The 72,089-nt window shown below is 46.4% G+C and overlaps 2 protein-coding genes across 2 annotated transcripts; one reads left to right on the plus strand and one right to left on the minus strand.

Moving 5' to 3' along the window:
• Positions 1 to 24,967: 24,967 nt before the first annotated feature.
• LOC109773942 (expansin-A8) lies at positions 24,968 to 26,592 on the minus strand. The gene is made up of 2 exons (XM_020332671.4): positions 26,355 to 26,592; positions 24,968 to 26,253 (listed from the first exon to the last, which is right to left on the minus strand). The coding sequence occupies exons 1-2, from the start codon at positions 26,479 to 26,481 to the stop codon at positions 25,625 to 25,627; spliced, it is 756 nt and encodes a 251-aa protein (XP_020188260.1). The 5' UTR covers positions 26,482 to 26,592; the 3' UTR covers positions 24,968 to 25,624.
• Positions 26,593 to 57,648: 31,056 nt separating this feature from the next.
• On the plus strand, positions 57,649 to 58,539 carry LOC109782203 (uncharacterized). Its single transcript, XM_020340812.4, has one exon. The coding sequence runs from the start codon at positions 57,772 to 57,774 to the stop codon at positions 58,486 to 58,488; it is 717 nt and encodes a 238-aa protein (XP_020196401.1). The 5' UTR covers positions 57,649 to 57,771; the 3' UTR covers positions 58,489 to 58,539.
• Positions 58,540 to 72,089: the final 13,550 nt, after the last annotated feature.

Genomic DNA, 72,089 nt, shown 5'->3' on the forward strand with positions numbered 1-72,089 from the left:
AAAGCAATAGCAACATACTAAACGATCGAGTGCTAAGCTAACGGAATGGGTCAAGTCAATCACATCATTCTCCTAATGATGTGATCCCGTTAATCAAATGGCAACTCATGTCAATGGCTAGGAAACATAACCATCTTTGATCAACGAGCTAGTCAAGTAGAGGCATACTAGTGACACTCTGTTTGTCTATGTATTCACACATGTATCATGTTTCCGGTTAATACAATTCTAGCATGAATAAGAAACATTTATCATGATATAAGGAAATAAATAATAACTTTATTATTGCCTCTAGGGCATATTTCCTTCACTTCATAACTCAAAACAATCATAAGGAATCAAACTTCTCATAGTATTCAATGCACTTTATATGGAAGTTTTTATTATACCCATCTTGGATGCTCATCATATTAGGACTAATTTTATAGCCAAAGAAAATTACCATGCTGTTCTAAAACACTCTCAAAATAATATAAGTGAATAATGAGAGATCAATAATTTCTATAAAATAAAACCACCACCGTGCTCTAAAAAGATATAAGTGAAGCACTTAGAGCAAAATTATCTGGCTCAAAAGATATAAGTGAAGCACATAGAGTATTCTAATAAATTCCGATTCATGCGTGTCTCTCCAAAAGGTGTATACAGCAAGGATGATTGTGGTAAACTAAAAAGCAAAGACTCAAATCATACAAGACGCTCCAAGCAAAACACATATCATGTGGTGAATAAAATATAGCCTCAAGTAAAGTTACCGATAGACGAAGAGGAAAGAGGGGATGCCTTCCGGGGCATCCCCAAGCTTAGGATTTTGGTTGTCCTTGAATTTTACCTTGGGGTGCCTTTGGAATCCCCAATCTTAGGCTCTTGCCACTCCTTATTCCAAAATCCATCAAATCTTTACCCAAAACTTGAAAACTTCACAACACAAAACTTCAACAGAAATCTCATGAGCTCCGTTAGTATAAGAAAATAAACCACCACTTTAGGGTACTGTAATGAACTCATTATTTGTTTATATTGGTGTTAAACCTACTGTATTCCAACTTCTCTATGGTTCATACCCCCCGATACTACTCATAGATTCATCAAAATAAGCAAACAACACACGAAAAACAAAATCTGTCAAAACAGAACAGTCTGTACCAATCTGATATGTTTGAATACTTCTGTAACTCAAAAAATTCTGAAATAAATTGGTGGACGTGAGGAATTTGTCTATTAATCATGTGTAAAAAGAATCAACCTAAAATCACTCTCCAGTAAAAAATGGCAGCTAATCTCGTGAGCGCAAAAGTTTGTGTTTTTTACAGCAAGATCGCAAAGACTTCACCCATGTCTTTCCAAAGGTTCTACTTGGCACAAACACTAATTAAAACATAAAACCACATCTAAAAAAAGCTAGATGAATTATTTATTACTAAACAGGAACAAAAAAGCAAGAAAAAAGTAAAATTGGGTTGCCTCCCAACTAGCACTATCGTTTAACGCCCCTAGCTAGGCATAAAAACAAGAATATATCTAGGTATTGCCATAGTAATGATAGGGAAAATCGCGAAAACTCATCTCATATTCCCTACGTTCAGCAGCAAGTTTTCTTTGTCGCAGGCAAAAGTAATCAAAAGGGCTAAATTTAATGGGACAAAAGTCCCCAAGATCAAGCTCGGGAGGTATTGGTTCCTCCTTTGGCCCCTCATATTGCACAACCAATTCATCATTATAAGCATTCTTTTGGCAAAAAGTCATGAGCCTTTGTTCAAGAGAAAAAACTAACCCATTGTTCTGAATAGCAAAATTATCATTAAGTTCAGAAATCTTATCAACTAGAATATCGGTAGGAACCCTTTTTCTAAGGTTTTCATTATAAGCAACATGATCTAAAGATCGTAAACGCATTATATCTTCTTGATTAAAAAGAATTGCTTCTATGGGAGGACGGCCGGCATCCACTCTATAATGCGCAAAATTTTCATTGGCCTCTTTTATTATAAATATGAACTCATGTGCTAAAAAGATAGTAGCTGCTCGCTTAACAGAAGAATGCTCAATATTGGAAAATTCTAGAAAAATCCTTTGTATGCAAGGATGCATGTGGACAAATTGTCTTTCAAGTTCAACTATGAGCAAAGATATAGCATCCGCAAGACTACTAGTTCTATGAAGAATAGAGCCACCCATAGTGGGCAAAGCACCGGCACAAGTAAAGAAATCTTGAATAACTCCTTTTCCAATAATATTACCACTACCATTCTGAAACCTTTTAGTGTGTAAAATAGTAGGTTCTTCAAAAGCATCAAAGTTTCCCCCATCGTTACTACTATCTTTTTCAATGATAACCTCCCCACTTTCAGACATGACGACAAGACACCACGCTAAGAATGAACACACAAGAGGCAAGCGGAAAGAGACGAACGGAAGAGAGGCGAAGAAAAGACAAAGGTTTTCGAAAATCGTTTAGAGGTGGGGGAGAGGAAAACGAGAGGTGAATGGCAAATAATGTAATGCGAGGGAGAAGAGTTTATGATGGGTACTTGGTATGTCTTGACTTGAGCATAGATCTCCCCGGCAACGGCGCTAGAAATCCTTCTTGCTACCTCTTGAGCATGCGTTGGTTTTCCCTTGAAGAGGAAAGGTTGATGCAGCAAAGTAGCGTAAGTATTTCCCTCAGTTTTTGAGAAGCAAGGTATCAATCCAGTAGGAGACAACACACAAGTCACCTAGTACCTGCACAAACAATCAAGAACCTTGCAATCAACGCGATAAAGGGGTTGTCAATCGCTTCACGATCACTCGCAAAAGTGAGATCTAATAAAGATAAAAAAATGTAAATATTTTTGGTATTTTTGTTGTATAGATTGGAAAGTAAAGATTGCAAAATAAAAGGCGACAGAAATTGGCAAATTGATGAGAAACTAATATGATGTAAAATAGACCCGGGGGCCATAGGTTTCACTAGTGGCTTATCTCATGATAGCATGTATTACGGTGGGTGAACAAATTACTGCCGAGCAATTGATAGAAAAGCGCATAGTTATGAGGATATCTAGGCAATGATCATGAATATAGGCATCACGTCCGTGTCAAGTAGACCAAAACAATTCTGCATCTACTACTATTACTCCACACATCGACCACTATCCAGCATGCATCTAGAGTATTAAGTTTATGAGAACAGAGTAACGCATTAAGCAAGATGACATGATGTAGAGGGATAAACTCAAGCAATATGATATAAACCCCATCTTTTTATCCTCGATGGCAACAATAAAATACGTGCCTTGCTGCCCCTACTGTCACTGGGAAATGACACCGCAAGATTGAACCCAAAGCTAAGCACTTCTCCCATTGCAAGAAAGATCAATCTAGTAGGCCAAACTAAATCGATAATTCGAAGAGACTTGCAAAGATATCAAATCATGCATATAAGAATTCAGAGAAGAACCAATTATTATTCATAGATAAAATTGATCATAAATCCACGATTCATCGGATCTCGGCAAACACACCGCAAAAAGGTATTGCATCGAATAGATCTCCAAGAACATCGAGGAGAACTTTGTATTGGGAATCAAAGAGAGAGAAGAAGCCATATAGCTAATAACTATGGACCCGAAGGTCTGTGGTAAACTACTCACGCTTCATCGGAGATGCTATGGTGTTGATGTAGAAGCCGTCCGTGATCGAATCCCCCTCCGGCAGATCGCCGGAAAAGGCCCCAAGATGGGATCTCACGGGTACAGAAGGTTGCGGCGGTGGAAAAGTGGGTTTGTGGCTCCCCTGATGTTTTTAGGGTATAAGAGTATATATAGGCAAAAGAAGTATGTCGGTGGAGCTCCGTGGGGCCCACGAGGGTGGGGGCGCGCCTACCCCCCTGGGCGCGCCCTCCTGCCTCGTGGCCGCCTCGCGGAGTTGCATATTTCAACTCCAAGTCTTCTGGATTGCTTTCGGTCCAAGAAAGATCATCGCGAAGGTTTGATTTCGTTTGATATTCCTTTTCCGCAAAACACTAAAATAGGCAAAAAACAGAAACTGGCACTAGGCCTCCGGTTAATAGGTTAGTCCCAAAAATAATATAAAAGAGCATAATAAAGCCCATTAAACATCCAAAACAGATAATATAATAGCATGGAACAATAAAAAATTATAGATACGTTGGAGACGTATCACTGTCGAACTCCCGGATGGAATTCATAATCCAGAGGAAAAGCTTTCGGCTCATCCGATAACAGCGCCGAAATACTTTGTCCCCGTGCAATGGAGCGTCGGTGAAGTAGTGGGAGTAGAGCATGAAATAGCCTTCCAGATGATGCCAGTTCTTTGCTTTCAGCCGCCCCGGCGCCGAGCTACCTCGCCGCGGCTTTTCATTGCTCGCGGGCAGGCCGGCGAGGGCAGCGAGGACCATGAGATGCTCCTCGTCCTGGACGTCGGCATCGGTTCCACCTCCAGCAATGCCGCAAGCGCCTCGTCGTCGTCCGAGTCCATCGCCGAGCATACAAATCACCGAACACCTGGCGGGTGTGGTGGGCGCACATGAAGGAAATATGCCCTAGAGGCAATAATAAAGTTGTTATTTATATTTCCTTATATCATGATAAATGTTTATTATTCATGCTAGAATTGTATTAACCGGAAACTTAGTACATGTGTGAATACATAGACAAATAGAGTGTCACTAGTATGCCTCTACTTGACTAGCTCGTTGAATCAAAGATGGTTAAGTTTCCCAGCCATAGACATGAGTTGTCATTTGATTAACGGGATCACATCATTAGAGAATGATGTGATTGACTTGACCCATTCCGTTAGCTTAGCACTTGATCGTTTAGTATATTGCTATTGCTTTCTTCATGACTTATACATGTACATATGACTATGAGATTATGCAACTCCCGAATACCGGAGGAACACTTTGTGTGCTACCAAACGTCATAACATAACTGGGTGATTATGAAGGTGCACTACAGGTGTCTCCGATGGTACTTGTTGAGTTGTCATAGATCGAGATTAGGATTTGTCACTCCGATTGTCGTAGAGGTATCTCCGGGCCCTCTCGGTAATGCACATCACTATAAGCCTTGCAAGCAATGTGACTAATGAGTTAGTTGCGGGATGATAAATTACGGAACGAGTAAAGAGACTTGCCGGTAACGAGATTAAACTAGGTATTGAGACACCGACGATCGAATCTCGGGCAAGTAACATACCGATGACAAAGGGAACAACGTATGTTGTTATGCGGTTTGACCGACAAAGATCTTCGTAGAATATGTGGGAACCAATATGAACATCTAGGTTCCGCTATTGGTTATTGACCGGAAACGTGTCTCGGTCATGTCTACATAGTTCTTGAACCCGTAGGGTCCGCACGCTTAACGTTCGGTGACGATCGGTATTATGAGTTTATGTGTTTTGATGTACCGAAGGTTGTTCGGAGTCCCGGATGTGACCACGGACATGAGGAGGAGTCTCGAAATGGTCGAGACATAAAGATCGATATATTGGATGGCTATGTTTGGACATCGGAATGGTTCCGGGTGAGTTCGGGCATTTACCGGAGTACCGGGAGGTTACCGGAAACCCCCCGGGGAGTATATGGGCCTTATTGGGCCTTAGTGGAATAGAGGAGAGGAAGGCCAAGGTGGAGGGCGTGCCCCCCTAGCCCAATCCGAATTGGGTGGGGGGCGCCCCCCCTTTCCTTCCCTCTCTCTCCCCCTTCCTTCTCTCCTACTCCAACAAGGGAAAGGGGGAATCCTACTCCCACCGGGAGTAGGACTCCCCCCTTGGGCGCGCCTAGGAGGCCGGCCCTCTCCCCCTCCTCCACTCCTTTATATACGGGGGAGGGGGCACCCCATAGACACACAAGTTGATCATTGATCTCTTAGCCGTGTGCAGTGCCCCCCTCCACCATAATCCACCTCGGTCATATCGTTGTAGTGCTTAGGCGAAGCCCTGCGCCAGTAGCTTCATCATCACCGTCATCATGTCGTCGCGCGGACGAAGCTCTCCCTCGACACTCTGCTGGATCGTGAGTTTGTGGGACGTCACCGAGCCAAACGTGTGCAGATCGCGGAGGTGCCGTACTTTCGGTACTAGGATCGGTCGATCGTGAAGACGTACGACTACATCAACCATGTTGTCATAACGCTTCCGCTTACGGTCTATGAGAGTACATGGACAACACTCTCCCCTCTCGTTGCTATGCATCACCATGATCTTACGGTCTATGAGGATATTTTTTTTGAAATTACTACGTTCCCCAACAGTGGCATCCGAGCCAGGTTTATGCGTAGATGTTATATGCACGAGTAGAACACAAGTGAGTTGTGGGCGATAATAGTCATACTGCTTACCAGCATGTCATACTTTGATTCGGCGGTATTGTTGGATGAAGCGGCCCGGACCGACATTACTCGTACGCTTACGCGACACTGGCTCTACCGACGTGCTTCGCACACAGGTGGCTGGCGGGTGTCAGTTTCTCCAACTTTAGTTGAATCGAATGTGGCTACGCCCGGTCCTTGTTGAAGGTTAAAACAGCACATACTTGACGAAAAATCGTTGTGGATTTGATGCGTAGGTAAGAACGGTTCTTGCTCAGCCCATAGCAGCCACGTAAAACATGCAACAACAAAGTAGAGGACGTCTAACTTATTTTTGTAGGGCATGTTGTGATGTGATATGGTCAAGACATGATGCTAAATTTTATTGTACGAGATGATCATGTTTTGTAACAAAGTTATCGGCAACTGGCAAGAGCCATATGGTTGTCGCTTTATTGTATGAAACGCAATCGCCATGTAATTGCTTTACTTTATCACTAAGCGGTAGCGATAGTCGTAGAAGCAATAGTTGGCGAGACGGCAACGATGCTACGATGGAGATCAAGGTGTCGCGCCGGTGACAATGGTGATCATGACGGTGCTTTGGAGATGGAGATCAAAGGCACAAGATGATGATGGCCATATCATATCACTTATATTGATTGCATGTGATGTTTATCCTTTATGCATCTTATTTTGCTCAGTTCGACGGTAGCATTATAAGATGATCTCTCACTAAATTTCAAGGTAAAAGTGTTCTCCCTGAGTATGCACCATTGCGAAAGTTCGTCGTGCTGAGACACCACGTGGTGATCGAGTGTGATAAGCTCTACGTTCACATACAACGGGTGCAAGCCAGTTTTGCACACGCAGAATAATCGGGTTAAACTTGACGAGCCTAGCATATGCAGATATGGCCTCGGAACACTGAGACCGAAAGGTCGAGCGTGAATCATATAGTAGATATGATCAACATAGTGATGTTCACCATTGAAAACTACTCCATCTCATGTGATGATCGGACATGGTTTAGTTGATATGGATCACGTGATCATTTAGATGACTAGAGAGATGTCTATCTAAGTGGGAGTTCTTAAGTAATATGATTAATTGAACTTTAATTTATCATGAACTTAGTCCTGATAGTATTTGCATAACTATGTTGTAGATCAATAGCTCGCGATGTAGCTCCCCGTTTATTTTTGATATGTTTCGAGAGAAAAATAAGTTGAAAGATGATAGTAGCAATGATGCGGACTTGGTCCGTGATCTGAGGATTATCCTCATTGCTGCATAGAAGAATTATGTCCTTGATGCACCGCTAGGTGACAGACCTATTGCAGGAGCATATGCAGACGTTATGAACGTTTGACAAAGCTCGGTATGATGACTACTTGATAGTTTAAGTGCACCATGCTTTACGGTTTAGAACCGGGACTTCAAAAATGTTTTGAACGCCATGGAGCATATAAGATGTTCCAAGAGTTGAAATTGGTATTTCATACTCATGCCCGTGTCGAGAGGTATGAGACCTCTAACAGTACTTTGCCTACAAGATGGAGGAGAATAGCTCAACTAGTGAGCATGTGCTCGGATTGTCTGGGTACTAAAATTGCTTGAATCAAGTGGGAGTTAATCTTCCAGATAAGATAGTAATTGACAAAGTTCTCTAGTCACTATCACCAAGTTACTAGAACTTCGTGATGAACTATAATATGCAAGGGATGACGAAAGTAATTCCTGAGCTCTTCGCGATGCTGAAATCGGCGAAGGTAGAAATCAGGAAAGAGCATCAAATTTTGATGGTTTACAAGACCACTAGTTTCAAGAAAAGGGCAAAGGAATAGAAAGGGAACTTCAAGAAAGAATGAAAAACAAGTTGTCACTCCCGTGAAGAAACCCAAAGCTAGACTCAAGCCTGAAACTGAGTGCTTCTACTGCAAAGGAAATGGTCACTGGAAGTGGAACTGCCCCTAGATACTTGGCGGATAATAAGGATGGCAAAGTGGACAAAGGTATATTTGATATACATGTTATTGACGTGTACTTTACTAGTGTTTATAGCAACACCTTGGTATTTGATACTAGTTCGGTTGCTAAGAGTAGTAACTCGAAATAAGAGTTGCAAAATAAACAGACTAGTTAAGGGCGAGGTGACGATGTGTGTTGCAAATGATTCCAAGGATGATAAGATCACCATCGCACACTCCCTTTACCTTCGGGATTAGTGTTGAACCTAAAATAAATGTTATTTGGTGTTTGCGTTGAGCATGAATATGATTAGATCATGTTTATTGCAATATGGTTATTCATTTAAGTTAAAGAATAATTGTTGTTCTGTTTACATGAATAAAACCTTCTATGGTCATACACTAAAAATAAATGGTTTATTGAATCTCGATCGTGTTGATACACATATTCATAATATTGATGCCAAAAGATGCAAAGTTGATAATGATAGTGCAACATATTTGTGGCACTGCCGTTTAGGTCATATTGGTGTAAAGCGCATGAAGAAACTCCATGCTGATGGGCTTTTGGAATCACTTGATTATGAATCACTTGATGCTTGTGAACCATGCCCCATGGGCAAGGTGCCTAAGACTCTGTTCTCCGGAACAATGGAGCGAGCCACTGACTTATTGGAAATAATACATACCGATGTATGCGGTCCAATGAGTGTTGAGGCTCACGGCGGGTATCATTGTTTTCTGAGCTTCACAGATGATTTTAGTAGATATGTGTATATCTACTTGATGAAACACAAGTCTGAAACACTTGAAAAGTTCAAAGATTTTCAGAGTGAAGTAGAGAATCATCGTAACAAGAAAATAAAGTTTCTACGATCTGATCACAGAGGCAAATATTTGAGTTACGAGTTTGGCCTTCAATTAAAACAATGTGGAATAGTTTCACAAACTCATGCCACCTGGAACACCACAGCATAATGGTGTGTCCAAACGTCATAACCGTACTTTATTGGATATAGTGCAATCTATGATGTCTCTTACTGATGTACCACTATCATTTTGGGGTTATGCATTAGAGACAGCTACATTCATGTTAAATACGGCACCATCTAAATCCGTTGAGATGACACTGTATGAACTATGGTTTGGCAAGAAACCTAAGCTGTCGTTTCTTAAAGTTTGAGGTTGCAATGCTTATTTGAAAAAGTTTCAACCTGATAAGCTCAAACCCAAATCAGAGAAGTGCGTCTTCAAAGGATACCCAAAAGAAAATGTTGGGTATACCTTCTACCACAGATCCGAAGGCAAGATCTTTGTTGCTAAGAATGGATCCTTTCTAGAGGAGTTTCTCTCGAAAGAAGTGAGTGGGAGGAAAGTAGAACTTGATGAGGTAACTGTACCTGTTCCCTTATTGGAAAGTAGTTCATCACAGAAATTTGTTCCTGTGACTCCTACACCAATTAGTGAGGAAGCTAATGATGATGATCATGTAACTTCAGATCAAGTTATTACCGAACCTCGTAGGTCAACCGGAGTACAGTCCGCACCAGAGTGGTACGGTAATCCTGTTCTGGAGGTCATGTTACTTGACCATGATGAACCTACGAACTATGAGGAAGCGATGATGAGCCCAGATTCCGTGAAATGGCTTGAGGCCATGAGATCTGAGATGGGATCCATGCATGAGAACAAAGTGTGGACTTTGGTTGACTTGCCCGATGATCGGCAAGCCATAGAAAATAAATGGATCTTCAAGAGGTAGACGGACGCTGATAGTAGTGTTACTATCTACAAAGCTAGACATGTCGAAAAAGGTTTTTGACAAAGTTCAAGGTGTTGACTACGATGAGATTTTCTCACTCGTAGCAATGCTTAAGTCTGTCCGAATCATGTTAGCAATTGCCACATTTTATGAAATCTGGCAAATGGATGTCAAAACTACATTCCTTAATGGATTACTTAAAGAAGAGTTGTATATGATGCAATCAGAAGGTTTTGTTGATCCTAAAAGTGCTAACAAAATGTGCAAGCTCCAGCGATCCATCTATGGACTGGTGCAAGAATCTCGGAGTTGGAATATACGCTTTGATGAGTTGATCAAAGCATATAATTTTTTACAGACTTGCGATAAAGCCTGTATTTACAAGAAAGTGAGTGGGAGCACTACATCCTTTCTGATAAGTATATGTGAATGACATATTGTTGATCGGAAATGATGTAGAATTTTCTGGAAATCATAAAGGAGTGTTTGAAAGGAGTTTTTCAATGAAAGACCTCGATGAAGCTGCTTACATATTGAGCATCAAGATCTATAGAGATAGATCAAGACGCTTGATAAGTTTTTTCAATGAGTACATACCTTGACAAATTTTTGAAGTAGTTCAAAATGGAATAGTCAAAGAAGGAGTTCTTGCCTGTGTTGTAAGGTTTGAAGTTGAGTAAGACTCAAAGCCCGACCACAGCAGAAGATAGGAAGAGAATGAAAGTCATTCCTTATGCCTCAGCCATAGGTTCTATAAAAGTATGCCATGCTGTGTACCAGACCTATTGTATACCCCGCACTGTGTTTGGCAAAGGAGTACAATACTGATCTAGGAGTATATCACTGGACAGTGGTCAAAATTATCCTTAGAGGAATAAGGATATGTTTCTCGATTATGGAGGTGACAAAAGGTTTGTCGTAAAGGGTTACGTCGATGCAATTTTTGACACTGATCCAGATGACTCTAAGTCTCAATCTGGATACATATTGAAAGTGGGAGCAATTAGCTAGAGTAGCTCCGTGCAGAGCATTGTTGACATAGAAATTTGCAAAATATATACGGATCTGAATATGGCAGACCCGTTGACTAAACTTCTCTCACAAGCAAAACATGATCACACCTTAGTACTCTTTGGGTGTTAATCACATGGCGATGTGAACTAAGATTACTGACTCTAGTAAACCCTTTGAGTGTTGGTCACATGGCAATGTGAACTATGGGTGTTAATCACATGGTGATGTGAACTATTGGTGTTAAATCACATGGCGATGTGAACTAGATTATTGACTCTAGTGCAAGTGGGAGACTGAAGGAAATATGCCCTAGAGGAAATAATAAAGTTGTTATTTATATTTCCTTATATCATGATAAATGTTTATTATTCATGCTAGAATTGTATTAACCGGAAACTTAGTACATGTGTGAATACATAGACAAACCGAGTGTCACTAGTATGCCTCTACTTGACTAGCTCATTGAATCAAAGATGGTTAAGTTTCCTAGCCATAGACATGAGTTGTCATTTGATTAACGGGATCACATCATTAGAGAATGATGTGATTGACTTGACCCATTCCGTTAGCTTAGCACTTGATCGTTTAGTATATTGCTATTGCTTTCTTCGTGACTTATACATGTTCCTCTGACTATGAGATTATGCAACTCCTGAATACCGGAGGAACACTTTGTGTGCTACCAAATGTCACAACGTAACTGGGTGATTATAAAGGTGCTCTACAGGTGTCTCCGATGGTACTTGTTGAGTTGGCATAAATCGAGATTAGGATTTGTCACTCCGAATGTCGGGGAGGTATCTCTGGCCCTCTCGGTAATGCACATCACTATAAGCCTTGCAAGCAATGTGAATAATGAGTTAGTTGCGGGATGATGCATTACGGAACGAGTAAAGAGTCTTGCCAGTAACGAGATTAAACTAGGTATTGAGATACCGACGATCGAATCTCGGGCAAGTAACATACCGATTACAAAGGGAACAACGTATCTTGTTATGTGGTTTGACCGATAAAGATCTTCGTAGAATATGTGGGAGCCAATATGAACATCCAGGTTCCACTATTGGTTATTGACCGGAAACGTGTCTCGGTCATGTCTACATAGTTCTCGAACCCGTAGGGTCCGCACGCTTAACGTTCGGTGACGATCGGCATTATGAGTTTATGTGTTTTGATGTACCGAAGGTTGTTCGGAGTCCCGGATGTGATCACGGACATGACGAGGAGTCTTGAAATGGTCGAGACATAAAGATCGATATATTGGATGGCTATGTTTGGACATCGAAATGGTTCCGGGTGAGTTCCGGCATTTACCGGAGTACCGGGAGGTTACCGGAACCTCCCGGGGAGTACATGGGCCTTATTGGGCCTTAGTGGAATAGAGGAGAGGAAGGCCAAGGTGGAGGGCGCGCCCCCCTAGCGCAATCCGAATTGGGTGGGGGGCCGGCCCCCCTTTCCTTCCCTCTCTCTCCCCCTTCCTTCCCTCCTACTCCAACAAGGGAAAGGGGGAATCCTACTCCCACCGGGAGTAAGACTCCCCCCTTGGTTGCGCCTAGGAGGCCGGCCCTCTCCCCCTCCTCCACTCCTTTATATACGGGGGAGGGGGCACCCCATAGACACACAAGTTGATCATTGATCTCTTAGCCGTGTGCGGTGCCCCCCTCCACCATAATCCACCTCGGTCATATCGTTGCAGTGCTTAGGCGAAGGCCTGCGCCAGTAGCTTCATCATCACTGTCATCACGCCGTTGTGCTGACGAAGCTCTCCCTCGACACTCTGCTGGATCGTGAGTTCGTCGGACGTCACCGAGCCGAACGTGTGCAGATCGCGGAGGTGCCGTACTTTCGGTACTAGGATCGGTCGATCGTGAAGACATACGACTACATCAACCGCGTTGTCATAACGCTTCCGCTTACGGTCTACGAGGGTACGTGGACAACACTCTCCCCTCTCATCGCTATGCATCACCATGATCTTGCGTGTGCATAGGAATTTTTTTGAAATTACTACGTTCCCCAACAGCACAGCCGCCGGTATACCGCCCTGCGCGGCCGGAGCACCGGAAAACTCGCCCGGAAGGTGGTGGAGAGGTTGCCGCGACGAAACCTTCTCTCTTTTCCGGCAGGGAATGGCCTATCTAGTGGTGCTGGGCAGTGGGCAGCACCGGGATCGGTAGGGTGGTGGCCGAGCGCGCGGGGGGCCGGGGGCGAATCCGGACGATTGCCTTGACTTTTCGCCTGACAATGTGGCCCAGGTGTGTTTTCCCCTTCCTCCGGAGCCCCCGAGCACCCCCCCAGTGTGCTGGGTTTGGCCTGGGATCGCCGGGCCCAAAAACGGGTCGAGCCGGCGGATTTCGGTGTCTTGGGGCCGCGACTGGGGGGGGGGGGGGTTCGGAGCCGGCGCGAAAAAATCGCCCTGGGGGGCCTGTTGGGGGTGCGGCTGGAGATGCTCTGACTATGCTATTGGTTCGAGCATTTATATGCGATGGCATGATCATCGCTTTCCAATGAGAGTTGCAAAAAATGTATTTGTTATAGGTTGTAATTTAACACCCGTGCTTGACACGGCCTACAAGACCAACCATTGCCCTGATTCACTTGTTTGCAGGAGGAGGATAGCGTTGATCACATCCTCGCCCAGTGTACCTATGCGAGAGTGGTCTGGCACTGATGCTTTGAGGCACTACAGATCAACATCCAGGTCCCACTTCAGACATAGACTTTCACAGATTGGTGGCTATTGAAGAGGAGGAGCTTCTCCGGTAGATTCTTACGAGGTTTCGACTCCTTTGTGATCGGGACAGCGTGGGCCTTATGGAAGCAGAGGAACGCGAGGGTGTTCAACAGACAGCAGGACCAGAGATCACCGCCTCAGCTAGTTAATCAGGTGCTTGTAGAGGTCAGAGATTGTAGACTTGCGGGTTTTGGTGTTGGAGGCCTAGATCCTTTTATGAGAGAGTGACCTAGAGAGAGTACCTGGTGTGGGTGTGGGGTTTCGCCAGTCGGGTTGTTTGCAACCAGATTTGGCATCTTGTAATTCTAACAATTTGCCTTCTATAAAAATATGGTAACGCCATTGGCATACTCTCAAAAATAAAACATGCCTGTATTTTCAACATTTTCGCACGTCTTCAGGTTATTTGTTGTTTCTACAGTTACAGTTATGATGTGCTACCATTTGCTCAAATAAAGTGTGCCTGTGAATATTACCTACAGATATCAAATATCATGTAAGCATGCATCAACCCCCTGTGCATGTTGAGATCTATAAAAGGTTAATGTAACAAGCTTCTTTTCAGGGTTTAAGCAGCATGAAGAACTTGTTCCAATGACCCAAGGAGCCAACATTTTGCTGCAGAGGGCATTTTTTGCTAGCAACTTGGAATAAGCTACAGAGGATTCAGGACGGAACTTAGTTTTCTGTTTAACTCAAATGATGTCATGATTTTTCAACATAACTTGCCTGTATATTCTTGTTTGGGAGCCTGATCTACATGAGCAACAAGAACACATAGAAGGTACATACTCCACAGTTACATATAACACAAAGAACTTGCTGGAGATATCCATCATGTTCAGAATTTTCTGGCAACATTAACCCACATTTTCCCATAACGAACTATCACAAGGCATCACAGAATAAATTGCCTTTCATATGACAAGCATAGGTTACATAATTTGATAGAAAGAAATTCGTTCAAAAGTAATTCACATGGCATGGCTTTGACAATATATGTAGATTATTTTCGGCTAAATGTCCTCACATATCTCTGAAACAAAATGATCGAAATGCACGAGGTAACATGACAGCTTCATCTAAGTAAACTGGCCAAACATAAATATCTTGAGGACAACAATATCTCTCGAAACAGTGGAGGTTATTTCATTGACACTTCAGGTTTGTTCAGGATCCCTTCTTGATCATTACTAGGTTTGCATCCGATTATGCGTAGTTTAATCTTCTTATTCTTGTACTCATAAGTTAGCCACCTACAAATGCTTAGTGATTGTTGCAGCCTCACCACTTAATCATTTCTCACCCATTAAGCTTTGTTAGTTTTGATACCCATGGTAATGAGATTGCTGAGTCCCCGTGGCTCACAGATTAGTACAACAACATGTGCAGGTACAGGTAAAGCGATGCTTTGACGTGAGAGCGATGACTGTTTGTTTTTTGGAGTTTTTCTTCTTCTTCTTCATCAATCATAGGATGAGTTCCCTGTTGGCAGTCTGCGACTAGCAGGGTGGAAGTCGTTCTTCTTTTTCGTTTGATTTCATCCATAGTCGGATCGTGCTCTTTTGTATGATGTTTGCTATGTATTGATGTATTGGTGTATTCATGTTGTAGCTTGTGGCGAGTATAAGTCTTTATCTGGTATTCTCATCTATTCAGTACATGATATGTTGTAATGATATCCACCTTATGAAGCATCTCTGTTATGCGTTTCTATCCTTGGCGGGACTTCCAAGTTCCTCGAGGATAGGACCACATATTAGGCGTTAAACTTTCCCTATCTGGGTGCCACATACACCTCACTATGGTCGACTGTAATATAATGATTTGACATAGTGTCATATGGTTGTTCCCAAATGGTAGTGGATTATAGGCAAACCCTTTGAAATTGAAAAGTGTTCAAGTTCTTGAGAATCTACTACTGGCAGAAAGATAGGGTGCTACTGCGCTCCAACACGCAATCAACATGTTGAGGAGTAAAATACGGAAATTAAATGCATCGCTCACGAGATGGAGGAAGTAGGAAAGAAGCAAGCAGACACATTCTGCTGTTTGTACCGTCTTAATTCCATGTCTTAAAGAGATCACCGTTCCAATGGTCATTATGTTAGTGTACACAACATATTGTGTGATGTGTGCTGGAATTTTATCTATTTATGGGCCAGCCCAATAACAATTTCAGAAATTCCTAATAAATCCTAGAGGCCCACTTAGCCCATTCGTGCAAGGCAGGGGACACTACTAAAGTTTAGTCCCACATTGCTAGTTTAGAGGGAGTTGGACCTCTTTATAAGGGAGGTTCTTTCCTCACATGTATGAGCATGAGAACAAGAGGGACATCCACGCGCGCTCCTCCTCCGCCGCCCGCCGCGCCGCGGTTTGCGGAAATGAGCCGAGCCGATGTCTAAATTTTTTGCCACGCACTACGGGTATACGAAAGGTCACTCGGGAGCTGGAAAGTTTTTGCTGTAGTGGATATTGAATACGAACGCTGCACCCATCGGCTGCTGTCTCTTGCGCCTATAAAAGGGAGGTCGCTCCTCTCAGAGAGATGCACCGGAACTTCTTCTTCCTCTCGCCACCGGTTCCATTTTCTGAGTTGCTGCAGTCTTCCTCATCCTGGCTTGCGGCGTGCACCGCGAGTCGGGACAGTAGGCCTCCGAAACCACACCACTTTGAGTCCTGTACGGGAGAAGGGTGATAAGGATTTTGGGGAGCGCTCCGCGCGACTACTGACTTCTTCATCACGGGCTCCGACGACTACTTCCCCGATGACGACTTCTTCCCCGACGTCGACACCTCATCGACGACATGGCTGGAGAGGATGTCGACCCCAAGTCCAGTGCTTCTGCTGCTGCTGTCCCGTACGTGTTCTTGTTCTTTCTGTTAGGAGTCCTGTTACAGTTCTTGGCTCTAGTTTCTGCCCTACATATGTTAGGTTCTATGTCGTATAAGCAACTTCATCTAGTGTCTGTTCAAGATGTGTTTAGCTCAAGTTCATATATGCAGACATTGTTTACCTTCTCTCTGTGAGATTGCATGACTTGCTTTATATTTGCTATATTAGTCATGCTTTATCTAGTATTTCCGTTAGCAAAATTATTTGGTAAATTTCTCACATTTCCAACAATCCAAAAACCTTATCATAGGCAATTTACACCAAGTGGTTTTGCTGCTTCCATGAGACCTCCTATGTTTGAGGGTATCCACTATAAGAGGTGGCGCGTGAGAGCAGTCTTATGGTTTCAAACCATGAGTTGCTATGAAGCCACTCTTGGCAAACCTGAAGGAGAGCTTGATGCTCAATAGGCACAAGCTTTTCAGAAAATGGATACTCTGTTTAAGGCTGCTCTCTTGAGTGTTCTTGGTGAGAACATAGTTGATGCTTATGCGTCAATTGCTAATGGAAAAGATATGTGGGATGCACTCGAGGCCAAGTTTGGTCTCGGATGTTGGCACTGAGCTGTACATCATGGAGCAATTCTATGATTACAGGATGACTGAAGAGCGCTCCGTGGTTGAGCAAGCTCATGAGATACAGTCATTTGCTAGAGAACTTGAGCACTTCAGTTGTATGCTACCGGACAAGTTTGTTGCCGGAGGTATCATCAATAAGCTTCCTCCTTCATGGAGGAACTTTGCTACCTTACTGAAGCATAAGAGGCAGGAGTTTTCCTCCTTTATGGACAAGTTTGTTGGCACAGTCGATCTGAAGTTTACTTCGGGGAAGATCGTGCGGCTGAAGAACGTGCATTATGTCCCATCCGTCAATAAAAATCTTGTTAGCGGATCTCCTCTGTGTAGAGATGGCTACAAGCTTGTCTTTGAGTCGAATAAATTTGTAATATCCAAGTATGGAACCTTCGTTGGTAAAGGCTATGAGTCAGGAGGCCTATTTCGTTTATCCTTATCAGACGTTTGCAATAAAGTTGTTAATCATATTTGCAACAATAGTGAATCAAATGTGTGGCATTCACGTCTTTGTCATGTTAACTTTGGTTGCATGTCGCGACTAGCGAAGTTGAACTTAATCCCTAGTTTCACCACTGTCACGGGATCCAAGTGTCAAGTGTGTGTGCAAGCTAAGAAACCTCGTAAGTCTCATGTGACTGCGGAAACAAGAAATCTTGCACCACTAGAACTCATACATTCAGATTTATGTGAAATGAATGGTGTTTTGACAAAAGGTGGAAAGAAATATTTCAATTGACGACTCCACTAGATACTGCCGTGTGTATCTTCTGAAATCTAAGGATGAGGCTTTGAACTTTTTCAAGATCTATAAAGCTGAAGTGGAAAACCAACTTGATCAAAAAATCAAGAGGCTTAGGTCCGACCGTGGTGGAGAGTATTTTTTCAATGAATTTGATGTTTTTTGTGTGGAACATGGTATAATCCATGAGAGGACGCCTCCCTATTCACCTCAGTCAAATGGGGTGGCCGAAAGAAAGAACCGTACTCTAACTGATTTGGTTAACGCCATGTTAGACACATCGGGTCTCTCCAAGGCATGGGGGGGGGAGTCGATATTGACGGCATGTCATGTCCTAAACCGAGTCCCCACAAAGAACAAAGAGATAACTCCATTCGAGGAATGGGAGAAGAAAAGGTTAAAACTCTCTTATCTACGAACATGGGGTTGTTTGGCGAAAGTCAATGTTCCAATTCCAAAGAAGCGGAAGCTTGGACCAAAGACTGTGGATTGTGTTTTCCTGGGATATGCTTTTCATAGCATTGGCTATAGATTCATGGTTGTAAAATCTGAGGTACCTGACATGCATGTCAGTATGATCATGGAGTCGAATGATGCGACTTCTTTGAAGATATTTTTCCCATGAAGGATATGGCTACCTCATCTAATCAGGAGATGCCTAGTTCATCGAATCAGGAACCAGTTACAATTACCGAACCTGCAATTTCGATGGAACACTTTGAAAGTCCTGTGGAGGAGAACAATGAAGTTCCTACTAGGAGCAAGAGACAGAGGACTGCAAAGTCCTTTGGTGATGATTTTCTTGTGTATCTCATAGATGACACTCCCAGTTCTATTTCAGAGGCCTATGCATATGAAGATGCTGACTACTGGAAGGAAGCGGTTCGTAGCGAGATGGATTCCATCTTGGCGAATGAAACTGGGAGATAACTGATCGTCCTTATGGGTGCAAACCTATAGGATGCAAATGGGTATTCAAGAAGAAGCTTAGGCCTGATGGTACTATTGAAAAGTACAAGGCTCGGCTCGTGGCTAAGGGTTATACCCAAAAGGAATGTGAAGACTTCTTTGATACTTACTCACCTGTGGCTCGACTGACCACTATTCGAGTTCTACTTTCACTAGCTGCCTCACATGGTCTTCTCGTTCAGCAAATGGATGTTAAGACTGCTTTCCTAAATGGAGAGTTGGACGAGGAAATTTATATGGAACAACCAGATGGGTTTGTACTAGATGGTCAGGAAGGAAAAGTGTGCAAGTTGCTGAAGTCTTTGTATGGACTCAAGCAAGCACCCAAACAGTGGCATGAGAAGTTTGAAAGAACTTTAACAGCTGCAGGCTTTGTTGTGAACGAAGCTGACAAATGTGTGTACTATCGCCTTATCCTTTGCTTGTATGTTGACGACATACTGATTTTCGGAACAAATCTGAATGTTATCAAGGAGGTCAAGGATTTCCTATCTCGTTGTTTTGAGATGAAGGATTTAGGAGTGGCTGGTGTCATTCTAAGCATCAAGTTGTTGAGAGACGATGATGGTGGGATTACATTGCTTCAATCCCACTATGTGGAAAAGATCTTGAGTCGCTTTGGCTATAGTGACTGCAAGCCCTCTCCAACACCATATGATGCGAGTGTGTTACTTCGAAAGAATCGAAGAATTGCTAGAGATCAATTGAAATATTCTCAGATTATTGGCTCACTTATGTACTTAGCCAGTGCTACAAGACCTGACATCTCTTTTGCTGTTAGCAAACTGAGTCGGTTTGTCTCAAAACCAGGAGATGTGCATTGGAAAGCTCTAGAGAGAGTTTTGCGTTATTTGAAAGGCACTGCGAATTATGGAATTCACTACACCGGGCACCCAAAGGTGCTTGAAGGGTATAGGGACTCAAACTGGATCTCAGATGCTAATGAGATAAAGGCCACGAGCAGATATGTATTCACTCATGGAGGTGGCGCTGTTTCTTGGAAGTCTTGCAAGCAGACCATCTTAACGAGGTCAACAATGGAAGCAGAACTCACAGCACTAGATACAGCTACGGTCGAAGCAGATTGGCTTCGCCGGCTCTTGAATGACTTGCCAGTTGTTGAGAAACCTATACCGGGTATCCTTATGAACTGCGACAATCAAACTGTGATCACGAAAGTGAGCAGCTCAAAGGATAACATGAAGTCATCAAGACACGTTCAAAGAAGGTTAAAGTCTGTCAGGAAAATGAGAAACTCCGGAGTTATTGCATTGGATTATATCCAAACGTCTAAAAATCTGCCCGATCCTTTTACTAAGGGTCTATCACGTAATGTGATAGATAATGCATCGAGGGAGATGGGTATGAGAACCACAATATGAGTTGTTCACAGTGGTAACCTATTCTTTGTGATCGGAGATCCCGTGAATTAGATGTGGAAGACAAGCTGTTGATTAACTGAGAGGAGAGTATCTTTACTATTAACAATACCACTCCATGAAGATGCAACACTCTCCTAAAACTGCATGGCAGGTTGATGTATATCTTAATGTGTTCTAAGTGGCTCATTTAAGCAGAGATGTTGTCCTGCAGAACATCTTTTGAAGAACACACCTATATGAGTCTGATTGTTAAACGTTGCAATCTATGAGAGTATGGTTCTCTCTAGTAAACTCATGAAAGGTCTCGAAGTATGACGCATAAGCTCCACTCGTGGGGAAGACCCACGGTAGCCACGTATCGGTCAAGGCTTTATGTGAAGCTAGATTCGCAGAAAACTTGCAGTTCAAGGCCCAGTCCACTGTTCAATTTGCTTACTAGTGTAGCATAGAGTTCTAGGTGGAAGTTCAACTTAACAGCCTCCACTGCAGTACCGGTATATAAAACAGTGTTTTAGAACTAAAGGCAAATTCTATGTGCCTCTAGGATCTGGTGGGGGATTGCTGGAATTTTATCTATTTATGGGCCAGCCCAATAACAATTTCTGAAATTCCTAATAAATCCTAGAGGCCCACTTAGCCCATTCGTGCAAGGCAAGGGACACTACTAAAGTTTAGTCCCACATTGCTAGTTTAGAGGGAGTTGGACCTCTTTATAAGGGAGGTTCTTTCCCCACATGTATGAGCATGAGAATAAGAGAGACATCCACGCGCGCTCCTCCTCCGCCGCCCGCCTCCCCACGCCACGTCACGCCACGCCTCGTCACAACGCGCCGCGGGTTGCGGGAATGAGCCGAGCCCATGTCTAAATTTTTGCAACGCACTACGGGTATACGAAAGGTCACTCGGGAGCTGGAAAGTTTTTGCTGTAGTGGATATTGAATACGAACGCTGCACCCATCGGCTGCTGTCTGTTTGTTTCATCTCCCTCGTTCCCTTTAGCTCCCAGCGCAGCCTCTCGCCTCCTTCTCTTGCGCCTATAAAAGGGAGGTCGCTCCTCTCAGAGAGACGCACCAGAACTTCTTCTTCCTCTCGCCACCGGTTCCTTTTTCTGGGCTGCTGCAGTCTTCCTCATCCCGGCTTGCGGTGTGCACCGTGAGTCGGGATAGTAGGCCTCCGAAACCACACCACTTTGAGTCCTGTACGGGAGAAGGGTGATAAGGTTTTTGGGGAGCGCTGCGCGCGACTACCGACTTCTTCATCACGGACTCCGACGACGACTTCTTCCCCGACGTCGACAACCTCATCGACGACATGGCTGGAGAGGATGTCGACCCCAAGTCCAGTGCTTCTGCTGCTGCTGTCCCGTACGTGTTCTTGTTCTTTCTGTTAGGAGTCCTGTTACAGTTCTTGGCTCTAGTTTCTGCCCTACATATGTTAGGTTCTATGTCGTATAAGCAACTTCATCTAGTGTCTGTTCAAGATGTGTTTAGCTCAAGTTCATATATGCAGACGCTGTTTACCTTCTCTCTGTCAGATTGCATGACTTGCTTTATATTTGCTATATTAGTCATGCTTTATCTAGTATTTTCGTTAGCAAAATTATTTGGTAAATTGCTCACATTTCCAACAATGTGTATGCATGAACTAAGAGATGTAATGTATGTGAACGATGGAGAGATGTAACATAAATTATTTGTTTCTGAAATATGTATTAAAATATTTCATTTCTTGAGATAAAATTTATTGCATCCACTTTATTAGTATTGGCCGCTAGCGGGTTAGGCAAACACGGGCCACTAGCGGGCTAGTCAAATACAGACTCCCAATGGGTGAGACAACTAACGAGCTGGATGAACCCAAAATGTTAATGGGTCATATGTACATATGCTGCTAGTTGGCCAAATGATCAGGACCATTATTGGGTCAAACGTTTAAAATTTACCATAGGGTCGTGGGTTTTAACTCGCCCGAATTGTGGGCCGGGATTTTGATCTTAACGGGCATTCACCCTCCCGTGTTAGTAAAGAAACCAGGCTCGTGGACAAGGCGAACCCTATTTAGCGGTGTTCGCGTTACCAAAGAACAAAAATTCCGCCAGAGCTGGGAGTCGAACCAAGGACTTAGGGCGTGTTCTGAAACTGTCCAACTTCTTAAAAACTTCCTAGATTCAGCTTCTCGCTTCAGGTGGCGAACTAAAAAGCGGGCATTTCCTAAACGGCGCCTTCAGCGCCCGTTTATTCGATTCCAGCAAACGGGCGCACACTACAGTTCCGCGCTGGGCCGGCCCATGTTACGTTTCTTTTTCTGTAAAAACTCCCAAAAACAGAGCGAGCTGGACGGGGGTCGAACTCGGCAACTGTTTCTTGCTTGAGATCGAACCAGCGCAGTAACCAAATGACCATGATTCCCCTTGGTGCTAATTGTCTTCCTTTACTTTTCTTTAACTAAACTGTGTTGTGTTTTTACCATATTTTATTTGTTTTGGCCCGGATTCTTCTGTCTTTTTTCCTTTTCTTTTTCTGTTAAGTTTTCAAAATTCATGAACTTTTTTCATGGATGAACTTGTTCAAAATTGATGAAGTTTTTTCAACTGTACAAACCTTTTTTTCAAAATAATGAACGTTTTCAAATTGGATGAACTTTTTTCAATTTCGATGAACTTTTTTCGAATTTAATGAACTTTTTTCCTAATAAGATGAACTGTTTTTAAAAAAGCGTGACATTTTTTTCAAAGGTGATGAACCTTTTTCAAAATCGGTGAACTTTTTTCAAAATTGATGAACCTTTTTTAAAATTTGATGAACTTTTTTTAAATCCATGAACTTTTTTCTCAATTTTTGTGAACTATTTCTGAAAATTGATGAACTTTTTTTAAACCCGTGAACTTTTTTCTCATTTTTGTGAACTATTTCTGAAAATTGATGAACTTTTTCCAAATCCTATGAACTTTTTCTCAAAACCGTGAACTTTTTTTCAAAATTGATTAACTTTTTTTCAAAATCAATGTTTTTTTTGCAATTCACGAACTTTCTTTCAAAATGTTTTCAAATAGTTGAAAAATCAAACGCTACAGTGAATGGTAGATGTGTACTACTCCCTCCGTCCCATAATATAAGAATGTTTTTGACACTACACTAGTAGACGGAGGGAGTAATAAATTGTGCATCTATTAATGTCCTTAAACAATTCTCCCTGTAGTTGGTCACTAGCACGTACCTAGGTCAGGTGGTTAGCCTTTTGTAAATGTGTTTGTGAGGGCATCATGTTCGATCCATGAGGAGACCTTTTTTGCCGATTTTTTCGCGATCTATTGAAATTTGCTGGGCCGTCCCAGTACCATCGCCTGCGGGCGCCAGTAAGCGGAACCGGCGCTGAGAGCGCCGGTTAGGACCTCTCTAAAAAGCGTTCGGCATCGTAGGTCCCGTTTTCTCTCATTCGGCACGTGGCTGCCAGCCCATTTGAGCACAATAAGCCCAACTCGGAGGGATTGGCAGGCCAGGTTGGGGCCCAAAACTAATTTTTTTTAGGGAAAGCAAAGCTTTATAGATTAACGACGCTCGGGCATATCGCCCGACACGCAAGCAGCCACTTTGGGTGGTACAATAGTGTCCCACTCCACACACTCATTTGGTGAACAATTACATCCAATTTGGCCTAACTCATGCGCAGCAGAGTTCATATTGCGTCTACACGCATTAACACTCCATTTGGAGAACCACATTTTGAGTTGAAACTTCAAATCTTCAACGATTGCTGCATATGGCGAGGAGTCTACACGCCGGATGTCCATCGCCTCTGCCAGAAGTTCAGAGTCCGTCTCCAATCCAATTTGGCCTAACTCATGCGCAGCAGAGTCCGCCATATCGGTTATGGTGGGGCCCAAAACTAATTGCTAACGTGAGACAGAGAGAGTTCGGGAAAGAAAATCGAACCGGTATGCAGGAAGTCACTTGGCGCTGGCAACCTGGTGTAATTCATCTCAACTTCAACTTCTTGGTTTTCACGGATTTGGAAAAGACTAGCTTCCCCAACTTCTCCTTTTTTACGCTAGACAGGTCGCCGGCTTCTCAATTTCCAACTTCGTGGAGCTAGAGCGTTCTGGTCAGCTTCATGCGTGGAGTTGACGAAGCCAGGAGTTGGAGCGTTGCAGAACAGGCCCTTACTTGCTTCACAGCGCACACTAGTAACCACCCCGCCATAGGAACATGTTGCTCTAAGTTGCACAACTCATTGAGCTTATCATCTTTTCGTTTCGATTCTTCTGTTTTTTGTTTTTCATTTTTTTTCCTGTTTTCGTTTTTCTGTTTTATTTTTCATTTTCCCATCTTCCTCATTCGGTGGTTTTCAAATCCATCCACATTATTTAAAATTTGATAAACTTTTTCCAATTCGATGAACTTTTTCCAAATTTGACCCCAAAAATCAAATTCGATGAACTTCTAAAAAAATATGATGAACTTTTTTCAAGATTGATGAATTTTTCCTTCAACTTTCTGAACTTTTTTCAAAATGGGTGAACTTTTTTTCCGAAAACGATGAAGTTTTGAAACATTTTCACAAAGGTTTTTCCAAAATCAGTTTACTTTTTTAAGTTTCTGAACTTTTCTTCTAAAATGATGAACTATTTCTCAAAATCGATGAACTTTTGTTAAGTTTGTGAACTTTTGTCTCAAAATCGATGAACGTTTTTAAATTCACGATTTTATAAATGTAAATAAATAAACTTAACAATGAATAAGCAGCGCGGCCATACTAGTTCACGTACACTTCGTGCTATTGAAAATCACAAGTGGCCAATTGGTGTGGTGGTCTTCCTAGCTCGAATAGAGGGCTGACACGTGGGCGGATGTCAACTTTCACACTGAAAAATATCTAGACAAGTTTGATTCAGCAAAACCATTTCTTATTTAATTTTTGCATGATTCTAGAGAGTCAGAGAGAGAGAAAACAGTACGCTTTTGATACTCACAATGCAATAAGCTTATAGACGGAAGCATATATACTTTGGAGAAAAAAAAGCACATTCCTGCGGCTGAACATGCGTGAATATCCAGCCGGTAGCCAAATACACTGATCAATGGAACAACATACAACCCAGAAACATACTGTTCCGTACGTACAGAAACATCATTCGTGCAGTGCAAGCGGCGTGGTCTTCTCGATCGATCGTCTGGTTAATTTGGCCACCGATAAGCAGGTGAGATTACACGAATACCGTTTAAATTTGGTTTCATGCGGCATGGATATGCACACGGATGGGTCAGTAGAACTGAGCCCCGGACGTGTACGTGCCGCCGAACCACCACCCGGCCGGCGCGACGTCGTTGGCCGTGACGACGCGGCCGTCGTCGGATTTGAGGCGGAACGAGAGGCTCTGCCCGTCGAGCTTGGCGTTGCTCTGCCAGTTCGCGCCCCAGTTCCGGCTCATCTCCATCCAGTTGGTGCGGGAGCCCTTGATCCACATCTGCGCCACGCCGCCGCTGCCGCCCACGTTGGTCACCAGCACCAGCTCGAAGTAGCTGTGGCCGTTGATGGTGAACCTGATCCCGCCGCTCCGCTGGCAGCGCACCCTCCTGTAGTTGACGGGGACGATGCCGGCCTTGTAGACGGCGATGGTCTCCCATGCCGGCTGGGCCATGTCGAAGTGCTGCCGCGGCGGGTTGCACCAGCCGCCGTTGTCGCCGGCGAGCGCGTAGTTGGGCGGGCAGAAGTTGGTGGCCGTGACGGTGATGGAGGCCCCCGGCTTGCACATCCGCGACTTGCGCGTGTCGCACGCGATCGTGAAGCACGCCCCGCACGACGCGCCGTTGTTGAAGAGGGCGGTGCTCAGCGCCGTCGTCTGCGTGCCGTACCCCGCGCCGTACAGGTTGCCGTACCCGCAGGCGCCGCCTGATGAGATGAGACCCGTGCATGGGTGCATGTCAGCATGAGCCATGGAGCTAACTAAATTTGGCGAAAAAGATGCCGAGCGACGAGCCGAATTGACTCACCCATGGTGCCGGACGCGTCGTCGCCGCCGTAGAACGTCGCGTGAGCGGGCGTCCATTGAGCCGCCGATGCTGCCCTGAGCAGCAATGCGCACAGCGCCGGGAGCAGGAGCATCTTGATGACCGCCATGTCGTCGGCGTTCGATCCGACCGAGCAAGATGGTACTAATGCAAGATTGTACTCTGCTTGGAATGTCTCTGGCTTAACTGTTGTGCAGAAGCATGTGTCGGCACGCCTATATATATACTGCCCTTGGTGCAAGCAACTGGAGTTGTGACTACGCTACAGTATTCATCATTCGGTCGCTACCGACCGGCTGACGGGGCCACGAGAGGGGTTCATGTTGCAAGGGGAGATTTGCAGTGTGAAAGCGAGCGTGCTTCGCGCGTCGGTGTTTTCTTTGAGAAGCGAGTATCTCGGCTGCGTGCATGGTAGGCTGCTCTTGACTTTTCGCGCAGCTGCACGTTGAGTTCATGATTGGATTGGATTTAACGCTAATGTCTCGCGAAGCAAAATTTTGTGATGTTTATTACTCCTATATGAGATTCTGGATAGCCGGCGTTCATGTGGCATGTGCGTTCTCCCGGCTGCTTATGAGCGGATGAAGTCACCTGTGAGGTGATGAGCATGTCATAGCTTGCCTGTCCTGTCCTGTGAGTTTTCAGCACGAACGGTGGAGTTACTCCTATGTTTTTTAACACGTTACGAAGGTGTGTACATGATTGAAGGATACAGCAAGCGATACTTTTATCCAATATGGGTGGCAACATGATCATAGGATTGGCCCACCTCCGATTTAGGCGTTATACAGACTCTATCTTTGTATTCTGCCTTTCTATTTTTCGTTCTTGCAGAGGATTTTGTTTGGCTGTGTGCATCTTAGTTAGGCAGAGGCCGGGTGTAATATTTAAATTTTTTAAGTAATAAAGCGCCCTTTTTCGAAAACACAGTACAAATGCAGATGCTCATCCCCGGAAAAAAAAATGCAGATGCTCACACACAATTTAAGGCACCATTTTGGCTTCACTGCCACAACCATGACATGGTGTTCTAGCTAAACCGAACCAAGTTCACTTTTTGAATATTTGACCGTTGAAAATCACTGATACTCTGAGAATTATTATTTTCTGTGAAAATATGAATATTTGTATATATACATGTATGTTTTTTTTTGCAAAAAAATCAAATCTATTGTAAAAGTTTACCAGCGATACAAAGCATCTCAAACATAATAAAAATGCGGCGGATTACTACGGCTATTGCAGAAGACTAGTATTTTACTCTAACTGACTTTCTACATATCGATCAATCCACTCCGTTTTTTCGATCGCACGGCTGAATGGCAATTTGCACCTAAAGTCAAAGCATGATACACGGTGAGCCTCCATGCCGAAGTGTGTCACATTCTCGCGTAGTGTAGTAATAGTAGTAGAGTGCAAGAGTGCTCGGAAAAGAAGGAAAAAACAAGTGCAGTGCAAGCAGGTTGACACTGGACAGTTGACATTTTATGTGCCGACGATCGAGCACAGAACATGCTCCATGATGTAGAATAAGTTGCCATGCATGATTTCAGGGCCGTACCTGATAGTACCATCCGGAACCGTCGCGGTTCACGCAATTCTTTATGCACCACGCCTATGTTCCTCAGTTAGGTACGTACGTACAGGTATAGCACATGCTCAACCGGAAAAACCGGCCGGCTAACGATTACCAAGTCCTGACTCACCGAATAATTCCGTAGGTAGTACGACTTGGATCAAGAAGCTCATCACTTACATAAATCAAGGTCAATCATGAGAGATTTCATATGCACGTTATATCGTATAAGATGCTATTTGACAACCACCTTTGGTTGGGAACTTGGGATGATTGCCGATGCTGCGGTGACAGACATATAGTTGAACCTTTGGCAAATTCGTACCCATTCTCATATGTATGATGGGTCGCGTACCGAAACGTATATACCCTATGGAAACAAAAAGAAAGTTTGCGCGGCGTGATTCGAACCCACGACCTCCTCGTTAAGTGTACGCTGCAGTAGCATTAAAAAAGTTCAGCATTGTTGACCATGTATTTTAGAAAAATATACAATGTGTATTTGAGAATGTAGAATGTGTATCAAAAAAATGTTTCACGTGTACATAAAAAATGTACACTATGCACTGAAAAAATTAGATATGTGTTGAACAAAAAGAAGAAAAAATGATGAAAAGCGACAAAGAAATATAAAGAAACGAAAGAAAACCAAGAAAAAGAGGAAACAAAGTATAACAAAGAAGAAAGGAAAAGCCAAAAACAGAACCGAAGCAAACAGAAAAAAAGACAAGAAAACGGAGGAAACCCAGTGCCAAAAAGAACAGAAAACAAAGAAAACGAAAGAAAACCGAGGAAAGAAACAAAAAAGAAAGAAGAAAAAATAAACAAAGAAAATAACACGCCAGTAAAAATTGATAAATAAATGAAGAAAACTGAAAAATAATAAAACCGGAGAAAAACAATGAAAAAATAGAAAATCAAAGAAAGCCATTGAAGAAATAAAGAAAATTGAAAGAAAAAAACTGAGAAGGAAAAGTAAGTCATCCATTTTTTTCCTAAATTTTTTATTTTTGAGGAGGGAAACCAAGTTTTATTCAGCAAAAGCCACAGAGTATGGGATACATCTCTGTTCATTGGATTGGCCCAACCAAATGTGCCGACCAGGACCTAAAGAGAGTACAAAGTTGGCTAATCTATGTGCATCGACTGCACGATCTTCAAAAGTAAATTTACAATTTAGGGGAATAGCTATACTATTAATCTCCATGATAATGGCGCCATTGGCTCCTCTGCTTCTGTTGTTGATAGCCCCGACTGCGCCCTTCGAATCGGATGCAACAACAATGTTGTGGATGTTGAGATCTTGCGCCAAAGCGAGCGCCTCCCTGCATGCTATCGTTTCGAGGATATCAGGATCATCCACTCCTTGGATCACAAGAGTTGAGCTGCCCAGAAAAGTTCCATTAGCATCTCGACAGACAGCCGCCGATGAGCCCCCAAGTCCCTTGGGGCACGCTGCATCAACGTGGATTTTTGCATGCCCAGGTGGAGGTGCTTTTGGGCGCGGGGCGCTTGCACTAGCTGTAGGTATTCTCTGCTGGTTCTGAGGCCGAGTTGGCTCAGCTATCATCTTCAGCTCCTGGAGGTATCTATTGATGAAACCGTTGATGGTTTGGGGGCTCTGAAATAGGCCCTCGTGAATAGCTTTCCTCCTCGCTGCCCAGATGGCCCATAAAGTAACTGAAAGCTTCACAAAGAGGTCGTGCGATAACGTGCTCATGAGGGTGAATAGCCACTGTTTAGCTTTCGGTTCAGTGATAGTTGCTAGGTTTTGCGCCAATTCTTCATCCACAAGGGCCCAGGTGCACCTTGACATGGTGCATTCTAGGAGGGAATGTCTCCATGAATCTGGAGAGCCGCATATACCACATGCACTGGAAGTTGACATACGCCTGTGTGCTCTTACATCGTTGGTTGGAATGGAATGTTTGGATAATCTCCAGAGGAACATTCGAACCTTCCCTGGCACTTCTGTCTTCCACAACTTTTTCCACTCCCCTTCTTCTGTAGTTGAGTTGGAGGGGCCGGGCCTGTTTTCAAGCCAAGCTTCTCTTCTCTGGCGTGTACTTACTAGCATGCGGTAGGCAGATTTGATAGAAAATAAACCATTCCTTTCATGTCTCCAACTCCAGAAATCGTCAACATTCTTCGTACACAACGGAATTCCCAAAATGACTTTTGCGTCCATATGCAAGAAAGTGGCCTGAACTTTTTGTCTGTCCCATGAGGCTGAGGTCGCATCAATTAGCTCAGAAACACGAGTCGGTGGGTTGTTAATCAAACAGCCGTATGGCCTCATCATCTCAGTTCGAGGTAACCAATTATCCCCCCAAATGCTTGTACTGTCTCCATTGCCTATGCGACATATCAGACCCTGTTTTAGTATGTCTCTTCCTTCCAATAAGGACCTCCATACTTGACTCGGGGCGCTGCCTAGGTGAGCGTTCAAAATGGTACCATGAGGGTAGTGTATGCCTTTAAGTAAACGTGAACACATGCTATCCGGGTTTTGCAAGATGTGCCAGGCCTGCGTAGCCAGCATAGCAAGGTTAAAGAGCTCAAAATCCTTAAAGCCAAGGCCCCCCATGCCTTTTGGTTGGGTCATGTCTGTTTGGGGAATGTAGTATTTCAAAAAAATTCCTACGATCACGCAAGATCTATCTAGGAGAAGCATAGCAACGAGCGGGGAGAGTGTGTCCACGTACCCTCGTAGACCGAAAGCGAAAGCGTTAAGTAACGATGTTCATGTAGTCGAACGTCTTCGCGATCCAACCGATCAAGTACCGAACGCACGACACGTCCGCGATCTGCACACGTCCAGCTCGGTGACGTCCCTCGAACTCTAGATCCAGCTGAGGCCGAGGGAGAGTTCCGTTAGCACGATGGCGTGGTGACGGTGATGATGCAGTTACCGGCGCAGGGCTTCGCCTAAGCACTACGACGATATGACCGAGGTGTAAAACTGTGGAGGGGGGCACCGCACACGGCTAAAGATCAACTTGTGTGTCTATGGGGTGCCTCCCCCGTATATAAAGGAGGGGAGGAGGAGGAGGGCCGGCCACAAGGGTGCGCCTGTAACACCCACGATGCGGCTATATCTCCCACGTGTCGAGGCACGACTTAGAGGCATAACCGCATTGTGGTTTTGTCGCAAGAAGGGTCATCTTCACACAATCCCATGTAATGAACAAGAATGGGATAAAGAGTTGGCTTACAGTCGCCACTTCACACAATGCATAAATTAAAAGAAGACAACCCCAAATGCTAGATCCCCGATCGTCCCAACTGGGCTCCACTACTGATCATCAGGAAACGAAACATAGTAACGACCAAGGTCTTCATCGAACTCCCACTTGAGCTCAGTTGCGTCACATGCACTGGTATCATCGGCACCTGCAACTGTTTGGAAGTATCTAGTGAGTCACGAGGACTCGGGAATCTCACACCTACGAGATCAAGACTATTTAAGCTTATGGGTAGGAAAGGGTAGTGAGGTGGAGCTGCAGCAAGCACTAGCATGTATGGTGGCTAACATACGCAAATAAGAGCGAGAAGAGAAGCAACGCAATGGTCGAGAAGCTATAAGTGATCAAGAAGTGATCCTGAAACTACTTACGTCCAAACATAACCCAAACCGTGTTCACTTCCCGGACTCCGCCGAAAAGAGACCATCACGGTTACACACGCGGTTGATGCATTTTAATTAAGTCACGTGTCAAGTTCTCTACAACCGGATATTAACAAATTCCCATCTGCCACATAACCGCGGGCACGGCTCTCGAAAGTTTATACCCTGCAGGGGTGTCCCAACTTAGCCCACTATAAGCTCTCACGGTCAACGAAGGATATTCCTTCTCCCGGGAAGACCCGATCAGTCTCGGGATCCCGGTTTACAAGACATTTCGACAATGGTAAAACAAGACCAGCAAGACCACCCGATGTGCCGACAAATCCCGATAGGAGCTGCACATATCTCGTTCTCAGGGCACACCGGATAAGCTAAGCGTACAGGTACCGACGTAACCCAAGTTGCCAAGGGATGGTCCCGCACGGTGCTCTAGTTTGGACCAACACTCAGAGGAGCACTGGCCCGGGGGGGGGGTTAAAATAAAGATGACCCTTGAGTCTGCAGAACCCAAGGGAAAAAGGCTTAGGTGGCAAATGTTAAAAGCAAGGTTGGGCCTTGCTGGAGGAGTTTTATTCAAGGCGAACTGTCAAGGGGGTCCCATAAATCACCCAACTGCGTAAGGAACGCAAAATCAAGGAACATAACACCGGTATGACGGAAACTAGGACGACAAGAGTGGAACAAAACACCAGGCATAAGGCCGAGCCTTCCACCCTTTACCAAGTATATAGATGCATTAATTAAATAAGAGATATTGTGATATCCCAAAATATCCATGTTCCAACATGGAACAAACTTCATCTTCACCTGCAACTAGCAACACTATAAGAAGGGCTGAGCAAAAGCGGTAACTTAGCCAAACAACGGTTTGCTAGGAAAGGATGGTTAGAGGCTTGACATGGCAATATGGGAGGCATGATATAACAAGTGGTAGGTAGCGCGACAAAGCAATAGAGCGAACACCTAGCAAGCAAAGATAGAAGTGATTTCGAGGGTATGGTCATCTTGCCTGAGATCCCGCTAGGAAGAAGAACGAGTCCATGAAGAAGAGAAACGGACGTAGTCGAACGAATCCTCACAACTCCGGAACGAAACCGAAGCTAACGAGACAAGCAAACCGGAAAGAAGCAAGCAACATGGTAAACAACCATCACATAAGCATGGCATGATGCAAAATCAAGTATGATGCATGTCCGATTTAATGAGGCATGGCATGGCAAAGTGCAACAAACAACACTACAAATTAAGTGGAGCTCAATATGCAACGAGTTGCATATTGACGAAACACCACATACGATTATTTAGTTCTCTCTCGGTTATGTACCCAACAATATTAAATTTTATTAAACATGGCAAGGGGTGAAGTATATGAAAACTACCTATCTAGGCAAGTTTAAATGAGGCCGGAACAACAAACAACAATTCTGAAAAATCCTCATGTGCATATTTTAGATTTGGTACTGTTCTGCCCTAAACACAATTTTAATGTTGTTAAACAGCAAAATGAAGTGCACCATGTTAACCTATGCATTTTTCCACCCCATTTACATATAAAGTTTATTAAATTTGGAGCTACGGTTATTTAGTTATGAATTAAAGCATTTTAGCATGATATTTGAGCAAATTTAATCAAACATCAATTTAAACATTTCAAACATGGATGCAAGCAGCATATTATGAAACTAGATGAAATTCTAAGCATTTTTCATATATGAAGTTTTTACATATGATGCACTGTTAAAGAGTTATTATATGCATGATGTTTGAGGGTTTTCTGTAAATCTGCCAATTCCCTGGAAATTAGGAAATTCATAGAACAGGAAAAAAACGTAGCAGGCCGAAACTGAAATGTGCACTGGGGCGGATGGGCTGCTCACCATGGGCCAAGGCCCAGTCGGTGGAAGAGGCAGGCCGGCGGGGCGCTGGCTGGGCCTGATCTGGAGGCCAGCAGACAACCCACACGCGAGGCGGGCGCAGTCAACGCGCGGTCGAGCGCTGTGGCGCGCTGCCCGACCTGAAGCAGGGGATGCAGGGGAAGCAGGGCGTGGTCTTCTGCTCGACAGGGAGCAGAAGCAGAGCAGCGGCGTCGGGGATCTCCGGCGCGGCGGCGAAGGACGGAGGGCGTGGAACCGGGCGCGAAGGAGGGACCGATCTGACCGCGGTGAGGTTCTGCAGGCGTGGGGCGGAGGCAAACCGGCGGCCATGGACTTGGAGATCCCTGGCGGGGCTCCTGTAGAGAAAGACATGAGGGGAGAGATGAGCAGCGGGAGAGAGGGAACAACATGGGAGGAGAGGCGCGGGAGGAGATGAGGTGGCGCTGGTCACCTGCGGGTCGCCGGCGAGTTTCAGTCGAGGGGTTGCAGCGGGGCTCGGGTCTGCTGCTGCTGCTTGGTGACACGGCGCGACGACGAGGACAACAGCGGCCATGTCGAACTCCTGCTACAGCAAGTACAGGGACAGAGAGAGATATGAGAAAGAGCAACAGGGAAGGGAAGATGCGCGGGAGGAAGGAGAGGGACGGTCTGGGTGCTGGTCTTGGCAGGTTCGGGCGGCGGATGGAGCAGCTCCGGCGGTGCTGGGTTCCTGGACAGAGAGAGATACATGAGGAGGAAAGGAAGACTGGGAGGGAAAGGAGCAGGGGCTTGGCGCTCATCTGTGGTCGCCGGCGGCGGCAGGATGAGGTGGCGTCGGGGTACGCAGGGGGGTCGAGGAGGAGGCATCGGGCGCGGAACGCGGGCGGTGAGGTGGCGGAGGGGTTCGGAGGATGGAACAGCTCTCCTCAATTTTAGGGTTGGTCAATATATATCTCCTGGGGATTAGATTAGGGGTTATTTGGGCCCTCCGATATAAATCGGACGGTCAAGAAAAATAAGCTAGGAGAGTCCAACAAAGAAAACGGTGATGTTTTATAGATGTTTGGTGATGATCCGGACCCAATGGTGATGACTGAGCGGGTCGGGTTCGGGTTAGTTTCGGACGCGCACGCGAGGGGTCTATGCACTGTGGAGAAAGATTAAGCGGCCAGACGAGAGGGACTCGAAAAACCCGGTTGGTCTCGGAACGGTCAACGAAGGCAAGGGGGGACACGGCAACTACGAGCGGATGCAAGTTTTAAAACATGACGGCAACGGAGTACCGATGCAATGCAAATGATGACATGAAGAAATGCAACAAAGAAATAAATAACACAGCTGACTCGCAAAACAAGGAAGGCACCTGGAGCGTCAGTCTTGGGGCGTCACAGCGCCCAAGGGGGGATTCCTACTCCTAGTAGGAGTAGGTTTCCCCATTTCCTAGTCCAAGAAGGAGAAGAAGGGAAAGAGGAGAGAAGAGAAGGAAGGAGGGGGCGCCCCCCTTCCCCTTATCCAATTCGGACTGGGCAGGGGGGGCACCTCTGGCCGGCCCTCTCTCTTCTCCACAAAGGTCCATTGTGGCCCATTAATCCCACGGGGTGTTCCGATAACCTCCCGGTACTCTGGAAAATACCCGATACACTTTGGAACCATCCTGGTGTCCAAATATAACCTTCCAATATATCAATCTTTATGTCTCGACCATTTCGAGACTCCTCATCATGTCCATGATCTCATCCGGGACTCTGAACAACCTTCGGTACATCATATCACATAAACTCATAATACCAATCATCATCGAACGTTAAGCGTGCGGACCCTACGGGTTCGAGAACTATGTAGACATGACCGAGACACATCTCCGGTCAATAACCAATAGCGGAACCTGGATGCTCATATTGGTTCCTACATATTCTATGAAGACCTTTATCGGTCAAACCGCATAACAACATATGTTGTTCCCTTTGTCATCGGTATGTTACTTGCCCGAGATTCGATCGTCGGTATTACCGTACCTAGTTCAATCTCGTTACCGGCAAGTCTCTTTACTCGTTCTGTAATGCATCATCCCACAACTAACTCATTAGTCACATTGCTTGCAAGGCTTATAGTGATGTGCATTACCGAGAGGGCCCAGAGATACCTCTCCGACAATCGGAGTGACAAATCCTAATCTCGATCTATGCCAACTCAACAAACACCATCGGAGACACCTGTAGAGCATCTTTATAATCACCCAGTTACGTTATGACGTTTGATAGCACACTAAGTGTTCCTCCGGTATTCGGGAGTTGCATAATCTCATAGTCAGAGGAACATGTATAAGTCATGATGAAAGCAATAGCAACAAACTAAACGATCATAGTGCTAAGCTAATGGATGGGTCTTGTCCATCACATCATTCTCTAATGATGTGATCATGTTCATCAAATGACAACACATGTCTATGGCTAGGAAACTTAAGCATCATTGATTAACAAGCTAGTCAAGTAGAGGCATACTAGGGACACTCTGTTTTGTCTATGTATTCACACAGGTATCAAGTTTCAAGTTAATACAATTCTAGTATGAATAATAAACATTTATCATGATATAAGGAAATATAAATAACAACTTTATTATTGCCTCTAGGGCATATTTCCTTCAGTCTCCCACTTGCACTAGAGTCAATAATCTAGTTTACATCGCCATGTGATTTAACACCAATAGTTCACATCGTCATGTGATTTAACACTCTATTGTTCACATCGCCATGTGACCAATACCCAAAGGGTTTACTTGAGTCAATAATCTAGTTCACATCGCCATGTGATTAACACCTAAAGAGTACTAAGGTGTGATCATGTTTTGCTTGTGAGAGAAGTTTAGTCAACGGGTCTGCCACATTCAGATCCGTATGTATTTTGCAAATTTCTATGTCTACAATGCTCTGCACGGAGCTACTTTAGCTAATTGCTCCCACTTTCAATATGTATCCGGATTGTGACTTAGAGTCATCCAGATCGGTGTCAAAGCTTGCATCGACGTAACTCTTTACGACGAACTCTCTATCACCTCCATAACTGAGAAATATTTCCTTAGTCCTCTAAGGATAATTTTGACCGTTGTCCAGTGATGTACTCCTAAATCAAAATTGTACTCCCTAGCCAAACTTAGGGCAGGGTATACAATAGGTCTGGTACACAGCATGGCATACTTTATAGAACCTATGGCTGAGGCATAGGGAATGACTTTCATTCTCTCTCTATCTTCTGCCGTGGTCGGGCTTTGAGTCTTACTCAACTTCACACCTAGCAACACAGGCAAGCACTCTTTCTTTGACTGTTCCATTTTGAACTACTTCAAAAACTTGTCAAGGTATGTACTCATTGAAAAAACTTATCAAGCGTCTTGATCTATCTCTATATATCTTGATGCTCAATATGTAAGCAGCTTCATCGAGGTCTTTCTTTGAAAAACTCCTTTCAAACACTCCTTTATGCTTTCTAGAAAATTCTACATCATTTCCGATTGACAATATGTCATTCACATATACTTATCAGAAAGGCTGTAGTGATCCCACTCACTTTCTTTTAAATACAGGCTTCACCGCAGGTCTGTATAAAACTATATGCTTTGATCAACTCATCAAAGCGTATATTCCAACTCCGAGATGCTTGCACCAGTCCATAGATGGATCGTTGGAGCTTTGCATACTTTGTTAGCACCTTTAGGATCGACAAAACCTTCTGGTTGCGTCATATACAACTCTTCTTTAAGAAATCCATTAAGGAATGCAGGTTTGACATCCATTTGCCAAATTTCATAAAATGCGGCAATTGCTAACATGATTCGAACAGACTTTTAAGCATCGATACAAGTGAGAAAATCTCATCGTAGTCAACACCTTGAACTTGTCGAAATCCTTTTTCGACAATTTGAGCTTTGTAGATAGTATCACTACTATCAGCGTTCGTCTTCCTCTTGAAGATCCATTTATTCTTAATGGCTTGCCGATCATCGGGCAAGTCCACCAAAGTCCACACTTTGTTCTCATATATGGATCCTATCTTAGATTTCATGGCCTCAAGCTATTTCGTGGAATCTGGGCTCATCATCGCTTCCTCATAGTTCGTAGGTTCGTCATGGTCTAGTAACATGACTTCCAGAACTGGATTATCATACCACTCTGGTGCGGACTGTACTCTGGTTGACCTACGAGGTTTGGTAGTAACTTGATCTGAAGTTTCATGATTATCATCATTAGCTTCCTCACTAATTGGTGTAGGAATCACTGGAACTGATTTCTGTGATGAACTACTTTCCAATTCAGGAGAAGGTACAATTACCTCTTCAAGTTCTACTTTCCTCCCACTCACTTCTTTCGAGAGAAACTCCTTCTCTAGAAAGTATCCATTTTTAGCAACGAATATCTTGCCTTCGGATATGTGATAGAAGGTGTACTCAACAGTTTCCTTTGGGTATCGTATGAAGAAACATTTCTCCGATTTGGGTTCGAGCTTATCAAGTTGAAACTTTTTCACATAAGCATCGCCGCCCCAAACTTTAAGAAACGACAGCTTAGGTTTCTTGCCAAACCACAGTTCATATGGTGTCGTCTCAACAGATTTAGATGGTGCCCTATTTAACGTGAATGCAGTTGTCTCTAATGCATAACCCCAAAACGATAGTGGTAAGTCGGTAAGAGACATCATAGATCACACCATATCTAACAAAGTACGGTTACGACGTTCAGACACACCATTTCGCTGTGGTGTTCCAGGTGGCGTGAGTTGCAAACTATTCCACATTGTTTCAAATGAATACCAAAATCATAACTCAAATATTCACCTCCACGATCAGATCGTAGAAACTTTATTTTCTTGTTACGATGATCTTCCACTTCACTCTGAAATTCTTTGAACTTTTCAAATGTTTCAGACTTATGTTTCATCAAGTAAATATACCCATATCTGCTCAAATCATCTATGAAGGTCAGAAAATGACGATACCCACCGCGAGCCTCAACACTCATCCGACCGCATACATCAGTATGTATTATTTCCAATAAGTCAGTTGCTTGCTCCATTGTTCTGGAGAACGGAGTCTTAGTCATCTTGCCCATGAGGCATGGTTCACAAGCATCAAGTGATTCATAATCAAGTGATTCCAAAAGCCCATCAACATGGAGTTTCTTCATGCGCTTTACACCAATATGACCTAAACAGCAGTGCCACAAATAAGTTGCACTATCATTATTAACTTTGCATCTTTTGGCTTCAATATTTTGAATATGTGTATCACTACGATCGAGATTCAATAAACCATTTATATTGAGTGTATGACCATAGAAGGTTTTATTCATGTAAATAGAACAACAATTATTCTTTGACTTAAATGAATAACCGTATTGCAATAAATATGATCCAATCATATTCATGCTCAACGCAAACACCAAATAACATTTATTTTAGGTTCAACACTAATCCCGAAGGTAAAGGGAGTGTGCGATGGTGATCTTATCAACCTTGTAATCAATTCTAACACACATCATCACCTCGCCCTTAACTAGTCTTTGTTTATTTTGCAACTCCCATTTCGAGTTACTACTCTTAGCAACTGAAACCGGTATCAAATACCCTGGGGTTACTATGAATACTAGTAAAGTACACATCAATAACATGTATATCAAATATTCTTTTGTTCACTTTGCCATCCTTCTTATCCGCCAAGTATTTGGGGTAGTTCCGCTTCCAGTGACCATTCCCTTTGCATTAGAAGCACTCATTTTCAGGCTTAGGTCTAGCTTTGGGTTTCTTCATGGGACTGGTAACTTGCTTGCCATTCTTCTTGAAGTTCCCTTTCTTTCCCTTGCCCTTTTACTTGAAACTAGTGGTCTTTTCAACCATTAACACTTGATGCTTTTTCTTGATTTCTACCTTCGCCGATTTTAGCATCGCAAAGAGCTTGGGAATTGTTTCCGTTATCCCTTGCATATTATAGTTCATCACGAAGTTCTAGTAACTTGGTGATAGTGACTAGAGAACTCTATCAATCACTATCTTATCTGGAAGATTAACTCCCACTTGATTCAAGTGATTGTAATACTCAGACATTGTGAGCACATGCTCACTAGCTGAGCTATTCTCCTCCATCTTGTAGGCAAAGTACTTGTCAGAGGTCTCATACCTCTCGACTCGGGCATGAGTCTGAAATACAAATTTCAGCTCTTGGAACATCTTATATGCCCCGTGGCATTCAACATGTTTTCGAAGTCCCGGTTCTAAGCCGTAAAGCATGGTGCACTAAACTATCAAGTAGTCATCATACCGAGCTTTACCAAACATTCATAATGTCTGCATCTGCTCCTGCAATAGGTCTGTCACCTAGCAGTGCATCAAGGACATAATTCTTCTGTGCAGCAATGAGGATAATCCTCAGATCACGGACCTAGTCTGCATTATTGCTACTATCATCTTTCAACTTATTTTTCTCTAGGAACATATCAAAAATAAATGGGGAAGCTATATGCGAGCTTATTGATCTACAACATAGATATGCAAATACTATCAGGACTAAGTTCATGATAAATTAAAGTTCGATTAATCATATTACTTAAGAACTCCCACTTAGATAGACATCCCTCTAGTCATCTAAATGATTACGTGATCCATATCAACTAAACCATGTCCGATCATCACGTGAGATGGAGTAGTTTCCAATGGTGAACATCTCTATGTTGATCACATCTTCTATATGATTCATGTTCGACCATTCGGTCTCAGTGTTCCGAGGCCATATCTGCATATGCTAGGCTCGTCAAGTTTAACCCGAGTATTCTGCGTGTGGAAAAATGGCTTGTACCCGTTGTATGTGAACGTAGAGCTTATCACACCCGATCATCACGTGGTGTCTCGGCACGACAAACTGTCGCAACGGTGCATACTCAGGGAGAACACTTATACCTTGACATTTAGTGAGGGATCATCTTATAATGCTACCGCCGTACTAAGCAAAATAAGATGCATAAAAGATAAACATCACATGCAATCAAAATATGTGACATGATATGGCCATCATCTTCTTGTGCCTTTGATCTCCATCTCCAAAGTACCGTTATGATCTTCATCGTCACCGGCATGACACCATGATCTCCATCATCTTGATCTCTATCAGCGTGTCTTCACATGGTCGTCTCGCCAACTATTGCTTTTGTCACTATTGCTATCGCATAGCGATAAAGTAAAGCAATTATATGGCGCTTGCATCTTATGCAATAAAGAGACAACCATAAGGATCCTGCCAGTTGCCGATAACTTTAACAAAACATGATCATCTCATACAACAATTTATATCTCATCACGTCTGTCGGGGAAACGACACCTATGGGATCACAGGAATCCCTACTACGGTTGGTGGGGCGCGGGGTTGTGAGAAGAGCAGGTTTAGAAGTCAACACAGAGATCGTTTACCCAGGTTCGGGCCGCAAGGATGCGTAATACCCTAGTCCTGCTTTGGTGTGTATTTGAGAGTGTTCTTGAGCTCTCGAACTAGCTATGAAGGCTGTGTAGTTCAAAAGAGCCGAATCCTTCTCCTGGTCGCCTCGGGCCTCCTTTTATAGGCAAAAGGGGTCGCCACAGTGGCACACAAGAGGTGGAAAGGTGTATAGTGCGCGAGCTTATCACCCGGCATTACGGGACAAAGCGCATTAAATGCGCTACTTAGGTGTCCATTAGCTTTATCGGGGACGGGAACGAGGCCCGTCCCGTCCGTCGCCGCTCTGCCTTGCTTCGACACACGCCCAGGCCAGCGATGTGTGCAACGCCATGTAGGCAGGCAGGCTACTGGGCTGGCGCGGTGGTGGAGCCTTCACGAAGGGTCGCATCCCATCACGCAGGTGCTTGCTGATTCGGTGTAGAGGCCGCCCGTTGCCACGCAGGTGCCTGCCCAGCTGGTTGAGGTAGCAGCTGCTTGGGGACAGCGGTGTAGTCTTGGCAGGCGCGGGCCTGGCTGTAGCCCCGCTGATGCCCTCGGCAAGGGTCTTGCCGGGGGCCCGACAAGGATCTTGCCGTGGCGTTGCAGTCGTCCCCGACAAGGTGCTTGCCGGGGGTCTTGTGGATTTCCTCGGCTAGGATCCCACCGAGGGTCGCCGTCGTCTGGTCCTCATCTGATCCTGTATATTTAGGATCTTCACAAAGATCTGCATGCCACCACGGAGGCGCCTCCCGAGCCTTGGTCCCGATGTGGTTGAGGGCGTTGGAACCCTTGGGCTCAAGGAAGGTGCGCTCAGTTGGCGTCAGGCAAGTTGCCCCGGCAAGGCTCTTGCCGGGGCCGCGGAGGCCGCCCCGGCAAGGGTCTTGCCGGGGGGGTCCACCTTGCCCTCTTGCTCTTTGTGTTTCTAATCTTGGCGTTGTCTTGGTTGTCTCGTGCTTCAGCTTCTCTCCGGCTTCCCTCCTCTGCCCTGCTAAGTGTGGCCGTGGCGCGCGGCTCTGACTGCCCGTGCACAAGTAAAGGGTTCAAAAGGAGAGCCCCTACTTTTGTACACCGACAGGATCCCCCGGGCCACACATAAGCGCAACGCGTTGTTGGGCTAGGCCCAGAACGGTGCGCGGGCAGGTGGGGCGGATTTTTACCGTAGTAACTGTTTCGTCCGCTGCGCTTCCCCATGACCCGTGTTGAACGCGCGACGTGGAGGATCGTGTGTGACGTGGGAGTCATGCGTGGGGCGGTCTCCACACGCATGCGTCACGTCGCAGTAAAGAGGCGGCTCGCGCCTTTCCCATGAAAAGAGGGAGGCGCAGAGGCACGGTCCATTTACTGGATGGACTCGGGTCACGGTCTTCAAGGCGTCCGCGCCCCACGATCACGGGGTGGGGAACGGTCGCCTCACCCGTCTTCTTGATCCTTGCTTGCTCGCCACGTGTCCTTCATGCGGGTGGCAGGCGGCGTTGGCGGGAAACCGGGCCGTCGCTGATTGGGGCAGCGGGTCGGTCCTGATTCCCTGCGCCCCCGATGACTGGATTGGTCGAGTGGGGCGGCCGAGCCCCGACTCTGCCCCTTTATAAGAAGGGGAGGGGGACGGCATCCCACATTCTTCCATCATCCATTTCCTTCTACCTCTGCTCCTTTCTTCCACTTTCCATGGCGAGAGGAGGTGCCGGCCCTTCAATGGTGGCAGCGAGGGTTGCTGCTCGACAGCGCATCCCTCCTTCCCAGGAGCTCGCGGCGGCGGAGCCGGCCGTGAGGGGAAGGGGAAGGGGGCGAGGCCGAGGTCGCCGTGGCGCTCGGGGAAGAGGTGGACGGGGCGGCACACCGGCCCTGCCTCCGCCAGCGGTGCCCCTCCCGATGGAGGGCCACGTCGGGGACCAGCCCTATGAGTTCTTCATCAGGCTGCGCCGGCCACCGCGTCTTCGTCTTCGTCTTCCTACCCCGTTTGCTCGGGAGATGGAGCGTGATCCGCCCCAGACCCTCAGGTTGCACATGAGGGGCTGCGGGAATGGCGGCACGCGGGTCGACGTCGACTTCCCCGCTCCTCAGGTCATGTACCTCCGTCGTGGATGGAAGACGTTCGCTCGCATCCACAGCCTGACGGCGGGGCTCATCCTCTACTTCAAGTTAATGGAGGACGACCTGCTCTCCGTCAAGGTCTTTGGAGATCTTGGAACTCGCCTGAAGTGCTGCATGGAGAGCTGCTCCGACGATGAAGATTCCTCCTCGAGCGGGAGTGACGAGGAGGACAGCGACAGCGACGACGAGGGCGTCGAGCGGCGGGACGCCGACCTCGACTCCGACTGACCGCATCACCCCTCCCTCGGCCTCGAGCCCTGCTGAGGGCCTTCCTCATCAAGCTCTCCATCGGCGCGTTCCCCGTCGCCTCCTTAGGCGGCTGGCATAGGAGGGCCGGAGAAGGCGAAGAAGTTAGGTGGCGGCCGTCAAATCGGAGTACGCGGGCATCGACGCATCCGTCGCGTATTGGCGGGCCGCTGCCTCATCTTCCAGCTCCTCTCCCGGCACCGGGATGCTCTCTTGGTGCCTTCTGCTTCTCGCACCTTGCCGAGGCACTCCTTTCGCCCTCCTGCTACCTTGTTCCATCTTCTGAGGAGAGGGACAAGAAAAGGATTATGGCCATCTTATCTTTTTTTAGTTTGTAAGCCTGCGGGCACTTGTTAGATTTAAAACTTGTAATCCCCTTGCTCATGTTTTTCATCCCGTATGAGCTGTACCTGTATGGGACGTTTTTAATGAAAAAGGGTGCTTGCCAGGTCCTTTGGGCATGAGCAAAGCCCATGCCAAGGAGTGAATCCTTGTTATTTTTAAGATAAACATTGTCGCCCGGCAACAGGCCTTGCCATCCCCCCACTTCAGCCGACCATTCTCGGGCTCTTGGCGAAGGCAGGGGCGAAGTAGAGTTAGGCCCCTCGTTCATTTTCTTTCCACCGCGACTACGACCAAGTTCCGACCCAGGGGATAGCTCTTGGGTACAGGAAAAGGGGAGCACGGTGGTTTAAGAATATAAACGAGGTTTCACATGTCCCAGTTCCATACGGAAATGCATAACAGGGGATGAAAGACTTATCTGAATCCGTAGCCCCCGGCAACCTTGGCTTGCCGTGGTTGGATCCTTGTGCCTTCAGCCCCCGGCAGTCTTGGCTTGCCGGGGCTGGAGCGCCGGTTCGTTCTCTTTCTTCCAAGTGGCTCAGCAGAAGTGTCCACGTGCACTGCAAACCAAAGAAGACAGAAAGACGCACAATCGACCTCTAGGCTAGGGGTTAGTCGCCGCTAAGCACTATCAACCCTAACCGAGGGAGAGACTTAACCTAGCATGCATGCTATAACTTAGGGCGCCAGCGCTTCATTTATTTATGCTCAGGGTCTGCGCCTGGCTTTGTACAGAGGGTTACATGCCTTGCCGGCAAAGCTTGTACAAAAGGTGGCTTGCCGGGAGGCCCGGCAACCGCGCCTTATGGGTCAAACTTGTGAAGATGTTCGATGTTCCAGGAGTTTCTCACTGGGACAGCATCTTCGGTCTCCAGGCAGACTGCGCCGGGCGTGGTGACTCGTATTACCCGATAAGGGCCTTCCCACTTTGGTGTCAACTTGTTGGAATTCTTGGCCGATTTTGAACGCGCCGAAGAACAAGGTCGCCTTCCTCAAAACTTCGGGCATGAACCCTGTGGCTGTGGTAGCGGCGCAAGGCTTGCTGGTAGCGTGCTGCTCTCACAGCCGCCTGAAAACCATCTTCCTCAAGGAGCGTTGCATCATCTTGCCGCAATTGCTCTTGCTCAAGCTCGTCGTAAGCGAGCACTCGAGGTGACCCGTATATGAGTTCCGTGGGGAGAACTGCTTCTGCCTCGTATACCAGGGCAAAGGGTGTCTGGCCGATGGCTCGATTTGGCGTCGTCCTGATCGACCAAAGAACCGCCGACAACTCATCAATACAGCGCCTTCGCTCTTGTGCAGCCTGTCAAAAGTCTTTGTCCTCAGGCCTCGCAACACTTCAGCATTTGCCCTCTCCGCCTGGCCGTTGCTCTGTGGGTGTGCCACGGAAGCGAAACAGACCTTGCTGCCGAGGTCTTGGATGTATTGCATGAAGGTGTGGCTTGTGAACTGCGTGCCGTTGTCGGTGATGACTCTGTTTGGCACACCAAAATGGCACACTAGCCCCTTGAAGAACTTGACGGCTGACTGTGATGTCACCTTCCTCACTGCTTCCACCTCCGGCCACTTTGTGAACTTGTCGATCGCAACGTACAAGTACTCAAAGCCCCCGACAGCGTGGGGGAAAGGGCCCAGAATGTCGAGCCCCCAGACCGAGAATGGCCAGGAAAGAGGAATTGTTTGAAGGGCTTGAGCTGGTTGATGAAGCTTCTTCGAATGAAACTGACACGCTTCACACTTGGTTACTAGTGCTGTTGCATCGTGGAGGGCAGTGGGACAGAAGAAATCCTGCCGGAACGCCTTGCCGGCAAGGGCCCTCGACCCTATGTGGGAGCCACATATGCCTCCGTGTATCTCCGCCAACAGCTCCAGTCCTTCCTCCCGGGGAATGCACTTCAATTTCACACTGTTCAGTCTCTTCCTGTACAGGACGTCATCGACGAACTGACACATAGCAGACCGACGGGCTACTTTCTCCGCTTCTTCCTGCTCCTCAGGAAGCTCCCCTGTTTGGAGGAATCGGATGGTATGTTGTGCCCATGCCGGAGACTGGGGCTCGACGGCAAGGACCAAAGGCATTTCTTCTGCCACGGGAGCGTCCGTCTCTACGGCCAGGGCTTGACGGCCTGCCGGAGTCAGTCGCTCCTCGGCAGGCTCAGAATCCATGGCAACACCCTCGCCGGCGGCCCCTGGGGGCTCAGCGGGAAAGTACTTGCCGGGACCTGATTTCCTCCGTTTGTTCTGCTCCGTTGATGGTTCGACGGATGGTTGAGTTAACCGAAGCAAAAAAGTACCTGGTTCTACAGGTAGCTTGAATGCAGCGTGCTTTGACAGGTAATCGGCGATGTCATTCTCTGCTCAGGGAATGTGCTCCGCTTGTATACCATCAAAGCACTCCTCCAGCTTCCTCAGCTCATCTACATAGGCCTCCATCAACAGGCTCTGATAATCTTTGTTGACTTGTCTGACGACAAGCTGCGAATCACCCCTGATGATGAGCTTCTTAACCCCGAGGTCTACCGCGATCCTGAGACCGGCAAGCAACCCCTCGTACTTAGCAGTGTTGTTGGTGGACATCTCCCTAGGAAAGTGCATCTGGATTACATACTTGAGGTGCTCTCCGGTGGGTGCGACGAGCAGCACACCAGCACCGGCGCCTTGCAGCGAGAAAGCCCCGTCAAAGTACATGATCCAGTTGTGACTTGCTTCCTTGCCGGGGAGAGTGGTCTCCTGGATTTCCTCGTCAGGCGTTGAGGTCCATTCTGCAATGAGCTCCGCCAAGACTCTGCCCTGGATTGTCGAAGTACTTTCAAACTTCAAACCAAAGCTTGATAATTCCAAGGCCCACTCCACAATACTTCCGGTTGCGTCTGGGTTGTGCAGTATCCATTGCAACGGGAGGCGGGTGACGACAGTGATCTTGTGGGATTGGAAGTAATGACGCAGCTTCCTCGAGGCCATAAGGAGGCCGAAGAGCAATTTATGCACACCTGAGTACCTTGACCTAGCCCCTTGCAAGAGGGAGCTAACAAAGTAAACCGAGTGCTGCATTATCTTCTTCTGCACCACTTCATTTGGCTGCGCGGGCCCTGTCCCGATGGCATCAGACTCTGCCGGGGGCCTTACCTTGCCGGCACCAGGCCCTGCTGGGCGAATCTCTGACTTGCCATCCACCGGTCCTGCCGTTGCCACTGCCTCTTCGTCGACCTCCCTCTGTGCCACCAGCGCGGTGCTGACCACTTGATTCATCGCCGCCAGATACAGCAGCAACGGCTCTTGCGGTTTAGGCGCCACCAGTACTGGTGTAGAAGAGAGGTATTTCTTCAGATCCTGCAATGCTGCTTCGGCCTCCAGGGTCCACTCCATTGGGCCCGCCTTTTTCAAAATCTTGAAAAAGGGAAGGGCGCGCTCGGCAGACTTGGAGATGAATCGGCTCATGGCGGCAACGCAGCCAGTAAGTCGACGCACATCCTTGATCCGCTTGGGCGCCTCAATCTGCTCGATAGCCTTGATCTTGTCTGGGTTTGCCTCAATCCCACGCTGCGACACAAAGAACCCGAGAAGTTTTCCGGACGGAACGCCGAAGACACACTTCTCAGCGTTCAGCTTGAGGTTGATCTTGCGCAGGTTGGCAAACGTCTCTTCTAAGTCTTGTACAAGAGTTGCCTTGTCCTTGGTTTTGACCACTATGTCATCCATGTAAGCTTCCATATTTCTATGTAGCTAGGGCTCAAAACCAATTTGGACCGCCCTTGCGAACGTCGAGCCAGCGCTCTTCAACCCGAAAGGCATCCGAAAAAAGCAATACGTACCACATGGGGTGATGAATGATGTCTTCTCTTCGTCTTCTCTTGCCATGAAGATCTGGTGGTAGCCCGAGTAGGCGTGGAGGAATGATAACAGATCACACCCGACCGTGGAGTCAACAATCTGGTCGATGCGCGGCAACGGGAAGGGGTCCTTAGGACAAGCCTTATTGATATCTGTGTAGTCAATACACAGCCTCCACTTCCCGTTTGCCTTGCGCACCACCACCGGATTGGCCAACCACGTCGGATGGAGCACTCCCCTCACCAAGCCTGCTGCTTCCAACTTCCTGATCTCCTCTGTGATGAATTCCTGCCGTTCCAAAGCTTGCTTCCTGACCTTCTGCTTGACGGGTCGCGCATGGGGACAGACAGCAAGATGGTGCTCAATCACTTCCCTGGGGACGCCGGGGATGTCGGATGCTTACCATGCAAACACATCGACATTCGCCCGCAGGAAAGTGACGAGCGCGCTTTCCTATTTGCTGTCGAGGGTGGAGCTTATGGTGAAAGCCCCTCCCATGCCATCCTCCTTGACGGACACCCTCTTGGTCTCTAGTGGTGCAGCTCTGGATTTCTTGCTCTTGCCGGTGGAGCTCTCTGGCACGTCCTCAACGGTAGCAAAACACTCCGAAGAGGTGCGCTTGCCGGAGTGAGTGCGAGAGGTCTTGTCGGTCTTCTTCTTCCCTCCCAGGGCTTCAGTGGCAGGAGCAAGTGCCTTGGCGGCAGCTGCTGCAACTGCTTCTTGGTAGAGTTGGTCAGCGCAGATCAACGCGTCCTTCTTGTCGGAGGGGACGGTGATGATGGTCATCGGCCCAGGCATTTTCAGCGTGTTGTAGGTGTAGTGCGCCGCCGCCATGAACTTGGCTAGTGCCAAGCGGCCGAGGATCCCGTTGTAGGGCAAGGGGATCTCGGCTACGTCGAAGACAATCCTCTCCGTCCCGTAGTTCAACTCGCCTCCGAACGTCACAAGCAATGTGACCTTCCCCTTCGGCTGGCTCCTTGCCGGGTTGACCCCTTGAAACGTGCCCGTTTCCTCGAGGTCTCCATCAGGAATTTGTAGCCTTTTGATCACAACGGGTGAGATCAAGTTCAGACCGGCCCCGCCGTCAACCAGCATCTTGTTCACCCTGAGGTTGTGTATCGTTGGTGAGACCAACAACGGCGAACAGCCGACCGCAGTTGTGCGGTCAGGGTGGTCCTCGGCGTCAAAGATGAGGGGCGTGCTGGACCACTTCAGTGGCTTCTGAGCGTCGAACGAGGGCTCCGCTGCTGTGATCTCACGCGCCCATTGTTTGAGCTGGCGGTGAGAAGTATGCAGCGAGGCTCCACCATCGACGCACATGGCCTCTGTAGCCTTCTGGAACTCATGCTCGTCGGACTCATCGTCCTCGTCATGATCATCGTCTTCCTGCTTCTTGTCGCGGCCCCGAGCGGGCCTCTCTTGTTGGTTATCCTTGCCGCGGCGGCCTCCTTGGCCGCCACGCTTCTTGCCGGACCCTTCGGCACCATCCTGACCCTTCTCCTTGTCCCGCCTCTCATACTCGGCCTTTTGCTTCTCAGCAAGCAGCTCGACTTGTCGGCAGTTCTGGAGGTCGTGGCCCTTGGTGCGGTGTATCTTACAGTATTGCTTGTCGGAGCCTCCTGGCTTGTCGGCAGCCGCCAAGGCCCGGCAAGTGGCGCACCCGACAATCGCCTTGCCGGGGTCATCTGCCTTGGCCTTCTTAGCGGCGCCGGTGTCGTTGGATCCCTCAACGGCAAGCACGGTCTTGCCCTTGCGTTTCTTGTGGCGGTGCCGACCCTTCTTCGTCGGGGCGGCGGCGTCTTCGTCGGTAGAGTCGGTTTCCGCGCCGGCGTCTTCGCCGGGGTACTTCCTCCCTTATTTAGCTCGAGCACATCATCCGCCAGAACGTAAAGTTCGGCTACATCCCTGACCTTGTTCATTGCCAACTCTTCACGCATCTTGCGGTTGCGCACATTCTGATGGAATGCGCTGATCACGGCGGCGGGATGAACATCTGGGATGTTGTATTCCACTCGGCTGAACCTCTGTATGTACTTGCGCAGGTTTTCACCTTCCTTCTGGGGAATTATATGCAAATCACTCGCCTGGCCATGAGCTTGGTGGCCTCCAGTGAAGGCACCAACGAACTCATGACACAGGTCCGACCAAGAAGAAATGGAATCCGCCGGCAAGTGCATCAACCAAGACATGACATTGGGTTTCAGGGCCAACGGGAAGTAATTGGCAAGCACCTTGTCGTCGCGAGCTCCAGCGGCTTGCATCGCGATGGTGTAGATGCCGAGGAACTCCGACGGGTGGGTCTTGTCGTGTACTTCTCGCCGACGTCGGGCTTGAACATACGGTGGGACGGCCACTGGAACTGCCGCAGCTCACGGGTAAAGGTCGGGCAACCCACCTCATAAGGTAGGCCGCCGGAGCCTCCCGGTGCTGGGTGGTCCATAGCGGGCCCCGCCCGCCTATCTGACTGGTGGCGTGTATCACGCCGGCGCTTGATGGTGGTTCGAGCGTCTTCATGGGCTCGCTCCCGAAGAACTTGGTGCTGGTCGCGGTGGGTCCATGGGTCGGACGACGCCATGGAAATGTTATCAGAAGCATCATCACGACGGATCGACACCCGCGGTGGCTGGCGTGGAAGAGGAGAGTGCACCATGGCCGCAGCACCTCCGGCCCCTCCACCGCGGGCATGCGGTGGTTCGACGGAGCGCCGACCTGAGGGCCCTGCTGGTCGTGGCTCGTCTTGATTGGCGACGCCGACAAGGCTCCGGTTGGTGGCCCTCCACTCGTCGAGCTTTTCCGCAGCGGGAGGGAAGTCGAGGAGCAGCTGTGCGCGCGCCAAAGCTTCTGCTGGCGTGGGTGGCGGCGAGAGCTGCGTGGACCGTGGCACGCTTCGACTTCTAACCACGTTAGAAGGAGCTCTATCACGGCCCAGCGGCCGCGTGCCATTTTCGCCAGCATTTCGGCTGGCCTGCTTTGTCCCGCAGATGATGCACATGACTCTTCCCACGGCGGCGGCCGGGGTCTCCAGCGTGGTGGCGCTGCTCGTCACACACACCCTGGGAAGAGCGCGCTGTGGGCACCGGCGTAGGCGTCTTGGAGGTTGTTGCGCCGCCCGTAGGTGGCACAACGACACCCCTGGAGGGCCCCACGCCGCCTGCGGGGGGCCCAGCCCCGTCTTTGGATTTGGCGGTGTGCGGCCCGTCGTCTGGCGCATGAACGACGCCGCTCTCCAGGCTCTAACTGCCAGAGCGATGCTGGTGCTCGCGGGCCGCGGCTCAGGTTCTGTCCGCGACCGGCCCGCTGCTCGCCCGCACTAGCACGGGCCGTTCGGCTCCCGACGAGCCGATCGTCGTGATCGTCTTCTTCTTGGGAGCCATGGCGATGAAGAACTGCTAGGCTAACTGCTAGACCAGATTCCCACAACTGTGCCCCCTACCTGGCGCGCCAAAGATGTCGGGAAACGACACCAATGGGATCACAGGAATCCCTACTACGGTTGGCGGGGCGCGGGGTTGTGAGAAGAGCAGGTTTAGAAGTCAACACAGAGATCGTTTACCCAGGTTCGGGCCGCAAGGATGCGTAATACCCTAGTCCTGCTTTGTTGTGTATTTGAGAGTGTTCTTGAGCTCTCGAACTAGCTATGGAGACTGTGTATTTCAAAAGAGCCGAATCCTTCTCCTGGTCGCCTCGGGCCTCCTTTTATAGGCAAAAGGGGTCGCCATAGTGGCACACAGGAGGTGGGAAGGTGTACAGTGCGCGAGCTTATCGCCCGGCATTACGGGACAAAGTGCATTAAATGCGCTACTTAGGTGTCCATTAGCTTTATCGGGGACGGGAACGAGGCCCGTCCCGTCCGTCGCCGCTCTGCATTGCCTCGACACGCGCCCAGGCCAGCGATGTGTGCAGCGCCATGTAGGCAGGCAGGCTGCTGGGCTGGCGCGGTGGTGGAGCCTTCACGAAGGGTCGCATGCCACCACGCAGGTGCTTGCTGAGTAGGTGTAGAGGCCGCCCGTCGCCACGCAGGTGCCTGCCCAGCTAGTTGAGCTAGCAGCTGCTTGGGGACGGCGGTGGAGTCTTGGCAAGCGCGGGCCTAGCTGTGGCCCCGCTGATGCCCTCGGCAAGGGTCTTGCCGGGGGCCCGGCAAGGGTCTTGCCGTGGCGTTGCAGTCGTCCCCGGTAAGGTGCTTGCCGGGGGTCTTGTGGATTTCCTCGGCTAGGATCCCGCCGAGGGTCACCGTCTTCTGGTCCTCATCTGATCCTGTATATTTAGGATGTTCACAAAGATCTGCATGCCACCACGGAGGCGCCTCCCGAGCCTTGGTCCCAATGTGGTTGAGGGCGTTGGAGCCCTTGGGCTCAAGGAAGGTGCGCTCAGTTGGCGTCAGGCAAGTTGCCCCGGCAAGGCTCTTGCCAGGGCCGCGGAGGCCGCCCCGGCAAGGGTCTTGCTGGGGGGGGGTCCACCTCTCCCTCTTGCTTTTTGTGTTTCTGATCTTGGCATTGTCTTGGTTGTCTCGTGCTTTGGCTTATCTCCGGCTTCCCTCCTCTGCCCTGCTAAGTGTGGCCGTTGCGCGCGGCTCTGACTGCCCGTGCACAAGTAAAGGGGTCAAAAGGAGAGCCCCTACTTTTGTACACCGACAACGTCTTGACCATATCACATCACAACATGCCCTGCAAAAACAAGTTAGACGTCCTCTACTTTGTTGTTGCAAGTTTTACGTGGCTGCTACGGGCTTCTAGCAAGAACCATTCTTCCCTACGCATCAAAACCACAACGATTTTTCGTCAAGTGTGCTGTTTTATCCTTCAACAAGGACCGGGCATAGTCACACTCGATTCAACTAAAGTTGGAGAAACAGACACCCACTAGCCACCTGTGTGCGACGCACGGCGGTAGAACCAGTCTCATGAATGTGGTCATGTAATGTCGGTCTAGGCCGCTTCATCCAACAATACCGCCGAATCAAAGTATGACATGCTGGTAAGCAGTATGACTATTATCGCCCACAACTCTTTGTGTTCTACTCGTGGGTATAACATCTACGCATAGACCTGGCTCGAATGTCACTGTTTGGGGAACGTAGTATTTCAAAAAAAATCCTACGATCACGCAAGATCTATCTAGGAGAAGCATAGCAACGAGCGGGGAGAGTGTGTCCACGTACCCTCGTAGACCGAAAGCAGAAACGTGAAGTAACGCCGTTGATGTAGTTGAACGTCTTCGCGATCCAACCGATCAAGTACCGAACGCACGGCACCTCCGCGATCTGCACACGTTCAGCTCGGTGACGTCCCTCGAACTCTAGATCCATCTGAGGCCGAGGGAGAGTTCCCTCAGCACGACCGCGTGGTGACGGTGATGATGAAGTTACTGGCGCAGGGCTTCGCCTAAGCACTACGATGATATGACTTAGGTGTAAAACTGTGGAGGGGGGCACCGCACACGGCTAAAGATCAACTTGTGTGTCTATGGGGTGCCCCCTCCCCCGTATATAAAAGGAGGGGAGGAGGAGGAGGGCCGGCCACAAGGGGTGCGCCCAAGGGGGATTCCTACTCCTAGTAGCAGTAGGTTTCCCCCTTTCCTAGTCCAAGAAGGAGAAGAAGGGAAAGAGGAGAGAAGAGAAGGAAGGAGGGGGCACCCCCCTTCCCCTTGTCCAATTCAGACTGGGCAAGGGGGGGGCGCCACCTTTGGCCGGCCCTCTCTCTTCTCCACTAAGGCCCATTGTGGCCCGTTAATCCCCCTGGGTGTTCCAGTAACCTCCCGGTACTCCGGAAAATACCCGATACACTTCGGAACCATTCCGGTGTCTGAATATAACCTTCCAATATATCAATCTTTATGTCTCGACCATTTTGAGACTCCTCGTCATGTTCGTGATCTTATCAAGGACTCCGAACAATCTTCGGTACATCATATCACATAAATTCATAATACCAATCGTCATCGAATGTTAAGCATGCGGACTCTAAGGGTTCGAGAACTATGTAGACATAACCGAGACACATCTCTGGTCAATAACCAATAGCGGAACCTGGATGCTCATATTGGTTCCTACATATTATACGAAGATCTTTATCGGTCAAACCGCATAACAACATACGTTGTTCCCTTTGTCATCGGTATGTTACTTGCCCGAGATTCGATCGTCGGTATTACCATACCTAGTTCAATCTTGTTGCCGGCAAGTCTCTTTACTCGTTCTGTAATGCATCATCCCGCAACTAACTCATTAGTCACATTGCTTGCAAGGCTTATAGTGATGTGCATTGCCGAGAGGGCCCAGAGATACCTCTCCGACAATCGAAGTGACAAATCCTAATCTCGATCTATGCCAACTCAACAAACACCATCGGAGACACCTGTAGAGCATCTTTATAATCACCCAGTTACGTTGTGACGTTTGATAGTACACTAAGTGTTCCTCCGGTATTCGGGAGTTGCATAATCTCATAGTCAGAGGAACATGTATAAGTCATGATGAAAGCAATAGCAACAAACTAAACGATCATAGTGCTAAGCTAACGGATGAGTCTTGTCCATCACATCATTCTCTAATGATGTGATCCCGTTCATCAAATGACAACACATGTCTATGGCTAGGAAACTTAAACATCTTTGATTAACGAGCTAGTCAAGTAGAGGCATACTAGGGACACTCTGTTTTGTCTATGTATTCACACATGTATCAAGTTTCCGGTTAATACAATTCTAGCATGAATAATAAACATTTATCATGATATAAGGAAATATAAATAATAACTTTATTATTGCCTCTGACTTGACAACTTCACACAGCCCCCGAGGGAGTTTAAAGCAAGCCATAAAATAGACTCACACGGCCTGAGCTACTGACTTGACAAGTACTTCTTGCCTGCCGTCGACATGGTAGTTTCAATCCAGCCTTGAACTTTGCTCCACAGTCTATCTTTAAGGTATTTGAAAGATCCGTTCTTGTTATTACCTACATCAGAAGGCATGCCAAGCTATTTTTCATTAAAGGTGCCATTGGGTACATTTAAGAGAGTCTTGATCTCAGCCCGAGTGCTCTCTGGAACACCTTTGCTGAAAAAATTGATGACTTTGCGTTGTTAACTCTCTGGCCCGTGGCTTGACAATAAGATTCCAGAACCTGGTTTACCTCAGTAGCACCCATACTATTTGCCTTAAAAAACAGGAGGCTGTCATCGGCGAATAAGAGATGGTTTACCGGTGGTGCCGACGGTGCCACCTGCAACCCCTTCAAATTGGATGACTCACTCCTCGATTTTAACAGGCACGACAGGCCCTCTGCTACTATCAAGAAAAATACGGGATATTGTCTCTCCATTTTTTTCTAAAGGAACTAGCGAAGAACACGCATCCAACGTACCGCAATGTGCGAGCAAACGAACAGGCCGGCCTAGTACTGTAACGTGTACGTAACAGCGAGCAAACCAACACGCCGGCCCAGTAGCGTAGAGTGTAGGAAAAAGCTTTAGGCAAGACGGTAGATATCCTAAAAGAAACCGCTCAAAAAAAAAAGATATCCTAAAAGAAAGGCAAGACGGTAGATACTCTCGCTGTGGGCGATATATAGTTCTTGTGTTTTTTAGAAGAACATATAGTTCTCGTGTGCCACTCCAACCAATGGCCTTTTGTATCCAAATCACTAATTGAGAAGTATCCTTTTCAAAGATCACTCCCATCTTTCTAAGTTGTGACAAATGGCGCGCTATATGTGCGCCACTTGTCGCAACCTGGAAGTTTTTTTTTCGTAGATCCGTTTATTCAAAACGTTTTATCGCTTAAACCGTGCGTCTAAATTTCGAACCGTTTTCACCATTGGATTCCTCGCGTTGAGATCTTCAAAACTAGATCATATGTTGATAGGTTTTGACGAACTTTTTTTTACGAAAAAACAGGACAAAAAAATGAACCGGGAGCATGTTTTTTCCCCTTTTTGGAAGCCGTTTTCCGATAGGCATGGCCGTACCTCTCGCGTAAGCAATCCCGTGCCTCTCACAGAAGCAAAACCGTGCCTCTCGCAGAAGAAAAAAAGAAGAAGAAAAAACATGTTTTTTTCGTTGCCGGGCACGGTCGTGCCTTTCTCGGAAGCAAAATTGTGCCTCTCGCGGAAGCAAAAACGTACGTCTCATGGAAGAAGGAAAAAAAAGAAAACATGTTTTTTTTCGTTTTCGATAGGCTCGGCAGTGCCTTCATGGAAGCAAAATCGTGCCTCTCGCGAAAAAAAAAGAAAACACGGTTTTTTTTTCATTTTTGAGAGGCATGGCCGTGTCTCTCGCGAAAGCAAAAACCATGCCTCTCACGGAAGGAAAAAATGAAAACCTGTTTTTTTCATTTTTGAGAGGTACGGGCGTGCCTCTAGCGGAAGCAAAATCATGTCTCTCATGGAAGAAAAATCATGCCTCTTAAGAAAGCAAAAAAAAAGACTCATTTTTCGCGAAAAAGAAAAAAAATCTAAATTTTTTTGTCGAAAAGCTAAGAAAAACCGGTGAAAAACCGAAAAGTTGTAAAACCCCCAGGAAAAACCATCTAAAAAGCTAAAAGCGCATGCGAAAAAAAATAAAATCCAAAGAAAACGCCCAGGACACGACACCTGGCAGCGACTGGCACGCTCTATGCCCACCGCAAGTGATCGTTGCGAGGTTTCCGAAGGAGCGCTCGTCAACTAGTTGCTCCCAAAAGTATCAATGTAGGATTGTTACTTATAATGTTTGTAACACCCCATTCTTGGGATAAAATGGACTGCAATTAGTGCGGCCCATTTTCAACATGTGTTTTTTTTACATTTTTTGAAACTCGTAACGAAACATGTAATTCCTAGTTATAAATAATACACAATAATATAATATAATTGTTAATATGTGTTCATTTGAGGATCTGCATAAGGCACACTAGGTTCATATGCAATCTTTATCAAAAGCATGAACAGTTTTAAAGCAATATAAGAAAACAATTAAAGCATGAATATTATTATATAATACATGAAAGCTTTATTACAAATTTGTAAAAAAAATTGAAATTGTATAATAATGTATTTGATTACACATATTTTCAGAAAATTAATTTAATTTTTGTTTAATATGAAAATACTTCTTAAAATTACACAAAGTTTTTCTAATTTGTAACTGAATTATATGGATTTTAATTTAATATGTGAGCATTTTTTGAAATTACATGATCATTTTATTTATTTATTTACTTATATGTATATATTATTTATAATTATGATTTACAAATTTTATTACAATTTTCGAAAAATGAAAAAAAAAACTAACATGTTGAAAATGGGCCGCACTAGCGCATGAGTACGGTCTTTTACAGATATAACAATCCATACTTACACATGAAGTGTCATCGGATGGCAAGAACAAGACATCCAATGGTATCGCGGGAGGGTAGCTAGTGCAATCAGGTGGGACCCACTCGATGCCACACGTGCAATGACTGTTTACTCCTTGCCAGTGGTTTTGTAGAAAAAAAAGGCCACACACTTGGTTTCATTGCCCGATCACTAACACCGTTAGGGGGGCCATGTCACGTTGGCACGCCTCGTTAGCACCGCAGGCATATACAAACGAGATTTGCACCGTATTTGCATTAGCACCAGAGGCATATACAAACGAGATTTACACCGTATTTGCATGTCCGAGCCATGTTATGGCATCAGTTTGTTGTATGTCGCAAGTTTTGATGACTTTTCTTGTCAAGATTAAACACCAGTGATATAATTGACTCTTCCTCGATAGTCTTCACGTATGGATTTTTTTTTTCGAGGAACCGGCAGAAGCACTGCCTTTTCATTTCAGACGAAAAAAGAGGGTTTATGTACAAAGATGACAGGTTTTTCCGGAGAAACCTGACGAAACCCTTATACGAACCGTTGTGATATGCTAAGTGAACCTAATCACCCAACGCCGGTTGCCACTTGTGCCCTGCCAAAGGCGCAAGCCCGCATGGATTTTGACATTGCCAGTTGCCAGGGACGTCGCTCAAGTGCTAACCAGCTCCTGTGAAGAGCTCAAGGCAAGACTCGTCGGGGTGGCCTTCAGCGACATGTTCACGTGACGTTAGCAGTTATTCTACGTGGCAGATTGTACGCTTGCATCCGCGCTTAATGTACAGAGCTCAACAACATCTGATCAATGTGTACGGTTGGGCGGTGCTGGTTGGCGCGGTGCAACTAGAAAACGGCCCATCTCAATCGCGAGTCCTCATTTGACAGCGAGCCATTGATTAACTTCCTGCTACCTTAGCCCTTAAGCAACATGGCTCTTTATAATACCTTCGCCTTCCAAGCTCCAAGTACTCAGCAGCAAGCTAGTTTTTTCTCAACAAAAGAAAGTAAATAAAGGTAGATTTCACATTTCAGAGGGAAAAATGGTGGCCGTCGACCCGAAAGCCCTTCCCTCCGCCAAAGCCGTGAACCACCAGTTCAACGTGGTCATCGACGGCGCCGAGACGACCATCCACGAGGGCGTGCTCCGGTGCAACGGCGGCACGCTCACCGTGGTCAGCCCAGGCGTCCTCGAGGTCAACAGGCTGCAGCACGTGGTCGTGCGCGGGGGCGGCGGCGGCGACGTGCGCTTCGCCCGGTGCGGCTTCGCGGCGGCCGAGGCCTGCGGCGCCGTGTCGTTCCACAGGTGCGACGCGGTGCGCGTCGACGGGGCCGGGGAAGTCGCCGTGCGGCGGTGCCGGTCCGCGGACGTGGAGCGCGCGGGCACGGTGAGCATCCGGAGGTGCAAGGGGGCCGCGCGCGTGCACGGCGCCGGGGAGCTGCGCCTCGGGCGGTGCCGGGAGGCGGACGTGGGCAACTGCTCGGACGTGGCGCTGGGGCGGTGTCGCGAAGCGCGCGCCGACTGGTGCGGCTCGCTCGGCGTCCAGCGGTGCCGGTCGGCGGACGTTAGCCGCTGCAGCGCCGTGCGCGTCGACCGGTGCGGCGACGCGAACGTGTCCAGCTGCGGGAGCGTGATGGTGCGACGCGGCAAGGTGAACATGGCGGAGGCGCATCAGCCACTGCAGGAGTGGCAGGAGCAGCCCTTGTGTCCGAAAGCAGAGCCAGCCGACCCAGTGCCCATGGAAATCATGAGCAAGTGAAGAACTATCTGATGAAATGTGGATTATACCAGTGATATTATTTGTGTGGTACTACTATATTTGCTTTTTCTTTGAGCACATATACGGTATACTACTATTTGTGTACTGCATAGTACAGTAGAATATATTTATACGATCTGTATGTTTCCGCTGTACTCCATTAAGTTCTGGACAATGTGTCGTGTGAGATTCAAACATTCAGATATCAAATTCTTCAGAAACTAAAAAAATGTTAGATCTTTTGTCTCCGTTTCAAAAAAAAAGAAGTTAGATCCTCAATGTGACGCTACTAGTCTCTATCACTCGAATATTGGGTATCTCTACGTACTACTCATGAGGTAGCAATGTATATTAATGAATTGTTGGATTCCGAGATGGATAAAGCTATGAGACCTATGAAGGATGTTGAAGTCATTCAGTTGGATATTCAGGCGATTGAGTACTTGTGTGGATCTCGCTCCTACGAGCGTTGAGGATCTGAAATATCACGCGGATATTCCGAAGCACAAGTGCGCAACTAGGGGCACAGGGGCCAAGTAAGTTCATGCAGACATTCCGGTACCCTCGAGAAAGACGACCTTTTCTTTTGGCTATATTGGTTTGAGAGACAAGACTCTCTGGAACTGATGGCTTCAAAATAGGTAAAAGAAAGTAGAGGTGACACAAATGTTAAAAACTGGCAGAACAAAATACGGCATCTTAGACATGATTTATGTGATTGGGCTAAGAATGCTAGTGGTTGTTTTAGCAGATTGTGTTGCGAAACAGGACGCGAAAGAAATTCTTGCTAAACTCTTGAGCGAAGAGGGGATAAAGGGGCCCAAGGTGTCAAAGCGAAGGATGTGAGGGAGGGTGACAGCAACTCCAAGTTTTCCATTCAATTGCTAATGGGAAACATAGAAGAAAATTGTTTAGCTTGAACAAGATGGGGGCACCATTGCAGCTCAAGAGAACCTTACAACATGCATCTCCAATTATTATAAGTAGCTCTTCGGATCTCCTTTGTCTAACTTCGTGTCGTTGGATGAAAACACACTAGGAGATATTCCGCAGCTCTGTCCAGAAGAGAATGTTGTGTTGACAGAACCCTTCATGGAGAAGGAGGTTTATGAGGCGATACTGTAGATGAAGAATAATAAGGCACGTGGCTTCACTGCAAAATTTAATCGGAGATGTTGGGGTGATTAAGGGGGAACTATTACCTATGTTTTAGAATTTGTTTAATGGCGAGTTTCAGTTGTTTAAAGTCAATTTCGGGACTGTAAGGGCATATTTATCCCTTAGTTGTTTTGGTGATTGATGACAATGCTTTTTGCAGACTAATCGTGTGCGTTGAGTATTTCAAACTTCTCATCACTACGCACAAGACGATTTGGTGCCCCTCGAAGACTATTGAAGACGACGTTTCTCTACGTTTCTTTTCGGTGGATTTGAGTCGTAGGAAAGCCGTACTATTAAGAGAAGGTCCGCTTTGGAAAGGTTTGGGTGGAATCATCACGTACACGTCTACTCCATTTGCACCTCCTTTCCTTTGGCATTTTGGAGCATCCTCCGTCTTTTCTCGTCTATGCAATTTGTCTTGTTTGCTGAGCTTGGGCATGCGGTAGTACCGGACCCTGGTGCGGTACTACCGCAAGAGCCCACGGTAGTACCGCTCCTTTGGAGATGTAGTACCGTGGTCCCCAGGCCAGGTGCTGCTGCGGCAGCAGTAGTAGGGGCGGATGGAAATTTTTACATCTGCGCCCTACGCGGTAGTACCGCGCCCTGTGCGCGGTAGTATCGTGCGTTCTGGCCTGGCTCAGCAGCCGCGCGGAAGTTGCCACGTTCTGGCCCTGTACCGCTCCTGACGTACAGTACTACCGTGTCGGATTTTTGCATAGGACCCAACTCAGCGGAAGTTGCCACGGATGTATTTTTATATGTCCGTGCCCTTCCAATATCCAGTCCATCCTTGACTTGCAGTAGTACCGCAAGGGGGAGCGGTAGTACCGCGCAAACGGTTCTACCGCCCTCAGCTTTCTTGCTTCTGGGCTATTCTGGTTTCAGCCGCACGGGCGGTGGTACCGCGTGGCCCTGCGGTAGTACCGCATGACTGAAGGAAATATGCCCTAGAGGCAATAATAAAGTTATTATTTTATTTCCTTATATCATGATAAATGTTTATTATTCATGCTAGAATTGTATTAACCGAAAACATAATACATGTGTGAATACATAGACAAACAGAGTGTCACTAGTATGCCTCTACTTGACTAGCTCGTTAATCAAAGATGGTTATGTTTCCTAGCCATAGACATAAGTTGTCATTTGATTAACGGGATCACCTCATTAGGAGAATGACGTGATTGACTTGACCCATTCCGTTAGCTTAGCACCCGATCGTTTAGTATGTTGCTATTGCTTTCTTCATGACTTATACATGTTCCTATGACTATGAGATTATGCAACTCCCGTTTACCGGAGGAACACTTTGTGTGCTACCAAACGTCACAACGTAAATGGGTGATTATAAAGGTGCTCTACAGGTGTCTCCAAAGGTACTTGTTGGGTTGGCGTATTTAAAGATTAGGATTTGTCACTCCGATTGTCGGGGAGGTATCTCTGGGCCCACTCGGTAATGCACATCACTATAAGCCTTGCAAGCATTGTGACTAATGAGTTAGTTGCGGGATGATGTATTACGGAACGAGTAAAGAGACTTGCCGGTAACGAGATTGAACTAGGTATCGAGATACCGACGATCGAATCTCGGGCAAGTAACATACCAATGACAAAGGGAACAACGTATGTTGTTATGCGGTCTGACCGATAAAGATCTTCGTAGAATATGTGGGAGCCAATATGGGCATCCAGGTCCCGCTATTGGTTATTGACCGGAGAGGTGTCTCGGTCATGTCTACATAGTTCTCGAACCCAAAGGGTCCGCACGCTTAAAGTTACGATGACAGTTTTATTATGAGTTTATGTATGTTGATGTACCAAAGGAGTTCGGAGTCCCGGATGAGATCGGAGACATGACGAGGAGTCTCGAAATGGTCGAGGCGTAAAGATCGATATATTGGACGACTATATTCGGACTTCGGAAAGGTTCCGAGTGATTCGGGTATTTTTCGGAGTACCGGAGAGTTACGGGAATACGTATTGGGCCTTATTGGGCCATACGGGAAAGAAGAAAAAAGGCCTCAAGGGTGGCCGCACCCCTCCCCTTGGTCTGGTCCGAATTGGACTAGGGAAGGGGGGCGCCCCCTTCCTTCCTTCTCTTTTTCCCTTCCTCTTTTCCTATTCCATATGGGAGGTGGAATCCTATTAGGACTAGGGAGTCCTAGTAGGACTCCACACTTGGTGCGCCCCCTCCTAGGGCCGGCCTCCTCCTCCCTTGCTCCTTTATATACGGGGGCAGGGGGGTACCCCAGAGACACAACAATTGATCCTTGAGATCTCTTAGCCGTGTGCGGTGCCCCCCTCCACCATATTACACCTCGATAATACCGTTGCGGAGCTTAGGCGAAGCCCTGCGTCGGTGGAACATCATCATCGTCACCACGCCGTCGTGCTGAAGAAACTCTCCCTCAACACTCGGCTGGATCGGAGTTTGAGGGACGTCATCGAGCTGAACGTGTGTAGAACTTCGGAGGTGCCGTGCGTTCGGTACTTGATCGGTCGGATCGTGAAGACGTACGACTACATCAACCGCGTTGTGATAACGCTTCCGCTGTCGGTCTACGAGGGTACGCGAACAACACTCTCCCCTCTCGTTGCTATGCATCACCATGATCTTGCGTGTGCATAGGAAATTTTTTGAAATTACTACGTTCCCCAACAGTGGCATCCGAGCCTGGTTTTATGCGTTGATGCTATGCACGAGTAGAACACAAGTGAGTTGTGGGCGATATAAGTCATACTGCTTACCAGCATGTCATACTTTGGTTCAGCGGTATTGTGAGATGAAGCGGCCCGGACCGACATTACGCGTACGCTTACGCGAGACTGGTTTCACCGTTGCGAGCACTTGTTGCTTAAAGGTGACCGGCGGGTGTCTGTCTCTCTCACTTTAGTTGAACCGAGTGTGGCTACGCCCGGTCCTTGCGAAGGTTAAAACAGCACCAACTTGACAAACTATCGTCGTGGTTTTGATGCGTAGGTAAGAACGGTTCTTGCTAAGCCCGTAGCAGCCACGTAAAACTTGCAACAACAAAGTAGAGGACGTCTAACTTGTTTTTGCAGGGCATGTTGTGATGTGATATGGTCAAGACATGATGTGATATAATTTGTTGTATGAGATGATCATGTTTTGTAACCGAGTTATCGGCAACTGGCAGGAGCCATATGGTTGTCGCTTTATTGTATGAGATGCAATCGCCATGTAATAGTTTTACTTTATCACTAAGCGGTAGCGATATTCGTAAAAGCAATAAGTTGGCGAGACGACAACGATACTATGATGGAGATCAAGGTGTCGAGCCGGTGACGATGGTGATCATGACGGTGCTTCGGAGATGGAGATCACAAGCACGGTGCTTCCGAGATGGAGATCATAAGCACAAGATGATGATGGCCATATCATATCATTTATATTGATTGCATGTGATGTTAATCCTTTATGCATCTTATCTTGCTTTGATTGACGGTAGCATTATAAGATGATCTCTCACTAAAATTTCAAGATAAAAGTGTTCTCCCTGAGTATGCACCGTTGCAAAAGTTCTTCGTGCTGAGACACCACGTGTTAATCGGGTATGATAGGCTCTACGTTCAAATACAACGGGTGCAAAACAGTTGCACACGCGGAATACTCAGGTTAAACTTGACGAGCCTAGCATATACAGATATGGCCTCAGAACACAGAGACCGAAAGGTCGAGCGTGAATCATATAGTAGATATGATCAACATAGTGATGTTCACCATTGAAACTACTCCATCTCACGTGTTAATCGGACATGGTTTAGTTGCTTTGGATCACGTAATCACTTAGATGATTAGAGAGATGTCTATCTAAGTGGGAGTTCTTAAGTAATATGATTAATTGAACTTAAATTTATCATGAACTTAGTCCTGATAGTATTTTTGCAAATTATGTTGTAGATCAATAGCTCGCGTTGTTGCTTCCCTATGTTTATTTTTGATATGTTTCTAGAGAAAAATTATGTTGAAAGATGTTAGTAGCAAAGATGCGGATTGGATCCGTGATCTGAGGATTATCCTCATTGCTGCACAGAAGAATTATGTCCTTGATGCACCACTAGGTGACAGACCTATTGCAGGAGCAGATGCAGACGTTATGAACGTTTGGCTAGCTCAATATGATGACTACTTGATAGTTTAGTGCACCATGCTTAACGGCTTAGAATCGGGACTTCAAAGACGTTTTGAACGTCATGGACCATATAAGATGTTCCAGGAGTTGAAGTTAATATTTCAAGCAAATACCCGAGTTGAGAGATATGAAGTCTCCAATAAGTTCTATAGCTAAAAGATGGAGGAGAATCGCTCAACTAGTCAGCATGTGCTCAGATTGTCTGGGTACTACAATCGCTTGAATCAAGTGGGAGTTTATCCTCCAGATAAAATAGTGATTGACAGAATTCTCTAGTCACCATCACCAAGTTAGTAGAACTTCGTGATGAACTATAGTATGCAAGGGATGACGAAAGTAATTCCCGAGCTCTTCGTGATGCTGAAATCGACGAAGGTAGAAATCAAGAAAAACATCAAGTGTTGATGGTTGACGAGACCACTAGTTTCAAGAAAAGGGCAAAGGGAAGAAGGGGAACTTCAAAAAGAACGGCAAGCAAGTTGCTGCTCAAGTGAAGAAGCCTAAGTCTGGTCCTAAGCCTGAGACTAAGTGCTTCTATTGCAAAGGGACTGATCACTGGAAGCGGAACTACCCCAAGTATTTGGTGTATAAGAAGGATGGCAAAGTGAACAAAGGTATATTGGATATACATGTTATTGATGTGTACTTTACTAGTGTTTATAGCAATCCCTCGGTATTTGATGCTGGTTCAGTTGCTAAGAGTAGTAACTCGAAACGGGAGTTGCAGAATAAACAGAGACTAGTAAAAGGCGAGGTGACGATGTGTGTTGGAAGTAGTTCCAAGATTGATATGATCATCATCGCACACTCCCTGTACTTTCGGGATTAGTGTTGAAACTAAATAAGTGTTATTTGGTGTTCGCATTGAGCATGAATATGATTTGATCATGTTTTTTTGCAATACGGTTATTCATTTAAGTTAGAGAACAATTGTTGTTCTGTTTACATGAATAAAACCTTTATGGTCATACACACCAACGAAAATGGTTTGTTGGATCTCGATCGTAGTGATGCACATATTCATAATATTGAAGCCAAAAGATGCAAAGTTAATAATGATAGTGCAACTTATTTGTGGTACTGCCATTTAGGTCATATTGGTGTAAAGCGCATGAAGAAACTCCATACTGATGGGATTTTGGAATCACTTGATGCTTGCGAACCGTGCCTCATGGGCAAGATGACTAAAACGCCGTTCTCCGGAACTATGGAGAGAGCAACAGATTTGTTGGAAATCATACATACAGATGTATGTGGTCCGATGAATATTGAGGCTCGTAGCAGGTATCATTATTTTCTGACCTTCACAGATGATTTGAGCAGATATGGGTATATCTACTTGATGAAACACAAAGTCTGAAACATTTGAAAAGTTCAAAGAATTTCAGAGTGAAGTGGAGAATCATCGTAACAAGAAAATAAAAGTTTCTACGATATGATCGCAGAGGTAAAATATTGGAGTTACGAGTTTGGCCTTCAGTTAAAACAATGTGAAATAGTTTCACTACTCACGCCACCTGGAACACCACAGTGTAATGGTGTGTCCGAACGTCATAACCGTACTTTATTGGATATAGTGCAATCTATGATGTCTCTTACCAATTTACCACTATCGTTTTGGGTTATGCATTAGAGACAGCTACATTCACGTTAAATAGGACACCATCAAAATCCGTTGAGACGACGCCTTATGAACTGTGGTTTGGCAAGAAACCAAAGTTGTCGTTGCTTAAAATTTTGGGGTTGCGATGCTTATGTGAAAAAATTTCATCCTGATAAGCTCAAACCCAAATCGGAGAAATGTGTCTTCATAGGATACCCAAAGGAGACACTTGGGTACACCTTCTATCACAGATCCGAAGGCAAGACATTCGTTGCTAAGTATGGATCCTTTCTAGAGAAGGAGTTTCTCTCGAAAGATGTGAGTGGGAGGAAAGTAGAACTTGATGAGGTAACTGTACCTGCTCCCTTATTGGATCACAGAAATCTGTTCCTGTGACTTCTACACCAATTAGTGAGGAAGTTAATGATGATGATCATGTAACTTCAGATCAAGTTACTACCAAACCTCGTAGGTAAACCAGAGTAAGATCCGCACCAGAGTGGTACGGTAATCCTGTTCTGGAGGTTATGTTACTAGACCATGACGAACCTACGAACTATGAAGAAGCGATGGTGAGCCCAGATTCCGCAAAATGGCTTGAGGCCATGAAATCTGAGATGAGATCCATGTATGAGAACAAAGTGTGGACTTTGGTTGACTTGCCCGATGATCGGCAAGCAATTGAGAATAAATGGATTGTCAAGAGGAAGACGGACGCTGATAGTAGTATCACTATCTACAAAGCTAGAATTGTCGCAAAAAGGTTTTCGACAAGTTCAAGATGTTGACTACGATGAGAGTTTCTCACTCGTATCTATGCTTAAGTCTGTCCGAATCATGTTAGCAATTGCCGCATTTTATGAAATCTGACAAAGGGATAAACAAAACTGCATTCCTTGATGGATTTATTAAAGAAGAGTTGTATATGATACAACCAGAAGGTTTTGTCAATCCTAAAGGTGCTAACAAAATATGCAAGCTCCAGCGATCCATCAATGGACTGGTGCAAGCATCTCGGAGTTGGAATATACGCTTTGATAAGTTGATCAAAGCATATAGTTGTATACAGACTTGCGGTGAAGCCTGTATTTACAAGAAAGTGAGTGGGAGCACTACAACATTTTTGATAAGTATATGTGAATGACATATTGTTGATCGGAAATAATGTAGAATTATTCTGCAAAGCATAAAGGAGTGTTTGAAAGGAGTTTTTCAAAGATAGACCTCGGTTAAGCTGCTTACATATTGAGCATCAAGATCTATAGAGATAGATGAAGACGCTTGATAAGTTTTTCAATGAGTACATACCTTAACAAGATTTTGAAGTAGTTCAAAATAGAACAGTCAAAGAAAAGAGTTCTTGCCTGTGTTACAAGGTGTGAAATTGAGTAAAGACTCAAAGCCCGACCACGGCAAAAGATAGAAAGAGAATGAAAGTCATTCCCTATGCCTTGGCCATAGGTTCTATAAAGTATGCCATGCTGTGTACCAGATCTATTGTATACCCTACGCTGATTTTGGCAAGGGAGTACAATAGTGATCTAGGAGTAGATCACCGGACAGCGGTCAAAATTATCCTTAGTGGAATAAGGATATGTTTCTCGATTATGGAAGTGACAAAAGGCTCGTCGTAAAAGGTTACGTCGATGCAAGTTTTGACACTAATCTAGATGACTCTAAGTCTCGGTCTAGATACATATTGAAAGTGGGAGCAATTAGCTAGAGTAGCTCCATGCAGAGCATTGTAGACATAGAAATTTGCAAAATACTTACAGATCTGAATGTGACAGACCCGTTGACTAAAATTATCTCACAAGCAAAACATGATCACACCTTAGTACTCTTTGGGTGTTAATCACATAGCGATGTGAACTAGATTATTGACTCTAGTAAACCCTTTGAGTGTTGGTCACATAGAGATGTGAACTATGGGTGTTAATCACATGGTGATGTGAACTATTCATGTTAAATCACATGGCGATGTGAACTAGATTATTGACTCTAGTGCAAGTGGGAGACTGAAGGAAATATGCCCTAGAGGAAATAATAAAGTTATTATTTATTTCCTTATATCATGATAAATGTTTATTATTCATGCTAGAATTGTATTAACCGGAAACATAATACATGTGTGAATACATAGACAAAATGAGTGTCACTAGTATGCCTCTACTTGACTAGCTCGTTAATCAAAGATGGTTATGTTTCCTAGCCAAAGACATAAGTTGTCATTTGATTAACGAGATCACCTCATTAGGAGAATGACGTGATTGACTTGACCCATTCCGTTAGCTTAGCACCCGATCGTTTAGTATGTTGCTATTGCTTTCTTCATGACTTATACATGTTCCTATGACTATGAGATTATGCAACTCCCGTTTACCGGAGGAACACTTTGTGTGCTACCAAACATCACAACGTAAATGGGTGATTATAAAGGTGCTCTACAGGTGTCTCCAAAGGTACTTGTTGGGTTGGCGTATTTCGAGATTAGGATTTGTCACTCCAATTGTCGGGGAGGTATCTCTGGGCCCACTCGGTAATGCACATCACTATAAGCCTTGCAAGCATTGTGACTAATGAGTTAGTTGCGGGATGATGTATTACGGAACGAGTAAAGAGACTTTCCGGTAACGAGATTGAACTAGGTATCGAGATACCGACGATCGAATCTCGGGCAAGTAACATACCGATGACAAAGGGAACAACGTATGTTGTTATGCGGTCTGACCGATAAAGATCTTCGTAGAATATGTGGGAGCCAATATGGGCATCCAGGTCCCGCTATTGGTTATTGACCGGAGAGGTGTCTCGGTCATGTCTACATAGTTCTCGAACCCAAAGGGTCCGCACGCTTAAAGTTACGATGACAGTTTTATTACGAGTTTATGTATGTTGATGTACCGAAGGCGTTCGGAGTCCCGGATGAGATTGGGGACATGACGAGGAGTCTCGAAATGGTCGAGACGTAAAGATCGATATATTGGACGACTATATTCGGACTTCGGAAAGGTTCCGAGTGATTCAGGTATTTTTCGGAGTACCGGAGAGTTACGGGAATACGTATTGGGCCTTATTGGGCCATACGGGAAAGAAGAAAAAAGGCCTCAAGGGTGGCCGCACCCCTCCCCTTGGTCTGGTCCGAATTGGACTAGGGAAGGGGGGCGCCCCCTTCCTTCCTTCTCTTTTTCCCTTCCTCTTTTCCTATTCCATATGGGAGGTGGAATCCTACTAGGACTAGGGAGTCCTAGTAGGACTCCACACTTGGTGCGCCCCCTCCTAGGGCCGGCCTCCTCCTCCCTTGCTCCTTTATATAGGGGGCAGGGGGGCACCCCAGAGACACAACAATTGATCCTTGAGATCTCTTAGCCGTGTGCGGTGCCCCCCTCCACCATATTACACCTCGATAATACCGTTGCGGAGCTTAGGCGAAGCCCTGCGTCGGTGGAACATCATCATCGTCACCACGCCGTCGTGCTAACAAAACTCTCCCTCAACACTCGGCTGGATCGGAGTTCGAGGGACGTCATCGAGCTGAACGTGTGTAGAACTTCAGAGGTGCCGTGTGTTCGGTACTTGATCGGTCGGATCGTGAAGACGTACGACTACATCAACCGCGTTGTGATAACGCTTCCGCTGTCGGTCTACGAGGGTACGTGGACAACACTCTCCCCTCTCGTTGCTATGCATCACCATGATCTTGCGTGTGGGTAGGAATTTTTTTAAATTACTACGTTCCCCAACAATGACCTTGTGGTAGTACCGCGGCCCTGGCGCGGTAGTACCGTGCGACGCAGGCTGGGTTGGTGGATAACGGTTGGATTTGTTCTTCCACTATATAAGGGGTGTCTTCTTCCCCGAGTTGACTACCTCTTCCATTCCTAAGCTCCATTGTTGCTCCAAGCTCCATTTTCGCCTGATCTCTCTCCCTAGCCAATCAAACTTGTTGATTTTTTAGGGATTGGTTGAGAAGGCCCCGATCTACACTTCCACCAAGAGAAATTTGATCCCCCCACTAATCCCTTGCAGATCTTGTTACTCTTGGGTGTTCGAGCACCCTAGACGGTTGAGGTCACCGTGGAGCCATATTCCATTGTGGTGAAGCTTCGTGGTGTCGTTGGGAGCCTCCAATTAAGTTGTGGAGATTGCCCCAACCTTGTTTGTAAAGGTCCGGTCGCCGCCTCCAAGGGCACCAATAGTGGAATCACGACATCTCGCATTGTGTGAGGGCGTGAGGAGAATACGGTGGCCCTAGTGGCTTCTTGGGGAGCATTGTGCCTCCACACCGCTCGAACGGAGACGTACTTCCCCTCAAAAGGAAGGAACTTCGGTAACACATCCTCGTCTTCACCGGCTCCACTCTTGGTTATCTCGTGCCTTTACTTGTGCAAGCTTATTGTGTTATATCCCTTGCTTGCTTGTGTGCTTGTTGTTGTTGCATCGTATAGGTTGCCCACCTAGTTGCATATCTAGACAACCTACTTTGATGCAAAGTTTAAATTGGTAAGGAAAAGCTAAAAATTGTTAGTTGCCTATTCACCCCCCTCTAGTCAACTATATCGATCCTTTCAATTGGTATCAGAGCCTCGTCTCTTTGTTAAGGACTTTGTCGTCCGAAGAGTATGGTTGACATCGTAGACGGTGTGGAGGAGCACTCCGGTGCGAATCCGGTCTCGTCTACGACCGATGGGGGAACCGCGGTCTCTCGTGAGAAATTCAATGTGGCTTTGGACACATTGAAAACCTCCATGACGACCGAGGTTGAAAGCATGTTTAATAAGTTCATTGAAGGGCTTAAATTATCCACCGCACCGATGAAAGTGGGTGATCCCACTAACAAGGTGACGGATGCTAACTCCGACAAGGGGGAAGCTACTAGTGAAAAGGCTCCTTCTTCTAGTGGTAAAAATGGCGCCGGCATCTTTGCCCATGTGGAACCTCCACTTGTTTATGGAGGACCGATTCCCTCCACTCATTTAAATCATGCCAGTCCTCCCCCTAAGATTGTGAAAAATGAGGACTTTGATTGTTGGGTCTATTTAAGCGTCATTTAAACCATGTTAATACTAATCTTTGGAGAATCATTGAAGAAGGTTTTTATTCGCATGATTGAAGCAACTTCACTCCTAGAGAAGCCGTAGATAATCATTTCAATGAGAATGCTCTCTTCATCATCCAAGATGCAATCCCACCCGAAGATCTTGCTCATCTCCGGCCCTTCTCCATGGCTAAGGATGCATGGCGCCAAGTTGTCTCGCTCTATAGGGGAAGTGCAAGCATTCAACGCTCCAACTATGAAGTGGTGCAAGATGAAGCCGATGAGTTTGCAATGAAAGAGGATGAAGAACCTCGTGAGCTTTATCGGAGATTAACTACTCTCGCGGTCTCACTCCGAGATCATGGGAGCAAGGATACGGATGCCAATTGGATCAAGCGCAAATTCCTCAAGGCCATGATGCCTTACCACAAGGCCATGTCCTCCGTCATTCGTCAAAGGCCGGATTTCCACACCTTGTCCTCAAGTGAAGTATTGGATGAGTCCGTGGCAATGAGTATCTTGGACAAGACCGCCGACAATGCACTGTTACGTTCTCAAAGAGCAAAGAAGCCCAACCTTGCATTGAAGGCCAAGGTTAGTGTGGAAGAAGAGGACGAAGAGGAAGAAGAGGAGAGCAATCCCGAAGATACAAAGTATGCTTATCATGAACACATGGCTCTTGCTTCAAGGAAATTTTGGAGTAAGAAGAACACAAGGCCCAACTTCAACAAGAGCAACTCAAGTGGCGCGAAGGTCAAGCAATGTGTGAGTACTTGCTATAATTGTGGCAATGTGAGCCATTTTGTTGCGGAATGTCCTTATGAGAAGAGGGAAGACAATGGTGGCAAGCTCATCCGAAAGGACAAGGCCAAGTCTTTCCCCAACAAAAGCAACTTCACCCAGAAGACTCCACCCAAGGGGTTGGTGGCACAAGAAGAGTACAATGAGGATGATGATGATGATGAATACGGTGAGTCGGTTGCCGTGGCCTCCATTGCCATTGCAACAACTCCACGGGTGTCTCTCTTCGACTCACCCAATGAGAACATCACCGACAAGTGCCTCATGGCTAAAGCCACCAACAAGGTGTTTGCTTCCGGTGGGGGATCATGGTTGCTCGATAGTGGAGCCACTAATCATATGACCGGAAGCAAGGACTTGGTGGTGGACGTTCACAAGACTCTATCTATGCCCACCAATGTCTAGTGGGGTGATGCCTCGTCCTCTAAGGTATTGGGACTTGGCAAGGTTGTCATTTCTCATGATCTCACGATCGAGAAGGTCATGCTTGTTGATTCCCTTGCATACAATTTACTTTCCGTTCGTCAACTTGCACTCATGGGCTTTGCCACTTTCTTTGATGTTGATACCATGGCCCTCTTGTGGAGCAAGACTCTTAAAGTAGCTTTTGTTGGGCATGCCGAGAACGGTCTCTATGTGATTAACTTTTCGGAGCGACCCACTAAGACCGCGACATGCCTAATGGCTAAAGTTGACGTGGGATGGCTTTGGAATCGCCGGTTAGCCCATGTCAATATGAGATCTTTGCAAAGTATTCTCAAGGGGGACCATGTCCGTGGACTAACAAATGTTAGTTTTGCTAAAGATCGTGCTTGCAGTGCTTGTATCGAAGGAAAGCTACATG

The sequence above is a fragment of the Aegilops tauschii genome, chromosome 3 (genome assembly GCF_002575655.3).
Source record: "Aegilops tauschii subsp. strangulata cultivar AL8/78 chromosome 3, Aet v6.0, whole genome shotgun sequence".
NCBI classification, from domain to species: Eukaryota; Viridiplantae; Streptophyta; class Magnoliopsida; order Poales; family Poaceae; genus Aegilops; species Aegilops tauschii.

What these genes read in the sequence shown, in the direction of transcription:
- LOC109773942 (XM_020332671.4), bottom strand. Translation starts at nt 26,481, where the DNA reads ATGGCGGTCATCAAGATGCTCCTGCTCCCGGCGCTGTGCGCATTGCTG. An exon ending in CGACGCGTCCGGCACCATGG is followed by an intron (nt 26,254 to 26,354) that starts GTGAGTCAATTC and finishes TCATCTCATCAG; the next exon opens with GCGGCGCCTGCGGGTACGGC.
- LOC109782203 (XM_020340812.4), top strand. Translation starts at nt 57,772, where the DNA reads ATGGTGGCCGTCGACCCGAAAGCCCTTCCCTCCGCCAAAGCCGTGAAC.